Raw genomic sequence first — 61,120 nt, 5'->3', positions numbered from 1 at the left:
ATGTGGAGCTGTAGTTGATCATACGCTCTGAGGCGCCATTCACATGTGGCTCTTACAATAACTGTCTGTACTCACAGTATATCATACACCGGTCACATATTCTCCCGTATACTGGATGTAATATACTATGTACAGGCATCAGATGTCATATACAGGATAATATGTAGCTGGTATAATATCTGATATTCTGTACTTATACCAGTCACATATTATCCTGTATTGTATGTAACATCTAACGTTTATATACAGGGTAAAATGTGAATGGTATGATGATGACTGTAATAGTATAATAACTCACATATTCAGTATATACCATCGGATATCTGTACTCATAACTTATCATATACCAGTCACGTATTGTCCTCTATACTGTATGTAATATACTATGTGCACAGACATCAGATGTATATACAGTGCAGGATAATATGTCTCTGATACATCATATACCAGTCATATTATCCTTTCTCCATATTTCTGTATCCAGGTCTACTACAAAGAAAGGATATAACAAGATGTCGCTTATATTCTGCTTTGAAGATGTGTCCAATGAACTTTTCCCCCCAAATTCTGTGTAAATGTTCGTGCTCTGCAGTGCGAGTATGTTCTTATATTCACCTAGCGCCTTCTCCGGTATCCAGCACCGCTCTGCTCCTCTTCTGAGTGATGTTACCGCTTGTCAGACTCCTTGGGTCACACTATACTGTGACCTGGATGTCTCTTTTACAATCTAAAGGCCCCGTCACACTAAGCAACATCGCTAGCAACATCGCTGCTAACGAACAACTTTTGTGACGTTGCTAGCGATGTTGCTGTGTGTGACATCCAGCAACAACCTGGCCCCTGCTGTGAGGTCGTTGGTTGTTGCTGAATGTCCTGGGCCATTTTTTACTTGTTGCTGTCCCGCTGTGAAGCACAGATCGCTGTGTGTGACAGCGAGACAGCAACAACTAAATGTGCAGGCAGCAGGAGCCGGCTTCTGCGGAGGCTGGTAACCACAGTAAACATCGGGTAACCAAGAAGCCCTGTCCTTGGTTACCCGATATTTACCTTTGTTACCAGCCTCCGCCGCTCTCACTGTCAGTGCCGGCTCCTGCTCTGTGCACATGTAGCTGCAGGACACATCGGGTTAATTAACCCGATGTGTGCTGTAGCTAGGAGAGCAGGGAGCCAGCGCTAAGCATTGTGCGCTGCTCCCTGCTCTGTGCACATGTAGCTGCAGCACACATCGGGTAATTAACCCGATGTGTGCTGTAACTAGGAGAGCAGGGAGCCAGCGCTCAGTGTGCGCTGCTCCCTGCTCTCTGCACGTGTAGCTCCGTGCGCTGGTAACCAAGGTAAATATCGGGTTGGTTACCCGATATTTACCTTAGTTACCAAGCGCAGCATCTTCCACGCGGCGCTGGGGGCTGGTCACTGGTTGCTGGTGAGCTCACCAGCAACTCGTGTAGCGACGCTCCAGCGATCCCTGCCAGGTCAGGTTACTGGTGGGATCGCTGGAGCGTCGCAGTGTGACATCTCACCAGCAACCTCCTAGCAACTTACCAGCGATCCCTATCGTTGTTGGGATCGCTGGTAAGTTGCTTAGTGTGACTGGACCTTAAGTCTATGGAAGCTCATTCCATAGACTTACATTGTAAAAGCCTCTTCTAGGTCACGCAGAGCGCAGCGTGACCCAGAGAGTTTGCAGAGCGGTGACGTCACTGAGAAGAGGAGCAGATCTCAGTGCAACCAGGAGAGTCTGCAGAGCGGTGACGTCACTGAGAAGAGGAGCAGATAGTGCAACCAGGAGAGTCTGCAGAGCGGTGACGTCACTGAGAAGAGGAGCAGATCTCAGTGCAACCAGGAGAGTCTGCAGAGCGGTGACGTCACTGAGAAGAGGAGCAGATCTCAGTGCAACCAGGAGAGTCTGCAGAGCGGTGACGTCACTGAGAAGAGGAGCAGATCTCAGTGCAACCAGGAGAGTCTGCAGAGCGGTGACGTCACTGAGAAGAGGAGCAGATCTCCGTGCAACCAGGAGAGTCTGCAGAGCGGTGACCTCACTGAGAAGAGGAGCAGATCTCAGTGCAACCAGGAGAGTCTGCAGAGCGGTGACTTCACTGAGAAGAGGAGCTGAGTGGTGCTGCACACAGGAGAAGGTCGCTGCAGGTGAGTATACTAACACTGACAGTATATTGCACTGAAATTTACACAGAGAAAGAGAAAAAAGTCAATATGAGGCTTCTTTAGGTGGACTGTTTTGTCTGTTTTATAATGGAGGCGAGTGTATATATATGAATCAACTCTGTGGACAACATGCAATTTCCTGGCCCCCTTTTTTGTTTTCCCCAGCACTGTTTTCCGAGCTCTAGACAGATTTCTGTAGTCCCTATGTGACAGCAGACTGCGGAATGGTGATAGAGCGCTGTGCACACTGTCAGGATTCCCCTGTTTTCCCAGTGTAGTGATCAGATGTATGCATTTTGCACAGTTAGGCCCCTTTCACATTGCGTTTTACCTTCCGCTCACAGGTCCTGCGTTAGCGTGTGCTCTGTTTTGTGCACATATACGTTTCTGCAGGCGGACACCCGAACGTAGTCCACCTACGTTCGGGTGTCCGTCTGCAGAAACGTATATGTGCACAAAATGGCACAAAACAGAGCACACGCTAACGCAGTGCGCTCCATAGCAGTGAATGGCCCTGTCGGACGCATGCGTCTGGAACACGCTTGGCAGAGTGGGGGAGGGGCGGTTCGGACGGATGCTCCGACGGGACCTGTGAGTGGAAGGTAAAACGCAATGTGAAAGGGGACTTATGGTCACGTGCTGAGTAGAGTCTTGGACACCTCTCTGAGTAGGACACTGATAGACGTGGATGAGAATTTAGTCGGCATTTGACCACAACTATATCATCATTACTTCGGCTTTATCTTTGTAAAGCCTTGTTACCTCTACTCCCTATATGAAGCAGCCGGAGGTAAATACAATAAGGATTGGCCGCTGCTCATGGGCCGCTGCTGTGTGCTTGACCCCCAGGCCAAAATTTGCCAGCCAGCCCCTGCTCACATGTGATGTAATGCCGAAATAACCGTGGAAACTGTTCAGTAAAAGACTTGTTTAATAAGGACTGGTGGTCTCGGTGTCAGTCTACACTGCTGTCTGGTCCTGGCCTGCCAAAGGCAATGGTGACATGCGGTCTGCTAAGAGACACGACCTACACCATACAAGTCCACACACCCAGCGAGGGCCACGGTTTTCATGTAGTGTGCGGGGGCGTCTGGAGTCAACCCCTCGTCTGCCCCTACCACCTCATGCCACCCTACACGTTCTCCAGAGATGTTGTGCTTTCACCTAAGCAGTTGGTGTCCTCTATAAAATAGAGCAGATACTCTTCTGCAAAGGCCGGGAATGGAGATAGCGAAGCAACCGGAATTTAAACCCCTTAGATAACACAGTTGAGAGAAACGGCGGAGGTGTGAGGTGACCTCTGTGAGGCCGGCCTCATTCATCCATGTCTCACAATCTGAGAATGGCTTGTGATGTACAGACTGGTTACAAGTCTCCAGACCAGGGCCATCTTAAGGGGAACCTGTCACCAGATTTTTGGCATATAAACGGCAGCCACCACCAGTGGGCTCTTATATACAACATTCTTGGGCTGGAAACACACTTATGCGTGTAAAATCGGTCCGAGTTGCATGATAAAAAGTCGGACGATTTTAGTTCACGTTAAGATCAGTGTGCAATGCAACTGCACTGCGATCCTGGGATTTTTCCCATGATTGCAGTGCGTGTGCAATGCGTGTTTGATGCGTATGGGATCCGTTTTTACTATGTCATCTGCCATTCAGCTCTGCTACATGGTCGCTGACAGCAGACACAGACAGAGCCAGTAGCAGAGCTGAATGGCAGATGACAGCAGACACAGACAGCGCCGCACGATCAGAATGAAGTCGGATGAACTTCACCCGACTTCATTGTCATCCTGCGGCTCTGTCTATGTGGCATGACCCCTGATTTTCGGTTACCGGTGAAGGTCTCACCGGTGACTGCAAATCCCCTAAGTGACCGTAGTGAGCCACACGATCAGCGGTGCCGTCACTGAGGTTACCCGCGGCCACAGCAGAAGTCCTCCCGCTGAGATCTGTGGCCGCGGGTAACCTAAGTGATGTCATCGCTGATAGCGCTACTCACCAGTCGCTGCGGGGAGCTCACAGAGAGCGGTCATGGTCTGTGACTGCTTTCTGTCAGCTTCCGATGTAGCAGAGCTGACAGCGTCGAGGGACCTCTGTGGATTACGTCGGACATGGAAGGGTATTTGGGGACTTGAATAAAGTGGTGAAAGAGGGTTGGGTTTTTTTGTTATTTATTTCAAATAAAGGATTTTTTTGTGTATGTCTTAATTTTCTTACCCTCCATGATTAACCTGTAAGATTATCTCAGGGAGACGCCTGCCATGATTAATCTAGGACTTAGTGGCAACTATGGGCTGCTGCCATTAACTCCTCATTACCTCGATTGCCACCGCACCAGGGCAATTCGGGATGGCCAGGTATAGTCCCGGGACCGTCGCATCTAATGGATGCGGCTATTCCAGGAGGCTGCTGGCTGATATTGTTAGACTGGGGGGCTCCCCATAACGTGGGGCTCCCCATCCTGACAATACTAGCCTTCAGCCGTGTGACTTTACCCTGGCTGGTATTAAAATTGGGGGGGGAACCGCACGCCATTTATTTTACTGCATGATATAGACCCGCCCACCGGCAGCTGTGATTGGTTGCAGTGAGACAGCTGTACTCATCGTGGGAGCCTGTCTGCAACCAATCATAGGCGCCGGTGGGCGGGGAAAGCAGGGAATACGAGATTGAATATTGAGCGGCCGGCTTTTTCAAAAGAGGAGAAGCCGCCGGAGCAGTGTGACAGCCGTGCAGCGCTGCGCCGGGGATCGGTGAGTATGAGAGAGGGGGGGAAAGGAATAGACTGACATAGGCAGAGAGAGAGAGAGACCGACCGAGAGGGAGAGATCGACTGACAGAGGTAGAGAATGACCGACATTGTGAGACCTCACTCATTTCCAGTGTTTTGTGAAACATGCGATAAATGTATTTAGAAAAACGAATGTCACTAGGATGGTGTCGGTCTGTGTGACATCCGTTTATTTACCCGCTCCTATAGAGTTGCATTGGAGAGACTTGCGCGAGAAACTCTCCAAAACGCAGCATACTGCGATTTTATTTATTTTTTTCCCTCAGTCAGATTTGGACTGAGAAAAAAATAGCAGATTGGAGCTGCCTCATTGATTAACATGTGTCTGAGTGCAATGCGAGAATTTCTCGCATTGCACTACTGCGAGAAAATCGCAAGTGAGAAGCCGGCCTAACATGCTGTATATAAGAGCCCATGCTGCTGTGTAGAACATAAAAATCACTATAATACTCACCTAAACCGGTCGCTGCGGTGGATTTTGGTCAAATGGGTGTATTTGTCCTCCGCTGCTGGCACCTCCTCTTTCGGCCATCTTTGTCCTCCATCTTCTGAAGCTGCGGTGCATGACGCCTCCGATGTCATCCACACTCGCCAGCATTCAGGTCCTGAGCAGGGCAGATCAAAGTATTGTAGTGCGCAGGACCGGCGAGTGTTTATGACGTAGATGCGTCATGCACACAGGATTCAGAAGGAGGATGAAGATGGCCGAAAGAGGAGGCTCTGGCATCGGAGGATGAAGATGCCCATTTGAGCCACATCCACCGTAACGACTGGTTTAGGTGAGTATTATAAAGTGATTTTTATGTTCTACACAGCAGCATGGGCTCTTATATACAGCATCCACCTCATTATTTCTTATGTTAATAGTATAGGAAGCTAATAGCTGTGCCACAACAGTGTGGCTCCACTGTAAAACAGTTTGAGCTGTTTTGGCAGCTTTTGGGCTTTTGTTTTTACCTCCCGTTGAATTCAATAGGGTTCAGATATGTTTGTTGAACTGTTCATCAATCACAGGTAAATTCAGCGAACACAAACTCATCTCTAGTGTTCACCTGCTGTTGACACTTTCTCCTCGGTAATGGTCACATTCACACACGCTGCCTAACATTCTCTTGAATACTTGAATGTGACTCTTTTTCAGAGCGATGGTATCCGGGATCCCTTTCCTTGACTCTGCCCTTCAGAATTCCTCCGCTTTTTCACGCTCCTATAGGTGAGACCGCACTTTGCATTTCCACCTGCGTTTCAGCTGCTTTTTTGGTCCGTTTTGAGAAGCACCTTTTTTCTGTCAAAAGGCATGCGTTTTGATTTCCCAGCAAAGTCAATGGAAAATGGTGATTTTCAGACCGCACTTTGCGTTTCTAAACGCTGCGTTTAATTTGCATATTTTGTGGCAAAAACCATGCGTACAAAGAAGCAGCATGTCAATTGTTTTTGCCATTTTGGGTGCGTTTTGCTAACATTGAAGTCAATGAGAAATGGCAAAAACAAAGAATCCTTCAAATTCCTGCGTTTTACCTGCTTTTTATGTGCAGGAAACATGCGTTTTGTTACTGTTGCTTAACCACCAAACCCACGGATACAAACTTTTTCCCCTTTCCAACACACCGGTTCCCCTTTCCACCAGCATATGGCCTTTTACCACTCATTTGGAGATGACCAAATTTGCAACTCTGCAGGGACACCCTACTCAGCACAGCAGCCAGCCCTCGGTCCCTCAGATGTGGACAAGTGAAAGACCATTTCCTCCTAGCCATGACAAAGCGTTGAGATTCACTCTGTGTGTCGCGGGCGGAGGAGGGGACGCTGCGCTCTCCCACTGCTCGGGTCCGGCTGCTGCTGTGGCTGCCCGGCGGTGGCTCGAGCGGTGGGCCGGATCCCAGGGACTCGAGCGGCGTTCCTCGCCCGTGAGTGAAAGGGGGGAATGGTTTTGGGGATTTATTGTCCGTGACGCCACCCACGGTTGTGGTGAGATTGGTGACACCACCACTGCTCTGGACGGGGATCCCGGGAGCGATGACAGGGAACAGCTAGGATGTTGTTTTCTCCCCTCCGTGGGTAGGGGGTTTGGTTGTCCCGGGGCCCGGTGATGGGGTAGGGATGGTTGGCAGGCGGGTTACAGGGCCTGGCAAGGTGCAGGGTCAGCGCTGTGCCGCACGGCACGGTGGTACTCACTCAGCCCAATGATGTACACAGAGTCTCTGATGAAACAAACGGCTGGATGGACGGGTCCCACAGGCGGCTGCGGTGTTGTGTCTCCCGGCAGGTTGGTGGTGACTGCCTTTCCCTGCACCTGTGTAGTATAACTGTTTCGATGGGTTCCCACCGGTAACCCTCTCCCCAGCTAAGATGGGTGCTGAAGGAGCCCCTTTTACCCGCAGGCTCTGGCCCTGGGAACTGTAGCCTTGGCGGTGACTGTGTTTCCCTCTCTCGGTTGGACTGTTGCCTTCTTTCGAGACTTGGCTGCTGGGAAACCCAGGAGGTTCCCTTTGCTAACGGATTTGGCAAATTGACGGCGACTCCTAGCCTTGCCGGGGTCCGTAAGCCCCTGCCGGATGGTGCTGGCTTCTCTTTGCGTACCGGTCCGGTACCGCCGGGCCACCGCCCGTCCACAGTCCTTACGATTGCTCTGATAGGCCTCTCCTGCAGACGGTCACCACTGTCTGCCAACCTTGCTGTTCCGTTCGGGCCACACACCCGGACCAACTTCAGTCTGCTCCTTTGCTACTTTCCTTCCTTCCACTTTCACTCTCAAACTCAACTCAACTGTCTCTGTACTCAAACCCAAACTGCGCTCTTTTCCCACCTCCAGGACTGTGAACTCCTCGGTGGACGGGACCAACTGCCTGGCCCACCCCCTGGTGTGAACATCAGCCCCTGGAGGGAGGCAACAAGGGTTTTTGTCTGACTTCGGTGTGCCTGACCGGGAGTGTGGGGTGTGTTGGTGTAGTACCTGTGACGACCTGGCTTGTCCAGGGCGCCACATGTGCAGCACTGGTGTTTAGTGTAAAAGCCGAGCTAAGATTGCATACCAGCTTCTGCTGATACTCCTGCATACATGCGTCCCTTTCTATGACAGGACATATTTTGCCAAATTTTGTCTTGTAACGGAGATCTAAGACTGTGGCAACCCAGTAGTCAGCATTAATTCGAATTAGGACAATCCGAGGGTCATGTTGTAGGTAGTGCAGCAAGAAGGTGGTCATGGTGTCTTGCGCATCCATGAGGACCAAGTCCTTGCTGTGTTGGTGGTGGCGAGGTGAGAATCATGCCTCCTTCCTCTGCCCTTTCCCCCCAACCTCGCACAACAGAAATGTGAGCAAGCTCTCCCTCATCTGCTGAGTCTTCCATGCCCATCGCCAGTTCGTCCTCCATTTCTTCCTGGGCTCCTGCACCTTCCTCAACAGTTTGGCTGCTACTATCCGCCCTTGTTAATCCCTCTCCCCCACCGTCCCATGCCTGCCGCCTTGGTGCTGCTGACCGTCTGGACCTTGTAGATCTTGTTATCCCTTCCGCATATGACTCCTCCTGTACTTCCTCCCCTTCCTCTTGTCCCACTACCTGACTATGAATACTGTTTAGAGTGTGCTCCAGCATATAGATGACCGGAATTGTCATGCTGATAATGGTAACGTCAGCGCTAAACATCTTCGTCGACATTTGTAAACTGTGAAGAAGGGTGCAAAGGTCCTTGATCTGAGACCACTCCATCAGTGTGATCTGCCCCACCTCTGGATCTCGTTAGCCCAGGCTATACGTCATAACGTATTGTAGCAGGGCTCGCCGGTGCTGCCACAGACGCTGCAACATATGCAGATTCAAATTCCTGCGTGTCGGCACATCGCATTTCAGGCGGTGAACAGGCCGACCGAAAGACTTCTGGAGCGATGCAAGTTGTTCAGCTACGGGGTGTGAATGGTGGAAGTGAGCACATAGCGAGCGTGCCCTCTACAGAAGGCCATGTATGCTGGGATAGTGGTTTAAAAATTGCTGGACAACCAGGTTCAACACGTGAGCCATACAAGGCACATATGTCACATTGTCACGGCGAAGGGCCACACCCAGGTTTGCATCATTGTCGCACACGCCGTTCCCTGGCTGCGGGTTGAGTGGAGACAACCATTGATGAAACTCGGTCTCCAGAGCTAACCGTCCACAACTCCTCGGCGGTGTGACTCACATTTCCCATACATTTCAAAGTAAAGATTTGACCGCCTGATGGAGTTGAGCTCTGCTGCCAGCATAGTAAGGAGGTGTGCGGGATTCCTTGTGCACAGTTACAATGCAGGTGGCCTTACCAGACAGGTTTTGAGCGGAGGTTGAGGACCTAGACGAGGTTGAGGAGGCAGAAGCAGTGGAGGAATTTCTACATACAGAGGAATGATTGACACACAACTCGTGGGGACGGCAAGACTTGTACAGCAGATCCTTCTCCATCTCTCACCATAGTTACCCAGTGCCCAGTCAGCGACATGTAACGCCCCCTGTCCATGCTTACTGGTCCAAGTATCTGTGGTGAAATGCACCCTGTCACACACAGAGTTTCTCAAGAAAGCAGTGATGTTGTGTCTGACATGCTGGTGTAGCACAGGCACACTTTTCTTGGAAAAGGAGTGGCGACTGGGCATCTGCTCTTGGGGCACTGCGATGGGCATAAGGTCTAGAAAATCCTCTGTGTCAAAAGGATGGAAAGGCAGCATTTCTGTAGCCAACAGCTTTCAGATGCTGAAAGTCAACCTCTTAGGGGTACTTTACAGCTAGCGATGTCGAGCGCGATAGCACCTGCCCTCGACGCACGTGCGATATTGTGTGATAGCTGCCATAGCGAACATTATCACTACGGCAGCTTCACACGCACTTACCTGGTCGGCGACGTCGCTGTGACTGCCGAACAATCCCTCCTTCAAGGGGGAGGTGCGTTCGGCATCACCGCGACGTCACAAAGCGGCCGGCCAATAGAAGCGGAGGGGCGGAGATGAGCGGGACATAACATCCCGCCCACCTCCTTCCTTCCGCATTACCGGTGGACGCAGGTAAGGAGATGTTTGTCGTTCCTGTGGTGTCACACATAGCAATGTGTGTTGCCGCAGGAACGACAAATAACATCGTACATGCAGCAGTAACGACATTATGGAATGGAGCGACGTGTCACCGATCAACGATTTTTGGCGTTTTTGTGACCGGTGATCGTCACTCCTAGGGTTTACACGCTGTGATGTCAGTAACGGCGCCGGATGTGCGTCACTAACGACGTGACCCAAACGATAAATCGTTACCGATGTCGCAACGTGTAAAACCCGCCTTAGGCATGTCATGCCCCTCTAAAATCATGTAAAACACAGCAAGGGGACTCCAACCACAGTCTCCCTATTTTCTAAAAATTGGGCCACACACACCACTTCACTGGCATCACTTGTCCCCCAGTTGCAAACTTTGCATGTTGATTTGCATGAAGCACTATCAAAAATCCACCAGCCTTTCGTCTCCCCAGGATGACACCGGGGTAGAAAAGTCCTTGCGGATCCATGATTTGTTCATCTTGATGAACGTTAGTCTGTCCACATTGTCACTGGACAGACGCGTGCGCTTATCTGTCAGCACACACCCAGCAGCACTGAATACACGTTCCGAGAGAACGCTGGCTGCCGGACATGACAAGATCCCCAAGGCGTAAGTGGCGAGCTCAGGCAATTTATCCAGATTGGAAGCCCAAAATGAGCAAGGCTCAAGTTGCACAGTAATGGCATCGATGTTCACTTGCAGATACTCCTATATCTGTGTCTCCTTCTCTTTTAACTCGTCCAGCTCTTTTGTTTTCGCATGAGTATATGTCCTTGTCACTTTTCCATGTATTTGTGGTGTCTTGTGAGTTGTTTGTCACCTTTTGGACACCTTAGAAGGTGTTTTCTATGTGTTTGTATGTGTTTGTGTTTGCCTGCCATTGTTTCCAATTGGGTTCGAATGGGTTCGTCGAACTTGCCCGCAGTTCGACGAATTGAACCGAACTCAAACGCTAGGGGGGTGGCTCATCTCTAGTGATGTACCTAAAAAAATGGTTTTGTAACTTTTGTTGGAAAAATGAGAAATTGCTGAACTCTGAACCCTTGTAACTTCTTTTAAAAAAAAAATTGTTTCCAAAATTGTATTGGTGTAAAGTAGACATGTGGGAAATGTTATTTAGTAACTCTTTTATGTGACATACCTCTCGGATTTAGGCCATGTGCGCACATTGCGTTCAATTCCGCAGCGTGTAAGCGTATGCGCACATTCCTGGAGAATTCATGTGTTCTGGATGCTTTCTCTGCCATAGTCAGTGGGAAAAGCATCCAGAACGCACATTTTTCACTGTGCGGTCCCACTTGGCTCTGCAGCATCCCCATAGACTTGCAGCAGAGCCGAGTGGGACTGCACTGTCAAAAAGAGCATGGCTGGCTGCGAGACAGTGCCGCGCGATCAGAATGAACGCGGATGAACTTCACCCGACTTCATTGTGATCGCGCGGCTCTGTGTGCTGCAGCGTGATTTGCGGTCACACAAGAAGGACTCACCTGTGATCTCAAATCCCCTGAGTGACTGCAGTGAGCTGCGCGATCAGCTGTGCTTTCACTCAGGGTAAGGCGGCGTCACACGGTACGCTATATCGTGCGATATGTCGTCGGTGTCACGGAATTCGTGACGCACATCCGACATCGTTAGATTTGTCGTACCATGTGACCCCTCCGAACAACTGTTAACGAGCAAAATTACTCACCTTATCGTTGCTCGTTGACACGTCGTTCATTTTCTAAATCTCGTTCCTCCTTCTACGCGCCAGATGTTCGTCGTTCCCGTGGCAGCACACATCGCTCCATGTGACACCTTGGGACCAACGAACACGGCTTACCTGCGTCCCGCCGGCAATGAGAAAGGAAGGAAGTGGGCGGGACGTTATACCCCTCCGCTTCTATTGGCCGGCCGCCGTGTGACGTCGCTGTGACGCTGAACGTCCATCCCACTTCAGGAAAAGGATGTTCGCCGTCCACAGCGACGTTGCTAGGCAGGTAAGTACGTGTGACGGGGGATTAACGACTTTGTGCGCCACGGGCAATGAATTACCCGTGACGCACAAACGACGGGGGCGGGTGCGATCGCACGACATATCGTCCCGTGTGACGCCGCCTTAACTCGCGGCCACAGTTGCAGTCCTCCACGAGAGTGGTGGCTGCGAGTAACCTCAGTGAGCACAGCTGATCGCGCAACTCACTTCAGTTGCTGCATGGAGCTTACAGGAGCGGCGGTGTTCTACTGCCGCTCCTGTCAGCTTCCGATGTAGAAGAGCTGAAAGCATCGTGGGACCTTGCGTGGATTACGTCGGATCTGGAGTTGTTTTTGACGGGTTAATATAGTGGTGAAAGAGGGTGTTTTTTTGTCTTTCATTCCAAATAAAGGATTTTTTGGATGTGTGTGTTTATTTTCTTTAACTTACAGGTTAATCATGGAAGGTATCTCGGGGAGACGCCTGCCATGATTAACCTAGGACTTAGTGGCAGCTATGGGCTGCTGCCATTAACTCCTTATTACCCCGTTTGTCACCGCACCAGGGCAATTCGGGATGAGCCGGGTAAAATCCCGGGACTGTCGCAACTAATGCGGCAATTCCGGGCGGCTGCTGGCTGATATTGTTAGGTTGGTGGGCTCCCCATAATGTGGAGTTCCCCATCCTGAGAATACCAGCCTTCAGCCGTGTGGTTTTACCCTGGCTGGTATCAAAATTGGGGGGGACCGCACGTCATTTTTTTTCTTCAATTAGTTATTTTTTTTTTACTGTTCGATATAGACACGCCCACCGGCGGCTGTGATTGGTTGCAGTGAGACAGTTTTCACTCAGCGTGAGGGCGTGTCTGACTGCAACCAATCATAGGCGCCGGTGGGCGGAGGAAGCAGGGAATACGAGATTAATGAGCGGCCGGCATTTTCAAAAGAGGAGAAGCCGCCACAGTGTGAACGCCGTGCAGCGCCGCGCCGGTGATCGTGGATCGGTGAGTATGAGAGAGGGGGTGGGAGGGAGAGACCGACATGGACAGAGAGACAGATAGAGACATAGAGAGAGACGACCGACAGAACGACCGACAGAGAGAGACCTAAAGACCTGCGTTTATTATGTCAAAAACACATGCAGATCGCTTGTAAAAAGCAAGTGAAATGCATTCTTTCTTGAAAAATATGCATTTTGACATTTCACATTTACTTCAATGTTATTAAAACGCTGCCAAAATGGCAAAAACAATTGACATGTTGCTTCTTCAAACGCAGAGTTTTTGACAAATTTTAAGCAACTAAAACGCTGCGTTTGTAAAAGCATCGTGCACACAAGAAAGCCCTATTTTCCAAAGACTTTGCCTGGAAATCAAAACGCAAGCAGTTTTGCATTAAAACGCTGCAGCTCAAAACGCTGCTGAAAGGCAGGAAAAAATGCAAAGTGCGCACATAGCCTTATGGGTATAAAATGTCAAAGTTCGAAAATTGCAAACTTCTGATATTTTTACAAATAAATGCTAAAAAATATCAGCGTAAGTTTACAGCTATCATTAAGTACAATATGTCATGAAAAAAACATTGTCAGAATCACCGGGATCCGTTGAACCGTTCCAGAGTTAGAACCTGTCAAAGTGACACTGGCCAAAATTGTAAAAAATGGCCCGGTCATTAAAGGGGTGGTTCACCCATATTTTTTATTGTCTAGATCGATATTATATTGAGCAACAATGTTTCTCTCAAATACCTTATGTTGTCAATAGTGCCTGTGAGAGGCGCTATTGCAGACCGCTGCTCCCCGTCCAGTGACGTACCCGTCCAATGCTGCCACGTCACATCTGTGCGGCCGGCTACAGTCTTCCAGACTCTGAGCTGTGAGCGGTGTTTCACTGCTGTCACAGCCCATTTGCTCCCCCCTCCTCCTCCCTCCTAGCACAGCACGACGCGTCTCCTGCTCCCCCTTCCCTCCTCCCTCCTCCCTCCTAGCACGGCACATCTCCTGCTCCCCCCTCCCTCCTCCCTCCTCGCAGAACGCTGCAAGCAAGAGACGTGCTGTGAGGGAGGAGGAGGAGGAGCAGGGAGAAGATGGGCTCAGAACGCAGCCGGCCGCACGGATGTGACGTGGCAGCATTGGACGGGTACGTCACTGGACGGGGAGCAGCGGTCTGCAATAGCGCCTCTCACAGGCACTATTGACAACATAAGGTATTTGAGAGAAACATTGTTTCTCAATATAATATCGATCTAGACAATAAAAAATATGGGTGAACCACCCCTTTAAGGTGTTTTCAGGCCCGGGGGTGAAGGGGTTATTTTTTTCCTTCTCTGTCAGCCGCCAAAATTTCAAATAATTCCTTGAAAAAAAAAAGCCTTAGTACGGCTGTATCAATCGAAAAATAGAAAACTTTGGCTTTTAGAATGCAGAGATGAAAAAGAAATGCTGCAGCTTTAAGGGGTTAAGTGAATGGGTGTAACTACAGTTTTCTTGTTCCGGATCATCCACTTTCAGTTTTATTTCTTCCTTCCTCCCTCAGCCATGGCGTCTGCTATTCTGAATGACGAGCTGCTCTGCTCCATCTGTTTATCTATTTTTAAGGATCCTGTAACGCTGAGATGTGGACACAACTTCTGCCGGGTCTGTATTGATCGTGCGCTGGATACACAGGACGGGTCTGGAGTTTATTCCTGTCCTGACTGCAGAGAAGAGTTTCAGGAGCGGCCGGCGCTGATGAGGAACATAAATCTTCATAATGTCGCAGAACGATTCCTAGTTACTCAGCAAGAACAAGAGGAGATCACCGGGATCTGCTGCACTTACTGTGTGGACTCTCCTGTACCTGCTGTTAGATCCTGTCTACACTGTGAGGCTTCTCTGTGTGAGAAACACCTGAGGGCTCACAGCAAATCACCAGAACACGTCTTATCTGATCCCAGCACTTCTCTGGAGAAAAGGAAATGTTCTGTCCATAAGAAGATCCTGGAATATTACTGCACTGAGGACGCGGCTTGTATCTGTGTGTCCTGCAGTTTGATTGGGAAACATAATGGACATAAAATGGAGTCACTGGATGAGGCCTCAGGGAAGAAGAAGAAGAAACTGAGAAATGTTCTCCAGAAACTGACCACAAAGAGAGAGGAGACTGAGGAAAGAGTCCGGAGTCTGGAGGAGCGCAGGAGAAAAGCTCAAGAAAATGCAGCTGGAGAAGCCGAGTGTGTCACTGCCCTGTGTACAGACATCAGGAGACGGGTGGACGACCTGGAGAAGAAGGTCCTGAGTGAGATCTCCAGGCAGGAAAAGGAAGAGTCACGGTCACTGTCTGCTCTGATCCATCAGCTGGAGATAAAGAAGGACGAGCTGTCCAGGAAGATGAGGCACATTGAGGAGCTGTGTAACATGACTGATCCAATGACCGTCTTACAGGAACCAGACACCGGAGACTTGTGTGATCCTGAGGAGGAGGGAGGTGATGAGGACACAGGGGGACATGATAAACAACTCCATGATGGAGGTGACCTGGATGTGGCTGTGATCTCACACACATTACACACATTATGTGAGGTAATAACAGGTATAAGGAGCGGGATCTATGTGGAGGGTCCTGCAGACATATTACTGGATGTAAACACAGCTGCTAATAATGTCCTTATATCAGACGATCTGAAAACTGCGACCAGCACAGAAGAGAACCAGAATCGTCCAGAAACAGCAGAGAGATTCCAGAAATATCATCAGGTGATGAGCAGGAGGGGATTTACCTCAGGACGACATTACTGGGATGTGGAGAGCAGTAGATCAGGGGAGTGGATGGTGGGGATGTGTTACCCCAGTATAGACAGGAGGGGAGATCAGTCACTGATTGGCTATAATAACAAGTCCTGGTGTTTGAGGAGATATAAGAATCAGTTTTCAGTGATACATGACTGGAAAGTGATCCAGTTAACTGACAAGATCTCCAGTGATAGATTCAGGATCTGTCTGGATTATAAGGTCGGGCAGTTGTCCTTTTATGAGCTGTGTGACCCCATCAGACACTTACACACCTTCACTGCCGCCTTCTCCGAGCCCCTTCATGCTGCGTTACGTGTAGTTAGGGTATATATTGATGATCACTGTGTAGATAACTGGGTGAAGATTAGAACATAACTGGAAAGAAACATCAGAAAAATCCCAATTTTTAAACTAACTTTCTTTCTAAACATTTTTCTGGTTTTCTATGACATAAAATACATTTCCCTCCGGAGCCTCCTGAAATCTTCCTGTGTTTCCTGACACCACTGACCTTAAGAATAGATTTTCCACAGAGATCACTTCTCAGCAGTCTCATTATCAACACAGGAAGGAAGTGTAAGGTAACACCTCTGGTATAAAGCTGGAGGAGGATGATGCAGGATCCACCATTGACAATAACTGATGGACACAGCTCCCCCCTCCCCGCACAGGGATCTCTGCACAGGACACAGAGCATGCCCACAAGTCCTCTCCGGATGACGCTCTCCTCCATCCATGTGTCTGCTCTGGAGCAAATCTTTGAGTGACATTAACAGAAAATAGCAGCAGCTCAGACAATATGGCCGCCCCCATCATCATGTTCAGAAGATAAAATATAAAAATTACAATCAAATGTGAAAATCAATAAGAAAAAGAGAAAACAGATCATATGTAATAATAGCGTCTAATCCTTAGATAATGCAAATTTAGGATTATTCAGATTTAATCCTTTAAACCTACAATTTAGATTTTTGCATTATAACTTTTTCCTCCCAATTTTCTAATTCTCATATCTTTCTTATCTTTCCGTCACCATAGACGTATAAGAGCTTGTGCGTTGTGAGAATAGCTGCAGATTTTGTTGACACCATTCATTTTACCATATAAAGTTAGGAAAATGGGGAAAAAAAATCCAAATGCAGATTGTGCTGATTAATTTCAATATATATGCATTTTTATTTTCTATTTTTGAATTTTTTACATTTCTTTATTTTGAACTTAGGAAAAGGAGGGGGATTAGAATGTTTGTGTTTTTTTTTTTTTCTTTTTCTAACATGGTAAGTTGCTTTTATAACGTGCTTGACCCTGCGATCGCTTGTTCTATATACAGCAATGCTCCATTAATGTTGAGTAAAGTAAAAAATTATGGCTGAACATCACAGGAAATCCCCGGCTGTCATGGCAGCCAATCAACACCTCATGGTCATACTGCAGGGAGGCTAATGGGCCCCGGAACTAACGCCTGAGCCGGATCTCTGGGCTCTTAAATACCACTTTTAGTGACTGACAGCAACATTTATTAAGTTCACAGTTTGATTGTTTGCTAAATGTAATCTGTCAGCAGGTTTTTGTTATGTAATCTGGGAGCAGCCTGATGTAGGGGCAGAAAGCCTGATTCCAGGGATGTCACTTACTTGACTGCTTTGTGTAGTTTTGATAGAATCCCTGTTTTTGTTCCTGTAGAGGTAGCAGAACTAGGAATGCTGAGCTGTGTATAACCCCGCCCACACCACTGATTGGCAGCTTCCTGTGTACACTGTATATTGTCAGCAATCTGCCAATCAGTGCTGCGGTGGGGTTACACAGACTAGCTGGACTAGGGGGTGCTTCACACACAGCGAGCTCGCTGCCGAGATCGCTGCTGAGTCACGTTTTTTGTGACGCAGCAGTGACCTCATTAGCGATCTCGCTGTGTGTGACACTGAGCAGCGATCTGGCCCCTGCTGCGAGATCGCTGCTCGTTACACAGAGCCCTGGTTCGTTTTCTTCAAAGGCGCTCTCCCGCTGTGACACACAGATCGCTGTGTGTGACAGCGAGAGAGCGACAAATGAAGCGAGCATGGAGCAGGAGCCGGCGTCTGGCAGCTGCGGTAAGCTGTAACCAAGATAAACATCGGGTAACCAAGGTGGTTACCCGATATTTACCTTAGTTACCAGCCTCCGCCGCTCTCACGCTGCCTGCGCCGCCGGCTCCTGCCTGTACCCTGACAGCTATAGCTGTAACAGCCGCTACTTTCAGCCATTACGAAGGGGAGATCACGGCATAAAGATTTATACAGCTGTCATTAAAGGAGATTTCCACTTCTAGAAAAGTGATCCCTAATCCTTTCCCAGCATGTAAAATCACAAACATAGACAGTACTCCCCCTCCCCCGGTCCAGCGTCAAGTTGCAGCGATGTGCGTTGCAGTCATGGTGTCACCGCTGCAACCGATACGAAGAAACCAAAGCTGCGGTGGAGAACTGGTGCCGAACAGCGGGACGGCGAGTACTGCAACTATGTTACAGGCTGGGAAACGATTGGGAACCATTTTTCTATAATTGGAAAACCCCTTTAAGTCCAAAAAATCCTGCAAAAATCTTTAAACATTTAGCTCCCCCTAGTGGTGGCCAGAATTACCGTACACCATCATACAGTTATAAGAATTCTCATAAAAATATGAGGATCTGACAACAGCTTCTTGTTAATGGTTTCCAGATGGAAAAAAATAAAATATTTTTACTGTAATAAATAAAATAAATGACTAATTATAAGACAAATGATTGTATAACTACAGATAAAACTGCTGATAATAAATGGTATATTATTTCACATTACTGCTGGTATTTTTTATTGTGTGTGCGGCTCGGTGAACTGGGGGCAATTTTATAAAAATTTCTCATTACTAAATGCTGCAGTAGTCATCTGGGAGGGGCGGCTTCAGGGAAGAAATATATTCACCTAATGTAACTGCAGTGGGATATGATTTCTCTAAGTACTGTGTTTTTCGTTTTATAAGACTCTCCGGATTATAAGACGTACCCCAAATTTGAAGGAGGAATATAGGAAAAAAAACATTTTTACTGTTAAAATTAGGGTCCGCCTTATAATTCTAGTGCGTCTTATTTTAGCTATCCAGGGGAGAGCGGCAGTGTTGTCGCAGCTCAGAGAGGTCACAGGAGGCAGGGTCAGTGATGCTGTGGGCTCGGAGGAAGGGGTGTCCCGGCTCAGGAGGGTCAGTGGCATGAGGGTCGGCAATACAGCGGGCTCGTGGGGTGTCACTGCAGCTGGCGCCATTGATCTGCTGGTGGGCTGCAGGCTCCGTGGAATCTTCGACTGTTCACACAATGGAATTCAAGAAAATGGCTGCAGAGCGAGCGCTTGCACAGATTGGCCTCTACTTCCATTTTCTTGAACTCCATCGTGTCAACTGACAACTCAAAACAGCCAGCAGCCCGCTGGCAGATTAATGGTGCCCGCAGCAGCAACACCCCACGAGTCCGCAGTTTCGCTGACTGTCCACTGACCCTCCTGAGCTGCTCCGCTGCAGTGACACCCCCTCTCCGATCTCTCTGTATCTCCAACCCTGTGACACCAGTGCCGGTAAGGCAAAGTTCACACTTCCGTTGTTTTGCATCAGTCACAATCAGTAGTGTAACTGATGCAACGGATGCGTTGCGTTGCAGATAGTGGCACAACTGATGCTGCAAAAAAAGATCCTTTGTGTTTGTCTTTTTTACTGGTTTTTTTTTTTTACGGCCGCCGGGCGATCAGCTGATCGTTCACAATAGCCAGCCACCGGGCGATCAGCTCATTGCTCACAATAGCCAGCCGATCAGCTGATCGCTCACAATAGCTGACCAACCGGGCGATCAGCTGATCGTTTCGGCCGCTGGAACTGAATTTACAGTCATCATGGTTTTTTACTGTGCGCATGCTCACAGTAAAAAAAACCATTCAGCCGCAGACAAAAAACGTTGCTCTCGCCGGATGGTCAGTCAGTAAACGACTGATCCGTCACGCGGTGGATGCAACACAGTGCCATCAGTCACAATCCGTCGCTAATAGACTTCTATGGGGGAAAAAAAAGGATTCCTGCAAAATATTTTGCAGGATACCGTAATTCCTCAAGGCGACGGATTGTGACTGATGCAAAGCAACAGAAGTGTGAACTTCGCCTATACCATACCCGGATTATAAGACACACCTCCATTCTTCCCCCGGTTTTGGGGGGAAAAAAGTGCGTCTTATAATTCGGAAAGTACGGTACAATATGCAAACAAACATCTAAGAAAACTATGGGCCGGATTTATCATTTGTGATTTCATGAAGCCAATTTTCTTATTTTGTTTTTTTTTACCAATTTATTTTGCCCCAAAGTTTTCAAAATTTTGCACACAATTCATGAATTTAGCAGAAAATAAAAATGCTCCATTTATTGCTTTAACTAGTATTTGTGACTAAAAAAAAGTCACGAAACTGTGTCAAGGGGAAATCTTGTCTAGGAACCAGGGACTAATGCCGGCGTCACACAGTACGATATAACGGGCGATATGTCGTCGGGGTCACGTCGTTAGTGATGCACATCCGGCATCGTCAGAGATATCGTACCGTGTGACACCTCCGAATGACTGTGAATGAGCAAAAATACCTTATCGTTGCTCGTTGACACGTCGTTCATTTTCAAAATGTCGGTCCTCCTTCTGTGCTCCGGCTGTTTATCGTTCCTGTGGCAGCACACGTCGCTCCGTGTAACACCTCGGGAACGACGAACACAACTTACCTGCGTCCTGCCGGCAATGCGGAAGGAAGGAGGTGGGCGGGATGTTACGTCCCGCTCATCTCCGCCCCTCCGCTTCTATTGGCCGGCTTCCGTGTGAAGTCGCTGTGACTGCAAACGTCCCTCCCCCTTCAGGAAGAGGGTGTTCGCCGCCCACAGCGACGTCGCCTAGGGGGGGGTAAGTGCGTGTGACGGGATTAACTACTTTGTGCGCCACAAGCAACTAATTGCCCGTGACGCACAAACGACGGGGGCGGGTGCGATTGCTTATGCGATTGCACGATTTATCGTGCTGTGTGACGCCGGCATAACGTGAGATGTACCATAAAAAAGCAACATCCGGCTGGAGCTCTTTTCAGGGGCCTCTGTATCCCTCTTTAGTAACCTTTAGGGTAGGATTCCACTTGCGAGAAACTCACGCATATCTTGCATTGCATCACCTGGCATGGCCTACCTCTCGACAGGAGCGGGTCGGCTTCTGTATTTCTATGCAGCTGACCCGCTCCTGTCAGGAAAGAGGCAGGCCGTGCCGGGTGATGCGATGCAAGATAAGCGTGAGTTTCTCACAAGTGGAATCCTACTCTCATAATGAGTGTTGCTCACCCTCACTTCCTAGCTAGCTAAGTCACAAGCCTTTCTCCTAGGCTCCACAGCTTTTTCCTCCTCTGCCTGTCTCCATGTGTCTATTGCCAGGAAATGGGAAATCTATGCTCCCTATGTGCCGTCTGGTGCAGGGTATAGCGACGCCAGGGGGAGTGCTTGATTAATTAGTCAAGAAATCACACGAGTCTCTGGTAAAGTAAGGTGTTGGTGGCCGGCGCCGCGGCCGGTTGCATTCGGGTCTCCCACCCAGGCTGGTGGTCTCTATAATTTTCCTCTGCACTGACTTTGTGTAAGATGGACTTCCTAGTCTGGAACTCATGAGTCCGCTCCCGGCTGGATGTGGCCTAAAGAGCCGAGCCCGCAGATGCTGGCCCGTGGGATCTATGGGCCCTGGCGGTGACCTCTTATTCCTTTCGGTGGGCTGTTGCCTTCTATCAGGGACTTTGGGTGGGACAGGACCTATAATCCTGGCCTTAATCGGTTAATTAACCAGGCCGCTTATTTCTGGTCCTGGTTTCAGGGTCCGAGTACCCCCCTTTGTGCTCTGGTTTCTGGGTCTGTTCCTCGTGTCGGTACCGGCGGGCTACAACCCTGGCCCGGTACACCTCTGTTCTGCCAAGCCGTCTTCCCGTCTCCTGCTGACGGAGACCACCGTCTGCCATCTAGCCAGTGGCACCCGGGCTCCTACCCTGGCACCGTTTAACTTGAACTTTCTCTGCTGGAGCTACACTTCGCTTCAGCCCACACTCCTCTCTCCTTGAACTCCAAAACTACACTAACTACTGTTTTCCCACCCCAGGCTGTCTAGACCCCTGGGTGGGCTTGTCCAACGGCCTGGTCACGCCCACTGGTGTGTCTATCTTTCCCTAAGGGCCCCTTCACACGAACATGAAAAAAAGTACCGTTTTTTCACGTACGTATTAAAGGGGTGGTTTGCTCCCAGTGTGTCGTGTTTGTGGCACATGCGTGTTCTCCGTGTGTTATACATAATAACACACGGAGCGCGGAAAGCCCCGCCTTACCTGTGTCTTCTGGAGCGGTCTGTGGTGCTCAATGACAGTGTCCGGCACAGGCCACGCCCCGCTGACGCTGCTTCCGGCCCCCAGTGAAGATGATGTGTTGTTCAAATTCACTGGGAATTGGATAGAGGTGACAGCCGTGGCAGAGACTGCAGGGCTTGTGGAGGTGAGTGTGTGCTTTTTTATTTTTAAAATGACACATGTGTTTCTCCGGCACGTGTCACATGGGCCCGTATCCACACTACATCCGTGTGGTACGTGTGCGGGTCGCGTGACACCCATGCTGCCGGAGAAAAACGGACATGGCTCCGTATGGAGCACACGGGCACACGTCTGCTCCACACGGAGGCACGGGCCAATGGCTGAACACGTGCGTGCACATAAACCCATTGATTTTAATGGGTTTACGTGTGCCCGTGTCTCCGGTACATGCGGGCACTGACCTAGCACGTACTGGAGACACCTGCGTGTGAAGGGGGCCTAAGGGGGGGTGACTAGGGTTTCAGGTCGGCTGTGTGTTTCCTAAATAAGGGAAGGTGTTGTGCGGGGGCCTATCTGTGACTACCTAGTTTTGCCAGGGCATCACACCTATACTATCAGGCAGCATGGGTACCCCATTCAGAAATGCTCGATCTAGCAAAATATAAAATCAATTGATCTGATCGTCACACAGCGTGGCGAGAAAATAATTCCTAACTGAGCTGCGCCTATGCTCTGGAACACACTACCAAGAGCAATCCGATTAATTCCCAACATCCACACCTTTAAGCGGGCCCTAAACACGCATTTCTTTAGACTAGCCTATCCCCTCACCGCCCTGATCTAATCTAGTCCCTTTCTGCCCTTCATAACAAAATTTTTACTTCCAATTCTTGTCCCCTGTAGTTGTATGAATTCTGGCCGATGACAGGTCCATGCACCTGGTTTTGAATCCCCTATTAAATCGATGGCTGGACCATATATGACAAGCTCTTCTCCCCCATTCACCTTTTGTGCCTCCCCTATTCCCTCATACACTGTAGCTTACGAGCAGGGCCCTCACTCCTCCTGGTATCTTAATAGTGTTATTTTGTATTGTCTCATATTGTCTGTACATGTCCCCTCTGAACTGTAAAGCGCTGCGGAATATGTTGGCGCTATAGAAATAAAACTTATTATTATAACTCAAATAGTTTTTTTTGGTCGCAGAAACATCCATTAAGATGCAAAAACAGGCGATCAAAACATCTCATCTGTGCAAAAATTGTATAAGTAAAAATGTCAGCTCAAGACGCAAAAAAAGAAGCCGTCCCTGAGCCCCAGATCCTGAAAAATGAGAACGCCACAGGCCTCGGAAAATGGCGACAAAAGCACAATTATTTTTTTGGGCAAAATTATGATTTTTTTTTCACCACTTAGATAAAAGTGAAACTATCCATGCTTGGTGTCTACAAACTCGTACCGACCTGGGGAATCATAATGCCATATAGTGAACATGTTAAATACCCCCTCCCCCCGCAAATAACTGTGGATTTGCACTTTTAATATTTTCTCTTTTTTCAGTACAGTATATGGTTAAACGAAAGGTGTCATTCAAAAGTACAACTTGTCCTGCAAAAAAACAAGCCCTCATATGGGTATATTGACATAAAAATAAAAAGGTTATGGCTCTTGGAAGGAGGAAAAAATGGAAAATCGCCAAGGGGAGGTGGTTGAAGGGGTTAATAGTAATATTTGTAAAGGGTATCAACTATCCCTCTTTCGTACACTTGTTAGTAAAATATCTGGCTTTGGGAAAGCTGGGTGATAATTGTACCTATTTCTCGGCTAACCCAGCTTTCCCAGTGTTCGGATTAGATGCGGGGCCCAGGATCCTGGGGTGACTGTGACTCCTGCACCCCGGATAGTTATACTGCTCTCTGTAATATCTGCTTTTTCGGCAGCCGATGTATCAGTCTATGTGTAATATTAAACAGATATTTCCTTGTATATTGGAGCTGTTGTATTATGTGTGTGTGAGTGTAAACTCTTCAAGATTTGCAAATTAAAAGGTTTATCTCTGAATCCATTTCTTTCTTCCCTATAGTAGCCCGGCCATATCTCCAGATCCTCACTGCGTCATTCCTTACATTTTTCTGGCTCCATCTCCTCCATACATGTTTCTGTGCTCAGTGTGAAGTGGGCGGTCCTTCACTGGTGGCCATGTGACCTCTATAAACTACATTTCCCACAAGTCTCGGCTTCTTCTCCAGACTCACTGCTCTCATCAGTGTAAAGCTTTATTAGCTGCTCCTCCATTTCTTTGTGATAGGAGGTTCTGTGTATAGGCCAACCGCCCTCCATCCTACAATTCTGTATGTGTTTTAGATATTTTCCCCTCTGTGTCCTCTTCTAGCTCTTTGCTGCAATAAATAAAGCAACTGGATATGGATATACCGTATGGACAAAGTAGTAATATAGCTTGGTAATCCGTCAATAAATAAATACGCCTAAAATATAACTTTTAATAATAATAAATAAAAGGACCAAAACAAACATATATAGCGCAAATGCGCCTAAAAATTGTCACCAGCTGTGATATCCTATGTCTCTGGTATTAGGATTGTACTGTCACAGACAACAATAAATAGTAGGCAGTAGAATAATCGGCAATATGTAACCCTCATCAGGTATCATATGATAGGGAAATAAAAGGCAACAATCTCACCCGTCTTCAATTCAATTCATCAGGGGTGTGTGTTCCTTAGCCGCAGTAAGTGTAAACAAACGGAGTTGCCACATTATATCGAGGTCCTATGGCTTCCACATATAATCCACGGAATCCCTCATAGACAACTCCGATGTCATATCAACGAAAACTTGTAATTCTCAACGCGTTTCAATTAATCATCAGGAGAATTAGAAAAAATTATGATGTCTTCCAGTAAAACGGCATATCCGCCGCAGAGTTCAGACACCCATCCACATCCAATGCCACATTAATGTGTCCCTCATGGGACCGGCACATCAGCCACTATATGGGTCCAAAAGGTTAAAATAAGTCATCAAGCAAAAATAGCCAGTCTCACATATATCAAACAGCCTCAGTTCAGAGGGCCAAATGTGAATTACGTACTCACCAGGGTCCCGACACGTGGCATTAACTGGTACTACGCCACCGTGCCGAGCGCCGGCATACAGTTTAAATAACAGAGCATTGCCGCTCTGAGGGTAGGCGTGTGACGTCACATCCGTCCCACGGGTGCCCGCCCACTTCCTGCGGGTCATCCCGTGTTGAGACGCATGCGACCCAGGATAGAGTCCTGGAACGCAGGACGCTCCGCGCATGCGCAGATGTATGGCCGCTGCATCTTACATTGTAGTCGGCGCATCCGCCTGCTGTCATCGTGTACAGGAATATTGACATAGTAAATATTCCACGACATCATGCCCTGGGACACACTATCCCAGACACAGATGATCCAGGTTAAATATGACTGTGCCATCATGGTAAAGCGGACAACTTAAACAACACTTCATACGTTATGGTACAGATAAGCGAGGGGGAGGGATGAGGGAGGGAAAGGGCCGAGGGGCGGGGAGAAGGGACCCGAGGATTATAATGACCAATTTAAGGGGAAATCCGGTCAGGAACAGTTAAGAAGGTACCTGGGCCAAAACGGATGGGAATAGAAAAAGACCCATCACCATGTAAAATGGCCCTAAAGTCTGATCTTACACCTGCCTATCATGTGGGGGTCGGCACCCTAAAAGGAAACGGTGGATGGTGCCCCCACTCGGCCGTCGTATAACCCTGTCAGAAACCTCACCCTGTTACTGGGTTACACAAAGGGTGCAAAGGATAGCATCTCGTTTAGGCCCAGGGGACTCACTGTCCTGAGCCAGAAAATCCATCTCGTCTCCTGCTTTAGGATAAGATTGTCCCAGTCTCCCCCTCTCAAAGGTTGTGGTACCAGATCAATTCCCTGGAAATGGACGGAGTTGGGGTCACCATTGTGTTTTTCGGCAATATGCCTTGCCAATGGTGTGTCACTTTTGTTACGGATGTCCCTTAGATGTTCCCCCACTCTACGTCTAAATTCTCTTTTAGTTTTTCCCACATACTCCTTTGGGCATGTGCAGGTAGCTTTATAAACAACGCCTTTTGATCTACAATTGATAAAATGCTTAATGGTGTAATCCCTGCCGGTCACAACAGAATGGAATTTTTTCCCCACCTTTATGGAGCCACATGCCACGCAGCCACTACATTTGTAGCAGCCTTTTAACTCACTTCGGATCCATGAAGAATTTTTGGGGATGAAATGGCTGTGTACCAATCTGTCACCTAAAGAACGTGCCTTTTTAAAGGTGATGGTGGGAGACGGTGTTAGGGCGGGTGCAATGTCATTGTCCATCCCAAGGATTGACCAGTGTTTTTTGAGGATTTTACGAAAGTCCTCAGCCCCATTATTGTAGGTAGTTATAAAGCGTACCACCTCATCCTTCGGGCTGTTCCGTGGGGCCGAATTTAGCAAGGATGTCCTGTTTCTGACACTCGCTTCAGAAAAAGCTTGGTCAATGACCCCCTCCGGGTATCCTCTCTGTTTTAGTCTCTTATTCAGGTCAGCCGCCTGTTCCAAAAAAAGGGGAGTCTCCGAGCAGTTTCTTCTGAGTCTCAAAAACTGGCCCTTTGGAATCCCCTTCTTTTGGCTCTTGGGGTGGCCACTCTCCCACCTCAAAAGAGAGTTTGTTGCTGTTGGTTTTCGGTATGTGCTGGTCCTGATTTGACCGTCCATACCTCTCTCAATCAGCACATCAAGAAACGGAAGTCTGTCCTTGTTCCATTCGAAAGTGAATTTTAGGCCAAGTGTATTGATATTGAGCATTCCAACCATATCTAAGAGTTCAGACTCATCACCCCTCCACAATAGGAACACATCGTCTATAAAACGACACCAGAGGAGTATCTTGTCAGTTGGGATGGGTGAGTCCTCTCCAAAAACAATAGTCTCCTCCCACCAGCCCAGGGTCAGGTTAGCATACGACGGGGCACTAGGGCTCCCCATCGCTGTACCCCTGAGCTGGTGGAAGAAAGAGCCCCCAAAGGTAAAGGTGTTACATCTGAGACCAAAGTCTAGTAATTCCAAAATGAAACCATTGTGACCATCATACTGTCTGCCTCTACTACTGAGGAAGTATTCAACTGCCCTCAAACCATCTTGATGTTTTATGGATGAATATAGTGCTTCAACGTCTATACTCACAAGTAGAGTCTCATCGTCCAACACCACGCCCTCCAATTTTTTTAAAAGATCCGTGGTGTCACGCAGGTATGACCCAAGGGCCAACACAAAGGGTCTCAATACCTTGTCTACATAGATCCCCACATTCTGGGTCACACTGCCAATACCGGAGACTATAGGTCTCCCACGTAGGGGATCAAGCCCCTTATGAATTTTTGGGAGACAATAGAAAGTTGGAATGATTGGGGTGGTTGGCAGCAAAAACTCAAACTCGGACTTGACTATGAGATTACTCTCCAGTGCTCTATCGAGAATTACTCGTAGTCCCTTTATGTAACCAGTGGTGGGATTGCCATTAAGTTTTTCATAATTGTCTGTATCCTTAAGGATATCTAGACATAGGGTCTTGTACTTACACGTGTCCATTAGTACAACGTTTCCCCCCTTGTCAGATTCCTTAATGACTATATCATCATCCCCTTCTAGATCCATCAGGGAGTCCATTTCAGGTTTGGTTAAATTAAACTTTCTCCTATGTTTACTCATGAGGGATTCAAGATCCCTAGTCACTAAGTTACAAAAAATGTCAATGGGATTGACATCACTGGTGATAGGTGGCATCTTTTTGCTTTTCAATTTAAGGTCAGTAAACGGACCTTTTCCTACCGAATTCGGATCCAGGTCGGCCAGGTTAAATAGGAACCTCACGTCCTCAAGGATGTCCTCAGGTATCCCCATTTCCCTAGAGACTTTTTTGTTTTCAAGAGAAAAATGTTTTTTCCATTTTAATTTTCTAATAAATAGATTCAAATCTTTGACCGCCTCAAACAAATTAAAGTCCGTCGTAGGAACAAACGAGAGTCCTTTGCTGAGGACCGTCATAGCTGGGGCGGACAAAGTTTTACTAGACAGATTAATTATCTGATTTGATCTGATTGTGGGAACACATTCGGGGGGGTCTTTTTGCTCCGCAAGTAGTGGCCCTGATCTAAAAAATGACCTGGATTATGGCCACCCCTGTTCTGATATCTCCCTCTACCTTTATTTTTATTTTTACGGTTACGGTTGCCACCCTCTGTATCTGAGGCTTCCGTATCTGTCGAGGTCCCTTCTGTGTCACTCGGTTTATTGAATCTATTTATTGGGAACAAGTATGCTTTATTATCACGGAAATCTTGTTTATCCCTCACATAAAATTTATGCTTTTTTTCTTTTAGATGGTATTGGTGTTTCTCGATAGTATTTTGTAAAGCCGTCTCTTTTGCCGCAAATTCACTTTCGCTTACAAATTTCCTAGTGACCTCCGTTTGCTCCTTCAATTGGGTATCTAGAGATGCTAAGTTCTTTTTTTCTTCCTCCAATAATAATAACATCAATTTTAGAGAACACTCGGTTATTTCCTTCTGCCACTTTATAGTCAGTTCTGAATTTTTATAGCGAAAATTAGGGGTTAGGGATATTCTAAGATTGCGAGGTACAATTCTATCCTTTAAGTAACTTTCAAGAGATTGAACCTCCCACCATGAAGTAATTCTGTTTTTATATACTTTATACTTTAGTAAGTTCCCTGTCCCAGGGCATGATGTCGTGGAATATTTACTATGTCAATATTCCTGTACACGATGACAGCAGGCGGATGCGCCGACTACAATGTAAGATGCAGCGGCCATACATCTGCGCATGCGCGGAGCGTCCTGCGTTCCAGGACTCTATCCTGGGTCGCATGCGTCTCAACACGGGATGACCCGCAGGAAGTGGGCGGGCACCCGTGGGACGGATGTGACGTCACACGCCTACCCTCAGAGCGGCAATGCTCTGTTATTTAAACTGTATGCCGGCGCTCGGCACGGTGGCGTAGTACCAGTTAATGCCACGTGTCGGGACCCTGGTGAGTACGTAATTCACATTTGGCCCTCTGAACTGAGGCTGTTTGATATATGTGAGACTGGCTATTTTTGCTTGATGACTTATTTTAACCTTTTGGACCCATATAGTGGCTGATGTGCCGGTCCCATGAGGGACACATTAATGTGGCATTGGATGTGGATGGGTGTCTGAACTCTGCGGCGGATATGCCGTTTTACTGGAAGACATCATAATTTTTTCTAATTCTCCTGATGATTAATTGAAACGCGTTGAGAATTACAAGTTTTCGTTGATATGACATCGGAGTTGTCTATGAGGGATTCCGTGGATTATATGTGGAAGCCATAGGACCTCGATATAATGTGGCAACTCCGTTTGTTTACACTTACTGCGGCTAAGGAACACACACCCCTGATGAATTGAATTGAAGACGGGTGAGATTGTTGCCTTTTATTTCCCTATCATATGATACCTGATGAGGGTTACATATTGCCGATTATTCTACTGCCTACTATTTATTGTTGTCTGTGACAGTACAATCCTAATACCAGAGACATAGGATATCACAGCTGGTGACAATTTTTAGGCGCATTTGCGCTATATATGTTTGTTTTGGTCCTTTTACCTTTTATTTATTATTATTAAAAGTTATATTTTAGGCGTATTTATTTATTGACGGATTACCAAGCTATATTACTAGCTCTTTGCTGCCCATAGCAACCAATCACAGTACAGGTTTCATTTTACCAGAGCTGTTTAAAACATTAAAGCTGAGCTCTGATTGGTCGCTATGCGTAACAGAGACAGTTTCTCTTTCAAACCGTGTCGATGAAGGCCCAGTTGTGTTTATATTGTATGTATAGGCAGGAGGCGGCCATTATAACAAATATCAACATAAATATTCATGCTTTATATGAGGAAGAAACATTAGTGGTTTAGTTGCTGGTATGTCTGTGCTCGTTCTTCTTTACAGCACGTTCTGAGAGGATACTGTTATGTGTGACAGAAGTAGGCGCACAGTGTCCGTGTTGACTCAGTGTGCACGTTTCACCTCACTATCACTGCAAAGTAAGAAGAGGATGACCACTATAGAAGAACAGCAGGTGTCTACTGAGCATGTGCGACCTGTCGAGAAGGAAATACAGAACGTATCCATAGGCAACCAGGTAGGCAAAAGCCTCTAACATGCGGATTTCGTTGGGTGGCACTTTTGTAAATGATTTACATTTCATTACTTTATTTCCTTCAGTGTTTGAACCCCTTCACTACTCTTAACCCCTTAACGATCCCAGGCCATAACGTAACATCCTAAGCCATATAGCTGTAATCACCTGCGGACAGCCGGTGGCGATTCCTGCACATGTCAGCTGATTTGAACAGCTGACATGTATGCCTCACAGGCACGGGTGGATCTGCGATCCACTCGCGCCTGTTAACCCCTTAAATTGCGCTGTCAAAATGTGATAGAACGATTTAAATCTCTGTTGTGGTAAATCTTCACTCACCTGGCTGCATCGGCGGCACCGTGACGTGATCACTGTGAGCCACTAGTTGCCATGGTAGCACAGGGTCATGTGATGACTACTGTCCCTCACATGATTCACTCACTTCCTGTTTCACCCGGCCGAGTGCTACCTGCAAATAGAGGTGAGTTTTTCTGGTGATCATAGCTGTGTACCTATGATCAAAACAGAAATGAATGAGCAATCAGATTGCTGATCCTTATAGTCCCCTAGGGGACTAGTAAAATAAATAAATGAAATAAAAGTTTAAAAAAAAATAAAATACCTAAAAGTTCAAATCACCCCCCCCATTCGCCCCATTGAAAATGAAAGGGTTAAAAGAATTAAAAATATACACACATTTGGTATCTCCGCGTTCAGAAATGCCACATCTATCAGAATATAAAATCAATTAATCTGATTAGTAAATGGTGTAGCGGCAAAAAAATTCAAATGCCAAAAACGTAGCATCTGTGCAAAAATGGTACCTTTTTAAAAGCGTCAGCCTGAGACACAAAAATAAACTGTCACTGAACCATAGATTCCGAAAAATGAGAATGCTACGGGTCGCGGAAAATAGAGCAAAAATTGCTTTTTTTGGACAAACCTGAATTTTTTAACCTCTTAGATAAAAGTAAACCTATACATTTTTGGTGTCTATGAACTCAAACCGACTTGAGGCATCACACTGACATGTCAGTTTTACCATATAGTGAACACTGTGAATAAAATATTTAAAAAATAATCATTCAATCGCACTTTTTTTTGCAATTTTTCCGCACTTGGAATTTTTTTGCCATTTTCCAGTACACTATATGGTAAAACTCATGGTTTAATTTAAAAGTACAACTCGTCCCGCAAACAAAAAGCCCTCATATGGCAAGATTGACGAAAAATTAAAAAGTCATGGCTCTCGGAAGAAGTGGAGCAAAAAAAAAAAATGAAAAACTGAAAACCACCCAGGGGTGAAGGGGTTAAAAGTCCACATTAATACATTGTATGGGGTGTGTGTATATATCTATCAAATATTATATATATATATATATATATATAAACCGCAAAATATGTATGTATGTGTTATATATATATATATATATATAACACATACATACATATTTTGCGGTTTATAAGATGCACCAGAGTATAAGACTCATCACAAATTTCGAGGAAAAAAAAAAGGGGGGGGTCCGTCTTACAATTCGGTGCTGTCTTACCAGGGAGGGGTGTTAGTGGTGGTGGCGTGGGGTCACAAGAGGCAGGGGCGGTGGTGGGTGGTGGAGCAGGGCAGGGCGGTGGTCCCCAGATGCTGGCTGCGGGTGCTGTGAGTGAGGCAGGCAACATCCAGAAACTGTTGGCGGGCTTCAAAGAAATGGCACCCAGAGTCGGCACGTGAGCAGATTGACCTATTGGTCCAATGACAAGCCAGGATCTCATCTGCACACGCGCTACCTCCGGACGCCATTTTCCTTAAAAAAAACAACAACAAATTTCAGTCTATTACACTGAGCAAAGGGGTTTTAAAGTAAAGAGATGGCCGGGTATCAAAATATAATCCCACCACCTACTGCTCAGAAATAACTATGGATGTAGTTGGTTCAAGTTTAGGAAAACTAAGACCAATTCACAAAAGTTTATAAAAAAAAAAGTAAACATATCTTTTTTGTGAAAAACATAAAATATAGGGTGTAATGCAAAGGACAGTACACTAGATGGCAGCACACTGCAAGAGCAGGAGACTAGTGAGGGCATATATAGCACAACACCAACAATTAAGTGAAACACATCAGGGATCTCAGCAATAAAACAAGTGTTTCCCCGAAAAGGACATAGATTCAAAAGAAAAAAACTCACCAGAAAAAAGCCACCAGCCAATTCAAAATGGCAAATGCACTCACAGGATGCAGCCGACCCACCATGATAAAGGATGGGTGACACTGAATACTGATGAGACAGCCACTCTCAACCTACCAAATCATGGAGGTTGCTGGTATTAAATATGCCCACTAAGGGGTACTTTGCACACTACGACATCGCAAGCCGATGCATGCGATGCCGAGCGCGATAGTCCTCACCCCCGTCGCAGCAGCGATATCTTGGGATAGCTGCCGTAGCGAACATTATCGCTACGGCAGCTTCAAATGGACTTACCTGCCCTGCGACGTCGCTCTGCCCGGCGACCCGCCTCCTTCCTAAGGGGGCGGGTCGTGCGGCGTCACAGCGATGTCACACGGCAGGCGGCCAATAGAAGCGGAGGGGCGGAGATGAGCAGGACGTAAACATCCCGCCCACCTTCTTCCTTCCGCATAGCCGGCGTGAGCCGCGGTGACACAGGTAAGCTGATGTTCCTCGCTCCTGCGGCCTCTCACACAGCGATGTGTGCTGCCGCAGGAACGAGGAACAACATTGTACCGTCGCTGCAGCAAAATTATATAAATGTCGGACACTACACCGATGATACGATTACGACGCTTTTGCGCTCGTTAATCGTATCAAAAAGGATTTACCCACTACGATATTGACAGCGAGGCCGGATGTGCTTCACTTTCGATTTGACCCCACCGACATCGCAGCTGCGGTGTCGTAGTGTGCAAAGTCCCCCTAAGGCCTCTTTCACACGTCCGTGTCTCTGGTCCGTGTTTGGTCCGTTTCCTCACATGCCAGAGACACGGGCACATGTAGACCCATTAAAATCAATGGGTCTGTGCACACATGCGTATTCTGCCATGGACCGTGTGTATGTGTGGAGCACATGTCGCGGGCGGAGGAGGGGACGCTGCGCTCTCCCACTGCTCGGGTCCGGCTGCCGCTGCTGCTGCGGCCGTTGCTGCTCGGTGGCTCGAGCGAAGGGCCGGATCCCGGGGACTCGAGCGGCGCTCCTCGCCCGTGAGTGAAAAGGGGATTGGTTTTGGGGATTTATTGTCCGTGACGCCACCCACGGTTGTGGTGATTTTTGGTAACACCACCGCTGCTCTGTATGGGGATCCCGGGAGCGGTGACAGGGAGCAGCAGAGTTGTTAGTTCTCCCCTCCGTGGGTAGGGGGTGGTTGTCCCGGGGCCCAGTGATGAGGTGGAGGATGAGGGATAGCAGGACCGGTGCGGGGCCTGGTGAGGTGCAGGGTCGCAGGGGCAGCGCTGTGCCTCACGGCACGGTGGTACTCACTCAGCCTGAGACGGTGACACAGTTCTCGGTAAAACACACGGCTGGAAAGACGGTTCCCACGGACGGCTGCTGTTGCTTTTCCCCGGTAGTTAACGGTGACTGTCTCTTTTCCTGCACCTAAGTTTAATGATGGTAGCGATGGATTCCCACCGGTAAGCCGCTCCCCGACTTGGATATGGGCCGGAGGAGCCCCTCTTTGCCCGCAGGCGCTGGCCCTGAGAAACTGGTGCCTTGGCGGTGGCGGTGGCGGTGTCTCTCTCATACGGTTGGACGGTTGCCTTCAATCGGGACTTAGTTGTTTGGAGACCCGGAGGTCCCCTTCACTGACGGATTTGGCAAATTCACGGCGACTCCTAGCCTTGCCGGGATCCGAAAGGCCCCTGCCAATGGTGCTGGCTTCTCTTTGTGTACCAGTCCGGTACCGCCGGGCCACCACCCGTCCGCGGTCCTTACGGTAATTCCGATAGGCCACTCCTGCAGACGGTCACCGCCGTCTGCTAACTTTGCTGTCTCGGTCCGGGGCACAAACCCGGACCAACTTCAGGCTCTTAGCTGTCACTTTCCTCCTTCCACTTTCACCTCTCAAACTGCTCTCTTTCCTCTCCAAAACTCAACTGCCTGGTTTTCCCGCCTCCAGGACTGTGAACTCCTTGGTGGGTGGAGACCAACCGCCTGGCTCCACCCCCTGGTGTGGACATCAGCCCCTGGAGGAGGGTGACAAGGGTTTCTGGTCTAGCTTAGATGTGCCTAACCGGGGTGTAGGGTCTGGTGATGTCATTACCTGTGACCCCTGGCTTGTCCAGGGCGTCACATTCCCCCTTAGCAAAATGCAGACCGTCCGCGGGCTGCCCGTCCAACACCGGTTTTATTTTTTTTTTACGAACTGAAAGAGATAAGAAACACAATACAAGTAAAATAACATCATCCCACATCGGGAGGCACTTTTCTTAAGCGTTGCAAACGGTTAACGGTTACAGCTTCCGCTCTCTCCCACCCAAGCAACCTGGCCCTGATGCTGCCCCTAAGAAACAGGCAGAACCCCTTGACCCCAGTCCAGCACAAGTTACCCGACCGGGATCTGTCCTTCCCCTCCAGAGGATCGCCACCAGTTCCGGTGGTGGCTGGGCCCCAGCCTGCTCCACTGCGGGCCCTTCCTCCAATCTGCCTCTCCGGAGGCGGCACGGTGGAAGCTGCAACAAAACATATTTACAAGCCACTAACGTTTGTGGTTGCGCTGCAAGTTCACGGGCTTGTCCGTAAGGAGTCCCTTACGCAACTTTTCAAGCGGTCCCCACGGGGACAACGGTGCCGGCCACGACCGGTTCAATCAAGCGTAAATCAGATGAACTTCGGTTGATCACTCATTTTCATTTTCAAACTTTTAAACACACACTGTTGGTCCCAACGGGGACTGTGACAACGGTGCTTCGCTGCCTTACTCTGAGTCCTCGGCATCACCTGAGGGAGGGGGCGCGGCGCTCACACGGGCCTCCTGGCTGCCCCTTAGCTTCGCATCCAGCGCAAACCACCCCCTCTCCCCACAGTGCCGGGTGTACTGAACCAAGTCGCCCGGCATCAGGTTACGACCGGGGTGCTCTTCTGGCAGGTGAGCATTAACATCCCGCCGGGCTATAAACACTTCGGCCTCCAGGCCCGGTTCATAGATGAATCCATAGCCCCGGCGGACATCAAACCGCCTCACCTGCCCCTCATACAGCGGGCCCCGGACACGGAAGGTTGCTTGTCTCAGGCTCTCCCTCTCCCGGATCGTACGGGCCACCATCTCCGCCTTCCTTCTTTCCCTCTCCTCGATTTGCAGGCCCAACGGCACCGGCTCCCTATGCCAGTACGGCGCTGCTGCGAGCTCCGGCGCACGGGTCGGGCCCCGCGAGACCTTTTGGACACTGCCCACTACTGGTGATCTGGGCGGCAGGTCCCGCGGTGACTTGGCCTTGGACTCCACCTTACAGCGGCAACCCGGCGCAACCTCAGCCGAGGCGTGGGGGATGGGCACAGGGGCTTTCCTCTGCTGGGCCTTCGGCACGGAGCGGGCTGTCGGCTCCGGCTCGGGGAATTTCTCGGGGGACGCCTCCGGTTCGGGCTTCGGGACTTTCCACGGCAGCACCTCCGGTCGGCTACAGGCTCCGGCTACAGGTCGGCCCGCCGGGGCGGGCATGCGGGGTATCGCTACCGGTGGTGGTGGCAGCGGGCCTAGTGGCGGGGTCACGGCTTCCGGGACGGGTGGCGAGGGGGGTAGCAGGGGGAGAGGGTTTAGACCGGGTCCCGCAGCCGCGATGACCGGCCCTTCAAGGGCATCAGGGCGTGGGTCACTCACCCTCTCTTCCACCACTTCCTCCTCGCGTCTCCGCACGGCCGCTATGACCTCCGCCATGTCGGTCTCCCACTCCTCCATGAGGAGCTGCATCTTGACCTGCAGCCTCTGGTAGAGCTGCGCGGTCCGGATCTCCACCCATGCCGCGTTTACAGGCGCGGGGGCTACGGTGCCATGGGACAGCATAAACATCCTGCTGGCGGCCTCTCCCAGGAACAAGATGGCTCGCAGAGTCCTGGCGTCCCTGCTTTTATAGCCGCGGCTACATGCGACCAGTCGCCATTTCGTCCCCCTTAGCCTCTTTCCGGCTCCTCCTCTCTCGGGGCGGGGTTTTGGCCTTTGCGCCTCCACTACTCGAGAAGACGCTCGAGCGGGAACTTTTCGCGCCAAAGATGGCGGCTTCTGAAATTTTCCGGCCGGACACCTCCGGCGGTAACAAGGCGCACCTCTACCCGACGGCAGAGCGGTAAGATCCTGTTCGTGACGCCAAGTTGTCGCGGGCGGAGGAGGGGACGCTGCGCTCTCCCACTACTCGGGTCTGGCTGCCGCTGCTGCTGCGGCCCCTGCTGCTCGGTGGCTCGAGCGAAGGGCCGGATCCCGGGGACTCGAGCGGCGCTCCTCGCCCGTGAGTGAAAAGGGGATTGGTTTTGGGGATTTATTGTCCGTGACGCCACCCACGGTTGTGGTGATTTTTGGTAACACCACCGCTGCTCTGTATGGGGATCCCGGGAGCAGTGACAGGGAGCAGCAGAGTTGTTAGTTCTCCCCTCCGTGGGTAGGGGTGGTTGTCCCGGGGCCCAGTGATGAGGTGGAGGATGAGGGATAGCAGGCCCGGTGCGGGGCCTGGTGAGGTGCAGGGTCGCGGGAGCAGTGCTGTGCCTCACGGCACGGTGGTACTCACTCAGCCTGAGACGGTGACACAGTTCTCGGTAAAACACACGGCTGGAAAGACGGTTCCCACGGACGACTGCTGTTGCTTTTCCCCGGTAGTTAACGGTGACTGTCTCTTTTCCTGCACCTAAGTTTAATGATGGTAGCGATGGATTCCCACCGGTAACCCGCTCCCCGACTTGGATATGGGCCGGAGGAGCCCCTCTTTGCCCGCAGGCGCTGGCGCTGAGAAACTGGTGCCTTGGCGGTGGTGGTGTCTCTCTCATACGGTTGGACGGTTGCCTTCAATCGGGACTTAGTTGTTTGGAGACCCGGAGGTCCCCTTCACTGACGGATTTGGCAAATTCACGGCGACTCCTAGCCTTGCCGGGATCCGAAAGGCCCCTGCCAATGGTGCTGGCTTCTCCTTGTGTACCGGTCCGGTACCGCTGGGCCACCACCCGTCCGCGGTCCTTACGGTAACTCCGATAGGCCACTTCTGCAGACGGTTACCGCCGTCTGCTAACCTTGCTGTCTCGGTCCGGGGCAACACCCGGACCAACTTCAGGCTCTTAGCTGTCACTTTCCTCCTTCCACTTTCACCTCTCAAACTGCTCTCTTTCCTCTCCAAAACTCAACTGCCTGGTTTTCCCGCCTCCAGGACTGTGAACTCCTTGGTGGGTGGAGACCAACCGCCTGGCTCCACCCCCTGGTGTGTACATAAGCCCCTGGAGGAGGGCAACAAGGGTTTTTGGTCTAGCATAGATGTGCCTAACCGGGGTGTAGGGTGTGGTGATGTCATTACCTGTGACCCCTGGCTTGTCCAGGGCGTCACACACACGTGTACCAGTGTGCTCCACACGTAGACATGTCCGTTTTTTTCCTGCATCACGGGTGTCACACGGCCCGCATACGGACCACACGGAGGTGTTCCGTGTGACACGCCCCGGATAAAACACACGTGTCTGAGAAAAAAATAACAAATCTTTACTCACCTTCTCCAGCCCTCCTGTCTCTGCCGTTGCTGTCACTTGCTTCCGATCGCCGCTCATTATGCTCATTGCATATTCACTTCACTGCGGCCGGAAGCAGCAGCAGCGGGGAGTCGGCAGGACCGGAGACCGAAGATCAGCACCAGAAAGTTCCCGTTCTCCGTGTGTTATCACGGATAACACACAGAGAACACTCGTGTGCCATAAACATGGCTCATGGAGGGCAAAATGCACCTTTGACATGTCCGTGAAAAACGTGTGTGATTTTCACGGACGTGTGAAAGAGGCCTAAGGGTGCACTCACACGAGCATGAAAACAGGACGAATGCAATGCGAGAAAATCTCGCATTGCACTCTCACCAATGCTAGTCAATAAGGGAGAGCACTTGGTCAGCTTTTCTCGCATCCAGATTCTGGCAGATTCTGGATGCGAGAAAAGCGGCAGCATGCTGCGATTGTCTGCTAGAGGCGTATTCCTCGCACCCATTCAAATGAATGGGTGCGAGAGATACATTGGACTGCACTCTGATGTTATCCAGTGCAGTGTGATATATGCACAGGCTGACAATGGAGAAGATGGGGGGGATTAACCACTCCCACTCCTCCGCAGCGCTCGTCCTCAGCTTCGCAGCTGTGACCCAATCACAAGATCGGGTGACAGTCGCATGACACTCTGCTCACGCTCGCAGCAGAGCCTGAGCCGGGGTCATTAGCATATCACATCCGATGCTCTCGCATCGGATGCCATACGCCAGTGTGAGTCCAGCCTAATAAGGTTTTACATAGGGCACCAGTCACACAGGTATGTGCGTCTCACAGCCTATTGATGACGCCCTTCTATTACATCAGGCAGGCTGCCCAGCACTATTTGAGTGCACTAACATGCAGGACAGACACCCAAAAGGGGCCCGGCTGCATACTTCGAAAAATTGTGCAATACAAATTATATACAGTAAAATGACAATAAATGTGAGGTATTGGTCCATATTTTGGCCAAGATACATAAGCTCGTAAGCCAAACATCAAGGGTCCCCACGCTTACGAGTCCCTACACTATATTCAAAATGATTCACTGAAAAGGACATAAATTCAAAGAAAAAAACAAAACAAAAAAACTCACAAGAAAAAAAGCCACCAGCCAACTCAGGTCAAAATGGCAAATGCAGGATGCAGCCGGCCCCCCTCAACTCTCAACCTACCAACTCATCAGTATTCTGCACCTGGAAAGAGCCTTTAAATCCGTACAATCCTGCTGAATCTGGTAGGGTTGGGAGGTATGGTATTGGTAAGGGGTCCAGCACAGCGGATTCCACCAGGTCGGCATCAGTCAGTTTTCCTGTGATGAAACCACTTCAGGAGTGAAGAGGTTCCAGTGCCAACAGGAGCTCTCTCGTCTCTGAAACCTCAGGTTGGCAGCAGGGAATCTACCGGTGGAGAAGATGGCATCTCCCTCTCTCGCAGGCTTCTTGGGGGCTGAAAAGGAGAGACAGATGAAGTCCCAGTGGCCTGAGGCTTCTTCAGGGTGGTAGGAGTGGTCAGTTTTTGTTTAAGGGGGATTTTAGGGGTATAAGTGCAGCGATTGGCTTAAAGGCAACATTTCTTTTCAAGAAAGATGGAGCTCATTGAAGTACGTCATCCTCTCAGTGCTGCCAGGCCCTACCCCTGATATATGGTTTTCTAATTGTGACGCCCTGGACTAGCCAGGGGTCACAGACATTACATCACACACACACCCCCACCCCCGGGCAGAACAGCACAGTCAGACACAAAACCCTTATTGCCTCCCTCCAGAGGCTGATGTCCACACCAGGTGGGGTGGAACCCCCCACCCACTGAGGAGTTCACAGTCCTGGAGGCAGGAACAGCAGTGAGTTAAGCTCAGATAGTGTTTAGGAAGTGAAAGTGAGAGGAGCAACTGCGTGTGTCCGGGTTGGAGCCCGGGCACGGACAGCAAGGTTGGCAGACGGTGGTGGCCGTCTGCAGGAGAGGCGAATCAACGCGGAACCGTAGGACTGGGGTCGGGCGGTGGCCCGCCGGTACCGACCGGGGAGCAAAGTGAAGCCAGCACACACAGGCAGGGCCTGCGGACCCCGACCAGGCTTGGAGTCGCCGTTAAAGGTCAAATCCGTCAGTGACCGGAACCCCAGGGGTTCCCTAACAGCCAAAGTCCCGATAAAAGGCAACAGTCCACACCGTGAGGAAATACAGCTACCGCCACAGCTAGAGTTCCAAGGGCCAGCGCCTGCGGGCAAAAGGGCTCCTCTGGCACATATACGCTGGGGAGCGGGTTACCGGTGGGAAGCCATCGGAGCCGAACACACAAACAGGTGCAGGGAAAGACAGCCGCTATCAACTGTCCGGGGAGAGCCACAACACAGCAACCGGCTGCGGGACCCGTCCATCCAGCCGTTTGGTTTACCAGAGACTTTGCGTGCATCTGTTGCTGAGTGAGTACACCAGTGCCATCCGGCACCGCGCCGCGCTGTACCTGCGACCCTGCACCTCGCCAGCTCTGCCTCCCCGTAACCTCACCGGGCCCCGGGACTCGAGTCCACCTGTGTGTGATGTTTTCTCAGTATAAGTATATGTGTTCTGTGAAGATTTCACAGGTTTGTTTAAGAACATTAGGAATCAAACAGCATCATGAAAATCAAGGAACACACCAGACAGGTCAGGAATAAAGTTGTGAAGAGGAATACAGCAGGGTTAGTTATAAATAAATAGCTCAAAATCTGAAAATGTCACAAATCACTGTGTAATCTATCATCCAAAAATGCAAGGAGTATGGCACAACTGAAAACATATCAAGACATGGCTGTTTACCTAAACTGACATCCCAAGAAGGAGAGCGCTAATTAGAGAAGCAGCCAGGAGGTCCATGTTCACTGTGGAGGAGCTGCACAGATCACAGTACAGGTGGGAGAATCTGTCCACAGGAAGACTACTACTCAGATACAAATCTGGGCTTTATGAAAGAATGCAAGAAGACTCATTTTTTTAAACAAAAAACAAACCATAATAAGTCCCATGTGCAATTTGCAAAAAGCCCGACAGGTGAAACAGATAATATGTGGAAGAAGTGCTCTGGTCAGATGACACCGAAGTAGAACTTTCTAGGCTAAATGCAAAATGTGTGTGTGGTGTAGAAAACTAACACTGTACATCACCCTGAAAACCCCATCCCCACAGTCACACATGGTGGTAGCAGCATCTTGTTCAGCAGAGAGAGGGAAACTGTGACACTAGGTACAGGGAAGTACCAAGCGAATGGTGGCAGGGAAGGGAAACCCTGTGTCTAGGGAAAGGGAAGAAGGTGACCCCTGATCAAACCTACTGCTGGTCCCTGGGGTTCCTCACCACCCTAGATAGGTTCCACACCTATGCGCCGAGCCAGATACCTGACCCTAGGATGAGATGAATAAGCTCTTTGTCAACCCCACTAAACACTATAGACGACACAAGGAGGACACACAGGGGGAAAATGCATTAACTACTTATCTACAGATGACACCGGTAGACGTTCAGCAAAGTTTTCAGCAACACTACCACAAAGGAGTACAAGCCACCTGCTTGCAACCTAGGCTTGAATGAACTGAAAATATAACCAGTACCAGTGCAAGGAAGGAAGGGGAATTTAAGCACCAAGATCATGCTGATGATCAGTAAGTGAGTGGAAGGCGAGCTCCTGCTGGGTCCTAAAGGGGAGAGATGAATCCAGCAGGAAAGCTACCTATACCAATGAATACTGACAGCGAGAACAATGGAGAATCAGGGAGCATTCTGCGCAGCCAAACGCTGTGACCTTCTATGGACAGAAACCACCTGACTGTCACCTGTGACAGAAACTAATCAGAACTGATGGGAAGATGGAAAGATCAAAATATAGGGCAGTTCTGGAGGGAAAACCTGTTAGAGGCTGCAAATGACTTGACATTGGGGCATAGGTTCACCTTCCAGCAAGCCAAAGATCCGAAACATCCTGCCATATCAACAATGGATGGTTTAGATCAGAGCATATTCATGTATGTCAACGGTCCAAAGTCCAGACCAAAATCCCTATGAGAATCTGTGACAAGATCTGAAATTTGCAGTTCACAGATGTCTCCATCCAATCTCACTGAGCTAGAGCTTGTGTGTAAAGAAGAAGGGGTAACAATTTCAGCCTCTAGATGTGTAAAGCTGGTTAGAGACATCCCCCCAAAACTCGCAGCAGTAATTGTATGTCACAGTTTTCAGATTGGTATATTTTAAAATATTTAAGAAAAAAAAAAAAAAGCATCATTTCCATTTCACAACCCATTGCTACTTTGTGTGTGTGTGTGTGTGTGTGTGTATTACGGAAGCTCAGTGGTTAGTGTCGCGGGCGGAGGGGCCGCGCTCGCTACGCTCGGGTCCGGGGCTTCTGCTGCTGCTGCTCGGTGGCTTGAGCGGTGGGCCGGACCCGGAGACTCGAGCAGCGCTCCTCGCTCACAAGTCAAAAGGGGTGGTTTGTTTGGGGAGATAGGTCGTGACGCCACCCACGGGTCGTGGTGATTATGGGCACCACCGCTGCTGATGACGGGGATCCCGGGAGCGATGGCAGGGAGCAGCTAGGATGTCGGTTCCCCCTCCGTGGGTAGGGGCTGGTGATCCCGGGGCCCAGTGGCGGTATGGGGAGGCAGGACGGCTGGGGGTGCAGGGAAGCGGAGGCAGCGCGGCGCGGTGCCGGATGGCACTGTTGTACTCACTCAGGCACAGATTCACAGAGTCTCTGGTAAACCAAACGGCTGGATGGACGGGTCCCGCAGTCGGCTGCTGTGTCTTTGCTCTCCCCGGACAGGTTGATGGTGGCTGTCTTTCCCTGCACCACTGTTAAACTGTACTGACTGCGATGGTTTCCCAACGGTAGTCCGCTCCCCACGTGTATGTACTGAGGGAGCCCATTTTGCCCGCAGGCGCTGGCCCTTGGATCTCTAGCCTATGGCGGTGGCTTTCTATCCTCACGGTGTGGATGGTTGCCTTCTGTCGGGACTTGGGTGTTAGGGAACCCCTGGGGTTCCGGTCACTCTCAGATTTGACCTTTTCGGCGGCTCCTAGCCTGGTCAGGGTCCGATGGCCCTGCCTTTGTACTGGATACAGATCTGCTCCCCGGTTCGCTACCGGCGGGCCACGGCCCGTCCCCGGTCCTACGGTTGCACCGACCTGCACCCACTCCTGCAGACGGCCACCACCGTCTGCCGACCTTGCTCACAGTGCCTGGGCTCCGTCCCAGACACCAGCAGCTCCACTCCTCTCCACTTCACTACTCAGCTCTAACTAACTGCTTTTCCCGCCTCCAGGACTGTGAACTCCTCGGTGGGTGGGGCCAACTGCCTGGCTCCACCCCACCTGGTGTGGACATCAGCCCCTGGAGGAGGCAACAAGGATTTTTGTTTGACTGTTGTCCCTATCCAGGGGAGGGGGTGTGGGCGATGTTGTGCTTGTGACTACCTGGCTAGTCCAGGGCGTCACATTAGCATGGCAGTCTTGCAGCGCTGGGGTCCTGCGTTCAATCCCACCAAGGTCAACAAGGAGTTAGTATGTTCTTCCCGTGTTGGCATTGGCCTCTGTGATGTTCGGTTTCCTCCCACACTCCAAAGAGAGACTGATAGGCAATATAGATTCTGAGTCCCAATGGAGACACTGGTGATCACATCTGTAAAGTGTTGTGGCACTTCACTATATAAGTGAGTAAAATAAATAATTATAAATATAAAGATGGCCACCGGAAATGTCATGGAGAGGAGATATGTATCAGAGAGGTGGTTATCCTCTGTAATGTAAGCACAGAAGCAAGCTCCTGTACACATATTACAGAGCGAGTTAATAGGGCTGAATAGGGCCATGCTGCTCCCATATCCCCACCCTGGGGTGTGGTACGTCAGGTAAAAGGAGACCAGTTTATTCATTTAGGCTATGTGCCCACGGGAGCTCGTACCTGTGGATGTATCCGCAGGTACGAGCGCATGTTTCCCGCAGCTGCCCGCCAGCATCCGCAGCTATTTTTAGCTGCGGGATTCCAGTGGTATAGCTGCGGTAAACCTGCGGACTTTCATAGACAACCAACTCACAGAAAGATCAGAAAACAAGATTTAATGTAAGAGAATCTTTATTCATCAAAGAATTTAAAAAGAACAAGTAGGGGTGCAATAACAGAGAGGATACACAAGGTGGCATACCAAAACAGCTGGGAGCAAACAAGTGTGCAGTATCAATTGGAAGCCACGGAATAGCCTTATAAAGAAGTATAGGGGTCGCCAGACAGTAACAGCGGATATACCCAGGCACAATCCCAAAACAGCAGAAATATAACAGGCATCATCCAGTGGCAATCAGTTATTGATCAGTATGCACACATACTCACAGCAGGTGATGGCGCCAAGTCCCATCCGACGCGCGTTTCAGCGTTAGCCTTCGTCAGGGAGGGGGGCGTGGCGACATACCGGCAGGGTAGATGTATTTATATATGAGACTAACCAATCACAATCCGGGTCAAGAAGACGGCGCATGCTCAGTGCAGATCGGCGCAACACTCAAGCGGCGGAGACGCGTCACCGTCACCCGGCAACCGAAGTCGCTCCACTATGAGTCACCGCCACACGTGACAAACAGTCACGTGAAGCAGCGACGTCAGAGGGGCGAGCACGGAGCCCAGACGATATAGATACGCCCACAGCGTGAGTGTTGCCCGGAGACCGCGCATGCGCACTAGACCCGGATGGATCAGGACATAGAGTATATTGTAAACGGTGCTTATTTCCCAAGACAGCAAATTTAAATATTGGTCAAAGCAAGAGATAAAGTGCATGTGCATATTAATTGAGAATAAAGCATATAATCCATGAAAAGTAGAAGGATCTTTTTCGAAGCATGCACATTTAAACAAGTCACGCATATATACATGTGTTCCAACAAATCTATACAATGGAGCACATATGATATAAATACAATACGTGCCTACATAAAAGTGTATTCAGACAGACATAGTGTGAGCATTACACAGAATATATAAAAATATATATCAAACCCCAAAAATAAATATAAAGAAAGAAAGATGAATGAAATTTATTACATGCATAAAGGCATAAAAACCTGATATAAAAGGTTAAAAGAGCAAAGAGGTGAAACTATAAAGATTTAAAATAGATGGGGGTGCATGTGAGAATGTGTGCTAAAGGTGTCAACAATATCATTAGCTGTGTATAGACATATAAAAATATGTCCATACACAATATAGTATATATCGGTATCGTGTGATGTGTAATTAAGAAATAAATAAACAAATATATGTGTGAAGATCACTATGCAAATACGTGAATATGTGACAGAATACATACAGCCTTGAAAAAAAGAGGAAGAGGGAGGGGGGAAAGGAGGGGGGGGGGGAAGGGGGGAGGGGAGGGAAGGAAAGGATGCATATGCACAAAAATGGTGTAAAATGTGGAAATTGAATATAAAAATGTTGAAACACAGCTGTGAACAATAAAACACGAATACATTTAGAATAAAAGCATAGACCAATATAATTTTTGGAAATGGATTTTGGGTCCACCGAAAATGGAATAAAGATGTAAGACACTCTTGTCCTGATGGTGGTCAAAGGCTACATAAAGAGGTACACATCATGATGAAAAGAACTAAAAGAAAGAAAAGGGAACATGGTGAGACACAACATAAATAAAAATGTGAAGATAAAAAACCCTATATTAAAAAACAGAGAATATTCCCTGCCAAAATATGTCAATGATCAAAAAGATACAAAACAGAGCAGAGAAAGATAAATAATTTAAGTATTTTCAATATACATGGAGCGTACATCTATAAGAATATAAGGTCCATGCATACAGATCTACATGAATACGCATCCCTGCATATGTTCACAAAAGCACACCAACACTTGGGGTAGAAGTGCAGGAATCAATATTTCATCCAGGGAGATTTCTTATAAAAATGGAGTAAAACTGAGATTCTCATTTAACCCCTTTGGATGTATAGTCCCTAAAGTCCAAATCCAGCGGCTTTCGCATTGGGCCAATTTTTTGGCCACATTCCCTCCACGTATATTCACGGGGATGTGGTCAATGCCACGAACTTTCAATTGTGTTGAGTCACATTGATGAAATTTTCTAAAATGTCTCGGGATTGTCTTGAGTGACTCAATGTCCTCCTCCTTTTCCGCTGCCACGATATCACGAATGTGCTCCCTTACACGTACCTTTAGGGCACGTGTGGTCAGACCCACATAAATTTTCCCACAGGGACATGTGGCATGATAAATTACAGCTGTTGTAGTACATGTAATGTGATGCGTAATGGTATATGTCACTTCTCCACTTGAATTTGGGAAAGATGTGGCCCGCTCGATATTAGGGCAGGCCACACATCTCCCACAGGGAAAACAGCCCCATTTCGGTCGCGTCCTAAGATCAAAGATTGGTTTTTCTGTAGATTGGTAGTGGCTGAAGACCAACATATCCTTCAAGTTCTTACTCCTTCTAGCCGTAACACTGGGGTTTGGTGGAAGATATTGACTGAGAGATGAATCCGAATGCAAAATCGGCCAGAATTTCTCTATGCTTTTCCTCATTTCATGCCATTGTGAGTGGAACGTTGTAATGAACCTGACTTGCTCTTTTTTCTGTTTCTCCTGTTTGGTATATAATAGGGTTTGTCTGTTGCTGTTACCTGCTCTGACGCAAGCTGTGTTAATATTTTTCCTACCGTAGCCCCGTTCCAGGAATCTTTTCTTCATAAGACCCGCTTGCTTCCAGAAATCTGGATCGGTGGAACAAACTCTCCTCAAACGTAGAAATTGTCCTACGGGGATCCCTCTAAACATTTGTGGGGGGTGTGAGGAAGTTGCATGTAGCAGAGAATTAACCGCCGTATTCTTCCTGAACATGTCTGTTTGGATTTCATTTTTCAAATCCCTTCTTATTACGACATCCAAGAAATCAATTTCCTTCGTATCATGTTTGTATGTAAATCGGAGGTTATAGCGGTTTACATTTAAGGTGTCAAAAAAAGTCTTCAATTCCTCAGTACTACCTCTCCAGATGATGAAAATATCATCAATGTACCGGGCCCAAAAAATTACCCGGTCCATTGATGAATCACCATCCGAGAGGAACAACTCCCTCTCCCACAGCCCCAGGAAAAGATTTGCATACGATGGGGCACAGGCCGCCCCCATCGCAGTTCCCTGGAGCTGTAGGTAGAAAGCATTATTAAAGGTAAAGAAATTATGCGTCAGGGTGAAGTTCAACAATTCCACCAAAAAGTTAGCGAAGCCGGTCTCCATGTTACTCATCTCTAGATAGAAAGAAATGGCTCTGATACCATCTTGGTGACGGATGGAAGTGTAAAGCGCCTCTACATCACACGTCACCAAGAGCATATCGTCTTCAATATAGACCTGATCCAGTTTCCTCAGGAGGTCCGAAGTATCTTGGAGATATGATGGTAAGCTCTCAACAGATTTTTTGAGATGATAATCTATGAACTGACATGCATTTTCCATAAGACCGCCAACCCCAGAGACAATAGGCCTACCTGGAGGATTTTCTTGATTCTTGTGTATTTTTGGTAAAAAATACAAGGTAGGTACAGTCGGGTTGAGAACATTTATGGCCTCTGATAGTTCTTTGGTGATCTGCCCTGATGATACAGCCTTCTCCAAAATATTCGCCAGGATACTTCTGTAGGAGTTTAAAGGGTTAAAGGTCAATTTTTTGTAACATTGTCCATCTCTCAATTGCCTATACGCCTCTGTCTCGTACATTTTTTGTGGCCAAAGGACCACATTACCTCCCTTATCTGAAGGCTTGAACAAAACTCCCGGAATTTTTCTCTGGTGGTTCAAACTCCGCCTCTCCTCTAATGACAGATTGTCTTTATAAATATTTTCCGAGATTTTACCAAAGTCCTCAGACACCAATTTTACAAAGAGGTCCACTGCTGGACAGGAAGCTAATGGGGGAAACTTTTGAGATTTTAGTCTAATCGTTTCAGGTATCTTACCCTTATCTCCCAATGTGTGCTCCAAAGCCAGATCCTCAAGAATGCGGATAGATTCTTGCTCCTCAGCTGTGGGAAACATACTTCTCTCATCCTCATTATGAAACCATTTCTTGAAGATTAGGTTCCGACCGAATAGGTGCAGGTCTTTCACAGCTGTGAAGGTGTCAAAACGTGCAGATGGTGCAAAGGTTAGTCCTTTCGAAAGGACTGAAATATCAGTCGGTGTTAAAACACAATCGGACAGGTTTATTACCTTAAGTGGGTCATCATTGAGATCCTTTTTCACTTGTTTGTTCCTATTCAGCTGTTTATTTTCAAATTTCCTCTTCAGATTGCGGGTGGTAATACCTTGATTGTATGAGGTATCCGATGCATTCTCAGATGATGATATGGAGGTCACAGATGGTGTTCGGCTCCTTTGGCCTGTTTTCCTTACATTTTTTCTCCTCCAACGATATGCCTGATTAGACTGAAAATCATTTAGATCTCTTGATAGTTTCTGAGATTGATTATCCTGAATCACCTTCTCCCATTCATCAAAACATTTTTCCATTTGGGAGTTAAAAATAGACATACTGTTACTGTCAGTGATACTTTTGAGTCTCGTGAAATCCTCATCAATTTCTTTCTCTAAGATTGTGATGGTCTTGCCACCCAATTCAATCAATAAATCAATAAATTTCAATGAACTGGTGGTACAGATCTCTTCCCACCTAGAGATAAAGGTCTCATCTTCCACTTGAAAGGAGGGGAAGATTTGAATGCGTAAGCCCCTGGGTACTAATTGCTTTTGTTTATAATTCCTTAAAAAAGCACCATTCCACCAGAGTTTGGTGCGCCTATGCGGACTTTCATGCGAATTACCTGCGGACGTCCCGGCCTCTATTTCTATAGCGGAGGGCCGGGATTTCCGCAGGTAATTACGCAGGAATAATTGAGATGCAGTTACGTGCGGCTGCGGGACATCCGCACCATGTTCCGTAGCCGCACTTTTCCGCAGCATGGACACAGACACTCCCCATGTCCCATAGGATAACATGGGGAGTGTCTGTACATGCTAAAACCTGCGGATTTATCTGGAAAATCCAGAAAAATCCGCAGCTTTTCCGCGGCAAAATCCGCAGAAACAAGCTCCTGTGGGTACATAGCCTTAATGTCTGTGTCTGGAGGTGTGCAGCCCTCCAATGTTGTGTGTCATACTAAGAACGAAAGAGTTGGACACTAAGGCCGGGGCCACACGGGGCACTACTGCGATCCCCTCGCATGACACTCAGCTCACGCTGGCAGTACAGCAAAACCAAAGCGTCATGTTAGAGTCCCTGCAACTGAGGTCCGACTGTGCAAGCGGACCTCAGCTGCGGGGGGCAGACCGGTACTTAGGAGGGGCGGGCCGGCGCTGCGGAGGGGAGGGAGGGGATTATCTCCCTCTCTCCTCCGTAGCCGGCTATTGCCATTCTCGCACTGCATTCGTGGTACACCGGTGTACTGCAAATGGAGTGCGATTTTTCTCTCGCCTCATAGACTTGAATGGGTGCGAGAGAAAGAGTCTCGCATTACAATTGGAGCATGCTACAATTGTTTTCTCGGTGCGATTAGGGCGTAGAAAGTAATCTCTCATGTTCGCTGAGACATAGGCTAAAATTGGTCCGAGTGGAATGTGATGTTTTATCACACTCCACTCGCACCGTTTTTTCTCGCCATGTGTCTTAGGCCTAACTCGAGTGAGCAAACCTGCACTACTGTATCCACTATTTACTTTGTGTCTCACCTTGTGCCAGAAAAGGCTGTTTTGTGTTTGTTTTTCCTGAGTGATTTATGGATCCTGAATAAACCAGCTGGGACATTTGAGTAAAACTGTTTCCTGTATTTACCTAAACATGCAACCGAATGAGTAAAAGCTTATAATATACATATATACAAGTTCTATACACATCACAGCAAAACATTCATTTTAATTCAGATATTTTTATATAAAAAAAATCCTACATTTATATATACATTTTATGTAAAATTGTCTATATATATGACATTTCAGCATAATTTTTAAAGTTTTATTAAATCTCTCTTTTGCATATTTTTACTTTTGAATCAAACTGAGAGTGACCTCTGACATGTCATGTGCTCGTCCTTGGCGTCTTTGAAATGTGGACTCCTTTATGAGACGCCTGTGCTTTTCTATGTTGTAATGTGGTTTTTTCCTGATGAAAAGAGTGAAATACCTTGAACGCGTAGAAAATAAACCTTAACAATCATCTTGTGTCTCCTGCATCCTTTTCAGCGTATTTCAATTCATCAGGTACTGAAGGAGTAAGGGTGCGACCGCACTTTGCTTTTTACCTGCTTTTTTGCTGCTTTTTCAACTGCAGCGTTTAATGCCAAAATGGTTGTGTTCTGCTTTTCAAGCAAAGTCTATGGGAATTTGGTTTTCTAGACCCACTATGCAGTTCAAACTGCAGCCTTTTTGTTGCAGAAGTTTGGTCAAAAACTCAGCTTTGCAGTGCAAAACCTTGGGTAGACTTTGCTTGAAAAGCAGAACATAACCATTTTGGCATTAAACGCTGCAGTTGAAAAAGCAGCAAAAAAGCAGGTAAAAAGCAAAGTGCGGTCGCACCCTTAAGGTTAATATTAGGGATGATCGAATACTAAAATATCCGACTTCGCGAATATCCAACGAATGGGTCGTTGCTATTCGACTATTCGCGAATATTCAACGCACAATTTAAGAGTATGGGAAACCCAAATAATTTAACGTTGGACCTAACGGCAAGCTGTGGTGACTGAGGAAAAGGCTGAAATGGATGGGAAAAGACAGAAACAGTATTCTCTCTCTCAAAACAGGCGCAGAAAGTCAGAAATGAAAATGAAAGTATTGGAGCGAATGTTGTTTTGTTCGTCAGATACTGAATGGCGCGAATAGTCGGCTATCCGTTGGATACCGAATGTTGAGGAGAGCCATTGAATTAAATACTTAATTAACCTCTTGACAGGGGATTGTGGGAAATATGTTGATTTGCCTTACATAATTCAGTTCTCAGATCATACACATGACACAGATTTAAGGATGGCTGCCATTTCCTGCTTTCCACACCTTGCCTGGAATACAAGGAATGTCCAGATGTAAGAAGACCACCATATAAGGAAAAGACCCACTGGCCAAGCTAGAGGACCAACCCACAGATCAGATGACACCATGGATTCATCCACTGACGTCAGACCTGCCCATCAACAGCAACATGGATCTCCCCATTGGCTAGCCAATAAACTGTCCCACTAAATGGGCATGTCCGAACTTGTGTATGCCTCTAGCCTATATCAGAGGCCGCAGGTTTCTGTTCGGTCTGTTGTGTGCCATCTTTACTGTGATCAAAAAAAGATTTCATATCCGACTGTGTCTGGCATGATTTCTTTACGCGTGCACTAGATCCACACTAATTAGGCCAAGCAGTAGGTAATTAGTGATCTCTGGTTAAGAGTTCACCTTAACATTAATGGCGCCCATTGTGGGGCCAATAGATGAAGACACCCGAAATCCTGATGAACCAGCAACTGGAATGGCATGACGTACTGGACACCCCAGGAATTTGATCACCTCCTAACGAGAGCATGGTAAGTCTGCTGATTTTTCATAATCTGTAGTCTTCCCATGGTCTCAGGGGAGGGTGTGGCACTGATTGCCTGACCATGTCCGGTTTTTTGGGGTATCTGTTGACGGCAGATTGGGTTTCATGGCTATTGGCCATATTAATTGCAGAAGAACTGTCACATATTCAGTTGCCTGCTGCCTGTTGTGTGTTTGTCTTGAGGGGAGATTGACTGGTAGTTAGGATAGCAAGTGGGTTTTTGATCGGTGTTTGGAAATGTGGAGGACGCTCCATGTGGTATGGTACGTGATTGTAGCCTGTGATTCGGTTTGCGGTTCTGGTGAAGATTTAAAATAGAGTTGTAGCTCGAGGCCTAGAATAAATGACTCGACTCGAAGGTGTAGTAAATAGGGTTTTGGCTTCAGGCCTAGAGTGAATGACTCGGCAAGAGGCCTAGAGATATAGCGCAGTTTTAATTGGTCAGGTTAGGCACGTGTTTTTCACGGGCTCTTAAATTTGTTGATACGGTTTTGTACAAGGCCTAGATAAGAGGCTGGTATGTAATGACTAGAGATATAGTGCGGTTTTAATTGGTCAGGTTAGGCACGTGTTTTCCACGGGCTCTCAAATTGATATAGCTCAGGTTTTAATTGGTCAGGTTAGGCACGTGTTTTCCACGGGCTCTCAGATTGATATAGCGCAGGTTTTAATTGGTCAGGTTAGGCACATGTTTTTCACGGGCTCTCAAATTTGTTGATACGGTTTTGTACAAGGCATAGATAAGAGGCTGGTATGTAATGACTAGAGCTATAGTGCAGTTTTAATTGGTCAGGTTAGGCACGTGTTTTCCACGGGCTCTCAAATTGATATAGCTCAGGTTTTAATTGGTCAGGTTAGGCACGTGTTTTCCACGGGCTCTCAAATTGATATAGCTCAGGTTTTAATTGGTCAGGTTAGGCACGTGTTTTTCACGGGCTCTCAAATTTGTTGATACGGTTTTGTACAAGGCATAGATAAGAGGCTGATATGTAATGACTAGAGAAAGAGAGCAGTTTTAATTGGTCCGGTTAGGCATGTGTTTTCCACGGGCTCTCAAATTGATATAGCGCAGGTTTTAATTGGTCAGGCTGGGAACGTGTGTTTCATGGGCTCTCAAATTGATATAGCGCAGGTTTTAATTGGTCAGGCTGGGAACGTGTGTTTCATGGGCTCTCAAATTGATACAGCGCAGGTTTTAATTGGTCAGTTTAGGCATGTGTTTTTCACAGGCTCTCAAATTGATATAGCGCAGGTTTTAACTGGTCAGGTTAGGCACATGTTTTCCATGGACTCTCAAAGTTGTTGATATGTGTTGTTGCAGGGATTAGTAAGAGACTTAAGTTATAGAACTCAGAAATCAGACAAAGACCATGGAACAAGGTGGATTTAGAAGTGGGTGCTGCAAACTGCAAGTTTTCTTTAGTGTTTCAGTTGTGAGTCATCTTGCCTGTCTTTTTGTTTGTTGGTGTTTTTTTTTTTTATCTTGGTCTGCATAGAGAAAGATTGCTTGTTTGGTGTTGTTTATCTTGAGAGATGGAGAAATTGATGAAGTTGTGTCTAGTTGTGGTCGGAAAAATCCGGATGAGAGTGGACGTTGTTGGGATGTGGGGACTCTAGGCCGCAATACTGTGATAAACTATGTGCTATTTCTGGTGGCAGCCATTTTAGGTCAGATTTTAAAATGGTGGATGAAGCACATGGTGGCCAAGTCATGCATGGTTTAAACAAAGAAAAGGAAGTGAGTCGGGGGATGTGTGAAGACGATCATGTGCTCTGTAAATGTTTGAACAATAGACTGGGTGGACTATTATATACTTAGACAGAAAAATAAGTGTTTTTATCTATAATTAGACTAAGATCGTGGACATATGTGTGTGTGTATAAATATATATAAGTACAGACTACAGAAAATAGGAGAGAGAGAGAGTTGGAGCAGATGTGAGGTCAGTTTTCCCTTTTCCCTGCCAAATGCCAAAATGGTGGACGAAGCACATGGTGCCGAGGCATGGTTGAGACAAAGGCAGAGTTTCCCCTCCCCCCACATGATGCTACAATCCCAACAAAGGAAAGGAAATCACGTGCTGTGGGGCCATTTTTCTATAGGCCTCAGTGAAGCTGCAGCCACTGAATAACATGAAATGTAAGTAAGGGTAACTGCACATATTGATAAAGTGATATTTGGGAGTCAGGACAGTCATAAAAAGAATATCAAATTAGTAAGAAATTAGATAAAACTGAGTATTTGCAGTGTGAGATTTAGGGATCAATATGTTAAAGTCCATTACAATATTGAAAATGATAGATTAGGAAAGCAATAAGAGGAAAAAACCTTAAATAAACTTACCTTAGGAAGATATGATAAGCAAATAAATTCAATTTCCAGTTATGAATGAGATGAATGGATTCTGAAAGTTGCATGTTTTAAAAAATATATCCAAGGGAAGAGATGGATTTTAATTTGTGTCTTGCAGAGAGAAAAAAAAATACCTGTTTGCTTGTGGCTTCAGGGGGAGGACGAAAATGCAGGTTTTCCATTAGAGTTTCAGGTTACAAAGGGGGTTAGTGCTATCTATTGTTTTGTTATCAAAAGGCCAAAAGAGGGAAGAAAAAAAAAAGGGGGGTTTTCCACATTTAATTAATTGTAAATTATAGTGGAAAAAGTAATTGCAAATAATTTATTTTACTAATTTAATCCCAAATGAATAAATTAAATTGTGGACATGTTTAGATTTATTGGTAGATTCTGAAGCATTTTCTATGGCAAATCAGAATTTTATGGTGATTTATTTGGAAAATTAATTTTTATTTCATATCTGTTCCCACATGGCCAGTTTATTTGTTCTAGAGATGCTGATAATATCCTCAATTTTGCAAATATGAACGCCTCTATATCTAGAGGTTGTATTACGTTGTTGTTATAATTATTATTATTGTTGTTATTATTGTTGATAATGATGGTGATAAAAATAATAGTAGTAGTAATAATAATAATAATCTTTATTAATAATCAAATTTATTAATAATTACAATAATTTGGTTTAAGGTATGTGGATGATTTTTGGAATTCTGTGTTTGATATTTAATGTATTGAATCTTCTGTTTTCTTTTTATAGAAAGAGAGATTGTAATGCAGATTTCTGTGGTTCAAGCGAAGGTTGAAAAGTCATTGAAATAGTTTTCCATTATAAGATTATACATAACACGATATTTATGGTGTTACCGGTTAGGTACAATCTACACAATGTGACTTTTATGCCTAAATGTAGAACTCTGGTGCCACACCCTTTTTGATTCTGATTATGTTTTGGATAATAGATTCAAAAAGGGGGGGAAAGATGATGTGGAAAGTCTCACCTATTTTTAAGTTTTTAATTTGTTCATCGATTGACTTTTTCTATTAAGTTGTCTTTATATTTTTATCTGTAAGGAGGACACAGCAGACATACATATATCTCATGATTGCTCTGATGTAACAAGAATTGTCAGGTTTTGAACATGTCTCAGATGAGCCCATTGCTAATGCAGATTTTGAATTTTTCTGTAGATGGATCCAGATACCAAGATGCTGGTTGATTCTGTACTGGATATGCTGATATCATATCATATGCTGGATATGCTGAGGTTATGCAACATGAGGTAATAAAAATCCAACCACTCGCTCCTCTCTCATCGGAATAGGAGCATGACATGAAGATTTGCGATCACTGTGGTTTGTAGAGCGTAGGGGGGTAAGATAGTCAAATGTGGATATAGGCAGCAGGTCTTTTCTAGTGTGACGTGATAAACCTATAAAGACCGTACAGTGGGTGTGAGCCCAGGTGGAGGCTCTCCTATTATCAAAGGAGCCGGTGGCTGATGGAGCCAGAGGAGATGCTCACACAGGTGCAAACAACAAAGTAGCCGTGAATGGGCCTAGAGTTGAGATTCCTTTACCAATGCAGACCAGTACCATACCTCGGTGTCTCCTGTCAAGTCTGTGACATTGGTCACTACTTGTGTTTTTAAATCCCTAAAGAAACAAGCGATTCAGCAAGGAACAGAGTGTGAGACGCAGGGAGCCAGCTGACTAAGGAAGGTCTGTGGATAAAGGGCGGTAAGCTTTCTCTGCCATGAGTTCTCTACTCAATAATGGCCCAGGTAACTATGCACGCATGTGATAAAGACCATTTTAAGTGTGGTGGTGGACAAGATATGGGCATAACCACTGCTTCAGTACCCAGGTGGTCAGACACATCCAGTCTTGTAAGACGTGTGCCTATTAAGGTAGAAAAACTGTAAAGACCTCGTAGAAACACCCTACCCCCATCCGCTCTACTGCTTCGGTGATTGCAGATTAGTCATATAAACCTACACATGCTTTATATGAGTTTTGTGCGAGTTATGTGAATTTCTTTTCAGGCCTGCTCTCAAACATATCCGGTATGGAAAACATTACTATTGAAAAAGTCATCATGTTGGTGGTATGTAAAAATGGAGTTCCTAGGGGGGCGTGTCCGGAACTCCATGAGGCAAGACGCCTGAGTCCTGAGCTCCTTCACCCGTGATTATAAACAGCACTTTTACATAAGCTCGGAGGATCCGAAATGGGGAAGAAGAAGCCCCCAAAGATGTCTAAAGACCCTGGGACCCCAGCAGCATTCACCCTGGACTCCTACTTAACAAGGGAGCCGCCCGGCGAGCAGGAGCAGGAGGAGGCCCGAGCCGGGGAGGTGATTCAGCATCTCTCCCCTCGCCCGACAGCAGCTGCGGAGGAGACTGCGGAGGAGACTGTACGGGGACTGCCAGTACGTGCTGCAGTGGGCAGAGGGAATGAGGAGCGGGATCCAGTGAGCGCCGGCGGGATGGGGGCTTCCCTCGCGGTCAAGATGGCGGCGGGGAAGACGCGCGGGGACTCACCTGTGGCCCAGCAGGAGCGTGGAGGTGGTGAGCTGGAGGACCCGGAGTACCCCCGATCTCCCAGGCCAGGTGAGCGACTGCCGCTCTCCCTAGAAGTGAGCCCTGGGAACCAAGTGAGGACGGCGGTGATGATGCCGCCCCTCCCCCCTATGGAGGTGCTGGAGCGTGGCGGCGGCTGGAGCCCCGCGGCCCACGTGGACGCCACACTGAGTGAAGTGAGTGGCACAGAGTGGGGCGTAGGGGAGCAGGGACTGGAGAGCAGAAGCTGTGGGGGAATGGAGGACATGACAGGAGGCAGCGGAGAGGCTTTGGGGGGCACATATGAGGCCCTGCAGAGTGCTGGAGTCCCCAGGCCCCCATGGGACAGTGATACAGTGCCGGGCAGTGACTCCCTGTCTTCTCCACTGGAACCACCAATGCTGCATAATGAGACCCTCATCCCTAGGCCCCAAAGACCCCACAAATTAATAAAGGGCCCGGGACTTCGGAGCCCCGGGTCCCCCTCCGATCCACCAGGTGTAGATAACACCAGGCAGAGGGCCCAGGAGAGGGCAGGGGCCAGCCTTTCCATCACGCAACCTATGTGCCTACCTGCTGAGTGGTGGGAGCATGTCCAACAGCTCCCTACCAAGAAGGATTTTCAAACACTCATTTCTGAGGTTAAACATGCCTGTAGATCTGAAATAGCGGCGGTCCAGCAGGATGTCATTTCCATCTCTAAAAGAATAAACCAGCTGGAAAACGACCATACGGAAGCTAGAACAATCATCCGTCACCTCCAGTCCCAAACCTCCTCTCAGGCTGACGTCATAAGGGGGCTGCAGCGTCATATTGAGGATCTCGACAACAGAGGCAGACGCCATAATATAAGGGTCAGAGGCGTACCCGAGTCCCAAGCAAAGGAGGACGTCATAACAATTTTTGCAGACTATATTCAACTCACTTCTGCAGCAACCTCCTGACCATCCAATTCCCATAGATAGAGCGTATAGGGCCTTACGCCCTAAAAATCTGAAAGGGAATCCAAGGAATATTATCTGCCATATCACTGACTTTCAACTTAAAGAAGAATTAATGTTTAAAGCACGACCGCCAAAATCCAGTTATTCCAAGATCTCTCGTGGTTAACACTCCAGCAGAGGAAGGCCCTCCGCCCACTACTGTCGTCTTTGAAGGATAACAACATTCTCTACAGATGGGGGTTTCCGTTTAGCCTCACTGCACGGCGAGGAGAGACGCTGCCTGCGGGCCCCCGCTGATCTTGAGCCTTTCTGCCGGGCCTTTGACCTCCCTCTTCCAGATTTACCAGATTGGAATATGCCCCAGCAGATGCCGCCACTTCCTCAGACCTGGCAACCGGCTACTACACCGCGCAAACGACGCTCCAAGAGTTCGAGGGAAGAAGAACCTACTCGACTAAGCTCTCATGTGAACTTATGGTTACCTGTAGAAGTTACTTCGTCCTAATGGGTCTACCTATATAGTTCTCCATATATTTGTGATTTCTCCGTTTTAGAAAATCCGGGGGGGGAGGGGGGGTTGGGACCAGTGTGCCAGGCTTGTGGAGTTTTGCCACCTACCCACTGGCAGAGTCGTACTAAATTTTTTCGCACTCTAGTTTATAGTGCAGGTTATATCCAGTGTACTACTCTCTACTCTGAGTAAATATAAGTCGGCTCTGGTATTGGGATAGTGGGCGGTTAGTTTCGACTGCCGTATACTTATCTCATAACTGAAAATTACTATTTTATAGTTGAACATAGTTATGTTTGAGTTTGTTATTTTAGGTCTTGGTAAGATCCACAGGTATGCAACTTATCAAAATATATCTGCTATATCACAGAGGGGTTCAGGGGGATCGCCTGCCACGCACACTAAACGAAAGTCTCAGATATTAGCCTCCATACGAGCACACCTAGAGGTCATGGGATGGCGAAGATAATGAGTCTTAATGTTAAGGGGTTGAATTCTGATGTGAAGAGGAGGCTGGTCCTCCAGGAGATGCGGAAGTCAAGGGCGGCAGTAGTGTTCCTGCAAGAAACACACTTTACAAACAAAGGGTCTTTTAGCTTTGCCCGCCATTGGTTTCCTCAATCCTTTTCAGCCACAAACTCAAAGAAGAGAGCAGGGGTGGCCATATTGATTTCCCACACTTGCCCATTTCAAGTGAGCAAGTGTGAGGCAGATCCGTTAGGTCGCTATCTGATTGTCAGGGGAACTTTGAATGGGAAACGGCTAATCCTCTGTAACCTATATGCCCCTAACGTCAATCAGCTTAAATTTGTTTCATCTGTCTTGGCACGTCTCTCAGCAGATCGTGGGGCCATACACATTATAGGAGGGTATTTTAACATGGTGTTTTCGGAGAATGCTGATAAATTGCATGCACCCTCACATCCCGTAAGTCAACATAGATCATCACAATTATCTGTTGGTTTCCGCAGGCTGATCCATAAACACCAATTGTATGACCTCTGGAGAATAGACAATCCAACAGCAAGACAATACACCTTCTCACATCCATACAATTCACATAGTCGAATAGACTACTTCTTTGGCAATATCCCCACACTTAGAGCACTTCAGCAGGCACAGATTGGTAGCATCACCTGGTCGGACCATGCCCCCGTATCGATATTTCTGAACATGACGACTGCCCCCCTAAAGAGAACCCACTGGAGACTTAATGAATCTTTATTAACTAACATTTCCTCTCGAGAATCCCTCCGACGGGTCATACAGAATTATTTTACGGAAAACTCTGTCACCTCCATCCTTCCCGCTGATATGGGAAGCCCACAAGGCAGTTATTAGGGGGGAGTGTATAGCCCTCTCCTCTAGGATTTAAAAGGATTCTCAACAGCTCTATCGCCAATATGAAAAGGATTTACGTTCAGCAGAGGAACAGCTCTGTACCCGTCCCTCTAGGATTCGCCTGAAAAAAGTGATAGACTTGAGATCTAAATTAAAAGACATTACGCAGGGTCACATAGAAAAACTCCTCCCGTACTCCCGCCAGAAATATTACGAATATGGGAACAAACCGCACACGTTGTTAGCCAGAAAGCTTAGAGACCAAACGATGACTACTGCCCCTTGCGCGATAAAAGACACTTCGGGTATCCCTCAATATGACCCCACAAAAATGGCCCAATTGTTTCAAGCTTATTACACATCATTATACTCTATCCCCTCGCCATTTCCAATGTCCCAACCAGACAGAGCAAAAATAGTGAATGATTACTTGGCCACCTGTCACCTCCCAAAGTTGTCCCAAGAGGCGGTGGAAGAACTCAATCGGAAAATATCCCCAGATGAGATACAACAAGTGATCAAAGACCTGCCAGGTCATAAAGCCCTGGGTCCCGATGGGTTCACTTACCTATACTATAAGACTTTTGTAGAGGAGCTGTCTCCTCACCTAACACACCTCTTCAATCTGTTCATGGAGGGCGTAGACATTCCAAATACATTCCTACATTCCTATATAACTATTATTCCCAAAGCCGGTAAGGACCCGATGGAATGTGCGAGCTACCGCCCGATTAGCCTCTTAAATTCGGACCTCAAGATATTTAAGCTGAACGTCTAAATAATTGGCTCCCGTACTTGGTCCATAAAGATCAAGTTGGGTTCGTTCGCTACCGTCAGGCGGGAGATAACACACGTAGGATCCTGGACTTGGTGGAGGTGGTGAACAGAGAGGGAGTGGAGGCTCTGCTTCTAAGCTTGGACGCGGAGAAGGCCTTTGACAGGCTGGACTGGTCCTTCATGTTTTCTGTGTTGGGCCATTTCGGACTGTCGGGGCCATTTGTCTCGGCATTAAGAGGCTTATACTCGTGTCCGGCAGCGACAATTCGCCTCCCTCACGCTCACTCAGAATCCCTCCCTATCAGAAATGGAACGAGGCAGGGATGCCCACTGTCCCCTCTTTTATATGTTCTTAGCATTGAACCGCTGGCAGCTCAAATTCGGCTTAACCCAGATATTATGGGGGTCAAGGTTCGGGAAAAATCCTTTAAGGTGGCTTTATTTGCGGACAATGTTTTGTTGTCCCTGACTAACCCTGTTGTCTCCCTGCCAAACCTGCATGCAGTCTTAGCCCAGTATGCTAGGTTCTCGGGATATAAACTTAACTCAGATAAAATGGAGGCATTACCCATTAACATCCCGGAAGTTAAAGTGCGGTCCCTAAAGCAAAACTTTAAGTATTCCTGGCGCTCGGACTCCCTGCGATACTTAGGGGTTAAAATAACCCCCAGCTACAAAACAATATATCAGACAAATTTCCCACCCTTGATTCGAGACGTTGAAAATAGCCTAAAGAAATGGTCATCCCTGCAGATCTCTTTTCTAGGCAAAATAGCCACAATTAAAATGTCAATAATCCCGAAATTTCTGTACCTGTTCGAAACACTTCCGGTACGAGTCCCTATGGGGGTGTTGAAAAGAGTCCAGTCAATGCTTATGCAATTTATCTGGCACTCGGGGAGGCACCGCATCCCAGACTCAGT

The 61,120-nt window shown here is 47.8% G+C and overlaps 1 protein-coding gene across 1 annotated transcript; it reads left to right on the top strand.

Moving 5' to 3' along the window:
- The first annotated feature begins 13,973 nt into the window (after positions 1–13,973).
- Positions 13,974–18,538, top strand: LOC142260473 (E3 ubiquitin/ISG15 ligase TRIM25-like). Its single transcript, XM_075331946.1, has 2 exons — positions 13,974–14,114; positions 14,511–18,538. Exon 2 carries the CDS (start codon positions 14,513–14,515, stop codon positions 16,118–16,120), a length of 1,608 nt encoding a protein of 535 aa, XP_075188061.1. The 5' UTR covers positions 13,974–14,114; positions 14,511–14,512; the 3' UTR covers positions 16,121–18,538.
- The last annotated feature ends 42,582 nt before the right edge of the window (positions 18,539–61,120 follow it).

The sequence above is a fragment of the Anomaloglossus baeobatrachus genome, unplaced genomic scaffold (assembly GCF_048569485.1).
Source record: "Anomaloglossus baeobatrachus isolate aAnoBae1 unplaced genomic scaffold, aAnoBae1.hap1 Scaffold_111, whole genome shotgun sequence".
NCBI lineage: Eukaryota > Metazoa > Chordata > Amphibia > Anura > Aromobatidae > Anomaloglossus > Anomaloglossus baeobatrachus.
This window is presented reverse-complemented; position numbering and strand designations above follow the sequence as displayed.

Coding starts and splice junctions, on each gene's coding strand:
- LOC142260473 (XM_075331946.1), top strand. CDS start 14,513: ATGGCGTCTGCTATTCTGAATGACGAGCTGCTCTGCTCCATCTGTTTA.